The sequence below is a fragment of the Anopheles marshallii genome, chromosome 2 (genome assembly GCF_943734725.1).
Source record: "Anopheles marshallii chromosome 2, idAnoMarsDA_429_01, whole genome shotgun sequence".
Lineage (NCBI taxonomy): Eukaryota > Metazoa > Arthropoda > Insecta > Diptera > Culicidae > Anopheles > Anopheles marshallii.
Genome location: NC_071326.1, coordinates 77,451,632 through 77,520,819, shown reverse-complemented (window position 1 = coordinate 77,520,819; position 69,188 = coordinate 77,451,632). Strand labels below are relative to the sequence as shown.

The window sequence follows — 69,188 nt, the reverse complement described above, 5'->3', positions numbered from 1 at the left end:
TATCTGTATTATGAACGTAGCTAAACAAGCAAAACAAGGAACGAAAATGATAGAAACATGCGCACTTGGGCTTCTCAATGATAGAGGAATCGATGAAGACATATATTAATGCATGTCTCCTTGATGGTATTAACGAGTGCTCGCCATTAAAATGTATGGCAAGTATAAAATACAATTTTTCTTCCATCTATTTTAAAATATTCGCCATCATTTTCGAGAATGTGAGAAAATATGTAATTCTCGAAAGTAAATATAATAAAATTAAATAAAATAAAATAAATAGCATTGTGATTAACATGTACAATCAAATAAATACGATCAAACACGACACATAATGTTCTAAACGCATTCAAACTCAGGGAAGCGCGCAAGCAACAACAAAAATCAATTACAGTTTGATCACTCCCTAAGCAATTGCTACTGCGTCATTATATAGAAAAATGCACAACACCTCAAACAGAGAGGAGGCAAACAGCTATACGATGATACAAAAAATCGCCACCGCATCGAAACCTTCAACCCGACCACCGTAAACGAACACAAAATAATCGCTCTCTCTCTCTCGGTCTTGCACCAACTATCGCAAATGTGACACCCACACAGTCGCACATAGCGGTATCACGATGTATGTAACTAAGCAAAAAATACACCCCACTCCCCAGCATTCCTTCTGCTTATTCTTCTTCTTCCTCTCTTCTTCCGACCCTTTCAATCTATTCAAAATCCACGATTCGCATCACAAAAGCGGTAGTGCGCAGCCTCGCGTTTAATTCCGGATTCTCCCACTGCCCCCACACATTCACGCCACCCACCGTTCTCTTTCTCGCATACTTCTCACGCATCGTGTTTGTGTGTGCCGTGCGCTTAGCGTGCAGTAGCATCCGTGTGTGTCAAATAATGGCAGCCTGACGTTAGACGTCGCCTCTACGCTACGCTTATAGAAATCGTATTTTTGTTTGTCGCATACTCCTAACCTCATTTCATTAGCCGTTGCAGAGATCGGTCCAAAAACGTTGCTTATGCGAGACCAAGGAATCTCATCATGATGAGAAACTGTCATGGCGATGATTTTTCTTCGCTTCTTCCTACCACGCGCTTTTCGCATTCATCACATTCCACAATTTTTATCCTTCATGTTTTCTCTCTCTCTCTCCTTTTCTCATGTTTGGCGACATCTCTCTATCGTGACATTCTGACACATCGGTGGAGTTTCTCATTACCAGCGCAAACACACACTTGCACGGATCTATTTTTTTCTCACTGAACCCGCACTCACGCATACTACCCTACCGATCGCTTTGTACAATGCGCTATATCGACGTGTGTGTGTTGCCAAATGACACAAAACAAACATGGCCGCTTCATTATTTTCACTCCGTGGTGTTTCCTTTTTTAAAGCACGTTTTTCAGCTCGGAATGACGAATAGTAGCACTATTCGGGATTTAGATTTTTACACTCTTGTCACACGTTGCTTTTATTTTGTCTATACCCACTAAACTGCTTCCTTATCTTGTTCCTTTCACTATTGCAACACACATTTTGAATCTCTGTACACACACACATACACTTCATAAAACGCCAATATCCGTATGTTACTCTCGCGTAAACGAAGAGCGGATCGCGGAATACAAAATGGTCCACACGTCACAATTATTCTTTTCAACAATACCCGCGCTGAAGTTTCCACGATGTTTACAATGTTCAAAAGCACATTTCAGTGTTTAGCTTTGCAACAATGTTTGTTTTTTTAGCTTTCTGTTCTCGTAGCACATGTTTCTGTTATTCCTTGCCTGAAACTGGTATCGCAATTCTACCGATTAATTTAATTGCCAAAATCGCGCAACTGCTTCTGAGATGCATACGCACGAATCAAATTCCATCGCATTGCAATACCACATTCGCACACACACTAAGGTATACATAATCAACCGTATTAAACGACGCACGCATCACAAAATTGAACCGAAAACATTCACACCATTTGTAGTAAATGTCACTTAAGCCGACCGATGTCTATTGATTAGATGGCAAAAGCTAACGATGTATTTTTCTACATTGATGGTAACCTCACCTAAACCGTATTGTTATTGAAAGTTATTATTTGCTATTGTCAACTAAATTAGTATCAGTTAACATTTGGCTACATTGCAGATCCAGTTTCGATTGTAGATCCATTACAGATCCAGTTTCGATTGTATACTGAAGCAGTAGAAATTTTGGGGGATTAACAAAATAAAAAAAATAAAAAATCAAGGGAAAATGCGTAGACATCCTGTCGGGTGGCCATACGTTACCTGGCCAAACAATTTTACATAACAAATTCGGTCTGGTCAAGGACTTTTTAGTTATGGCTCACTGTATGACAGATTGCTACAACTTCCAGGGAGAAGGGAGAGATCACTTTGACGATTTCAATCTTTATCATTAGATTCTAATGTACTTTACGATAACGTCTATTGTCGATTTGTCAACACTGAACTAATGTTTCGTACTGTCCTATCCCCAGATGGGAAACGATATTATAGATGCCAGATTGATCATATCGGGTGAATACAATGGGCACCACCATGTAAAAATTATTCGCCCGATGTGATGCAGCTCATACAAAACCTGAAAAGCTGTTTTCGTAGTAGCCGTTACAAATTAGCTGATAACGTTGTCAATGTTTGCTGTTGTTTTGGCTGTGCACAAAAGGACAGCTACAAAATACGAAACAGAACTGAACCTCGCCGTTATGAGGTAGAGAACACGTATGAAAAATCGCTAAAAGTTGTCCATGTTATTTAGTAAATGCGTATGTTTTTGGTAGCTTTTCTGCACACCTAACCCAAACCATAGTAATTGATTTCCGCTACGCAGCATCCAACTTCGCAGCATGGAATGTAAAGTTGCAAACCTTTTCTCTATAAACGTTGCTCGTGCGATATCGGTTTAAAAACAATGCCCGCACGAGAAAGAGACTGTTGCGTTAATTTACTCGCCGTTGCGTAATAATAGAACTACACAGCTATCCGTTGTACGGCGTTCGACACAATCTCAATCCTGCTTCCACCGGGGCCGTTTTCCTTTCTACATCTCCACCCAACCCATAGGGTGGGTACACTTTCGGCGACCTCGCAGAAGAATTGAAATAATCATGATTATTCGTTCGTACGGCTTGCGGGGGCAAGTGATACAACCACTCCTCCCAACGGATGTCCTATCAACACAGCACGTTCTCATCCTCCTCTCCCTTCCTCACGCACGCGGTGCTCTCCGGTGTCATGTAACACACCACCAACTCACATAATTTTGTCGTTTTGGTGGTGCACGGTGACCGGGGATCGTCACAGAACGATCGTTTTGCTGCGTGCTGCTGTGTACACACGCCAATATGCTGCATTTTCGTGTGTACTGTTTTTTTTAGCGGACTCTCCTTCTCTCCTAAACTCTCACCGAGCGCTTATAACACTGTACTCCATTTCCTCGTGTGTGCTTTCCATTTTTGCTCTCACGCGATATCCTGTTTCCGTTGTATGCTTCAACATACATCGTATCGTAGTGCAGTGCACAATTGATGCTGCCTGCTTTTGGATGATGATGGTGTGATGTGTGTGCGCTCAAATGCTCTCCTGTCGCACCGAAGACGGCCAGCCAAGCCTGACGAAAAAGGGGCAATTTCAAATTTGGTGTCGACCCCGCAGTATAGCAAAGCAAAATACATTGCTAAAATAAGAAAAACAAAAACACACAAAATTGTTTCTTCTCACCGTCCGCAGCTTACGGGCACATGGGGATTCAAACATACCTTCCTCCTATAGGCTGTATTCTTCACGGTTTACGGGTCTCGGTTATTAAAATGGGACAGTGTGGCTTACTGTCCCTGTCTTCTTAGTACACCAACGGCTTCCTACTTTCGGGGGTGGTTTAGATGGCTGCAACGAAGCAATACTCCGCCACTTGGCCGCTCTTTGACTTTAAGGCCAGGTATATTTCACAGCAACAAAACAGTCAACACACTGGCTACTAACCGTCGTTCCTGTAGTAGTTGCTGCAAATCGATTCAAATTGGTTGATTGATTGTTCACTGTTTTCGCTAGCTTCCTTCTTCATGATGGTGTATCGATCTCATTGTAGCCGTCGTCGTGGCATACCGTATGGTTTTCGGTGAGTATTTTCCCCTTTTTAGCAGCAATTGCATATCGTAGAAGGTAAGCAAACCATTTTTTTTCGAAATCAAATATGAATCAAACCGGTTAGCAGGAGCCCGTGGACGGTGAGAGTATGTGAGAGTAGGAGTACGTTGGCTAAAATGTATACATACGCCTTATTAGTTTGTTTCATTAATCCCAAAACTAGCTTTGAAACTGATAATCGCTCCTGTATTGCACACAAAAAAACATATATTTACTGTTTGTTTTCATGATTTCACACAAAAACATCATCTTGAACCAGTGAACAAGTAAAATGTACCGTAAAGCCACATTTGGAACAAAGATGCTAAAGGTGAAAATCACAATTCTTCAAAGATTTTTTTCCTTTTGCTTTATTTTGCCTCGCATCGTAGCCTCAGACTGTAAGCAAAGTGAAGACACACATACTACTGCAGATGCATTCAGATAGTTCACCATCGAATACGACAGAGGGCGCTGCCGTGTATGGTTCAACTAGCAATCAAATGTGTGTGCGTGTCGAAATCGTGTGAAACGATACAAGAGACACGCACACATTTGAAAAGTTGCTCCCACAACTGCACTGTGTAAACTAAACTCTGCCACAGTTCTTTTATTATTCTACCATTTTTGAATGAAAAAAGTGTTGAATGAAATCGGACAGAATACGATAACTTCACTGACTTCACTCACATGAAATTTGCAGTGATTGTCACTTTTCCCGTTGCTACTATTACCAACCACTGTGGAATATAATCGATGCATTCATCTTTTCCCTTCCTCTTGTCTCTATCATCAGCCTAGCTCGCATCCAGCAACCTTTGCTTTTGCTCCAACAATTCTCCCTCCACCCCACCAATAGTAAGGCAACATAAAACAACCGCACCGCACTCACCAGCCGCCGCATATTCATAAAAATACAGCCTTATTTCGCTTCCTTCACACACACAACACACCGCACACACGGAACGGACGCATACACATTCTCGCGCACACCAACACCAACAGAAACGCAGGCGCTTCTCGCGCACTGTATTCGATGCGGGCGCTCGTCGTCGTCGTTTTACCTCTCAAAGGGCCTAAAAGTTTTTATTGTTTCACTGATACTACACTCCATACCTTAGCGCATCAAACTATTCCGCAACTCCTCTGTGATTATTTTGTGTTTCACAACGTTCTACTCTGCTTGCCGCGCTCTCCTCTACTAACCCCGTTTCAACTAACTCTTCAATGCACGCACACACACAGCGATACACGCCACATCGCGCACACACACTCTTGTATGGGGCACAAGCGCATTGTACACACATTTCGGGAGAAATCTATCGTGGCCTGTTCAACACTATGTACAAAAGAGGAGTGCTCAGAATGGGGAGGGTGGGGGCTCGAAAAAGGAAACTTGTGGGCAGTGAAGATCGCGACGCACCACCAACAAAAAGAGACCAAAATTACACCCCGCACCCTTTACCAACGTTGGCTGGGTTGGCCCTGATGGCCACGCCATGAATGAAAACCAGGAAGAACGAAGACAGAGTGGACATACTTACGCTTCTGCCAGCCCAACGACCCACGACCAGAAGTTTTACTTCTGGATTTTTCGTCACACACACACACTGCTCGTTGTACGTTGTAAAATTGCTGCTAATGTGCCCAACACGGTGTGGATGTATTTCCTTCGCGCACACACAGGCGCGCTTCCCTTTTTGCTGCTGCTGTTGGGCCGGAATGACGAATTTTCGCGCTTCTTCGATTCCGCTTCAAAACCGTGACACAGCGTCGAATATTCCGGATGGCCGGAATTACTCACTGGTTACACATCCTTCTAGCACCGGTTTTTAATTCAACTTGCTGGAGAATTTCCTCGCTGTTAAGGCTTGCTTCGTTTTCCACGCACGGAGAATGCGAGAACCTGGGCTACTTCTTTTTTTGGTTAGACGCAAGATGTGTCGATCGATTGCTGGTACGCCCATGCAACACGATCTGACAGTTGAGTGTGACATTTGGGGGTACACGTGCGTTCGCCTTTATTTTCTACCAGATAAGACCACGTACAATTCTGTTTGTTCAATGCTCAACAATGCGCTGAATTGCGTTTTGTGCATTCGAATGTATTTGAAATTTATTTATTTACACTGTATGATCAAATATTTCTCTCCAATACCTATTAAAAGGAGTTATTTTGAACTAGAGTCGTCATAATGGGCATTTCCAAATGGCGCACCGCAGGCTTTGACGAAGATGTCTGATTTTCAGGGGGTTTTCCGGAAGGCTGTGGCGACATTTTATTTCCATACACCTTGGCTAATGTCAAGATTTGGCAGATAATCGTTCAGTTCACGGTTGCTTCGTAAGGTAAAGGCAAGGTAGGATTGAAAATGTGTGGTTTTGCGGGAAGTGTTTGAATAAAGTTCTTAATTTATTTAATTATCATATTCCCGAACTCAAATTATAACATTGATGTTCAAAAAACTCAAGAATTCTTCCATATTACTTCCTTTGCGCTTTAATTCCCGTGCAATACAAGCGATTGTACTGTCAAATAGCATACCTAAAAGTTGTGAACGGCTGTTGTACTTTGCGTAGCAAATTGTTCAATGAAATATTCAAAATATTCTATGAATATAATTACTATTAGCAGCGTTGATGCTTGTAGATGCGTTTTATCAGTTTTCTTCTCACCGAACAAACATTTTTCATTCATTTTTCATTTGTGAAACAAATGTAAACGTGTGTTTACCCAAATGTTGCACAAAAATGGTAGATAAAACTTTTCGCCAGATTCGGTTCTTTTGTCTAGTCAAAATAAATTCGAAGGATAAAAACCTATGAAATACACTCAAATTTTAATGAATCTCATAAATTGATTAAAAATCCCACCGCACTTAACAAACGAACGCAGGCAACAAAACAAACGATTTGTTTGTAGTTGTCAGCCGGTCTCTGAATCTGCCACTTCACTATCATCTGTTGGCCATGCGATAGATTAGAGAGGGGGGAGAGACAAGACTCTAATCCAATTCCATCAACCGACCGAGATGGTGCAACGGTTCTAGCACGCGCACACCATATCCGGCAGTTATTGAGTGTGGTCGACTTATTAATAGTGCGCTATCCTTTCGCTCAACAAATTCTAATACCGCGTGACGGGGAATCGACAAAACCCGGGGGTGTTTGGGTTATACCAGCCACATTGTTTCCTTCACATCGGCAGGGAGATCGATTGAATTGTTGCTACATTGTCGTGTTGCTGTTGCGATTTCAAGTTGCTTTTTATATAACCGACAATGGAGAGTCTTAGGTGAGTTAAGTGTTGAGTACGGCCACAAACAAACAAACTAAAGATTTCCGTTTCCGTATGCGCGATCATACGTTGTTCGCGCTTCACGACAAGAGATTCATGATAACAACTACAACATCCCATTCAAATACCTCCAAAGGTCGTGGCCTTTTTATGGTCGGAAGCCAAGCGTGATTGCTGGACGGAGATTAGAGCTTTTGTTCCTGCTAAAGTTGTTTTTAATCTTTCGCCTCCAGGGATGGTACGCTGGTGGGACTCGGCAACCCACTGCTGGACATTTCGGCCGTGGTTGAGAAGGATCTACTGAGCAAGTACGACATGCAACCGAACAATGCGATACTGGCCGAACCGAAACACATGCCAATGTAAATATGAACAGAGTCTCGGTGTGTCCGTTAAGCTAATCCCAAATAATCTTCATAACATGTCACTTCAGCTATCAGGAGCTGATAGAGAAGTACCAGGCGGAGTACATTGCCGGTGGTAGTGTGCAGAATTCGCTACGCGTTGCCCAGTGGATCCTGCGAAGGCCTGGTACAGCCGTATTTTTTGGCTGCGTCGGTCAGGATGAGTACGCCCGCATTCTTGAAGAGCGTGCCACGGGCAATGGTGTAAACGTGCAATATCAACGGTCATCGACCAATCCGACTGGAACGTGTGCCGTACTGATAACGGGCACACAGCGTAGCCTTTGTGCCAATCTGGCCGCCGCAAATGATTTCACCCCGGAGCATTTACAAACCCCGGCCAATCAGGCGTACCTCCAGGGAGCGCAGTTCTTCTACGTGTCGGGTTTTTTCTTTACGGTTAGCTTCGAAAGTGCGCTCAGCGTAGCGAGGCAGGCGGCCGCCAGTGGGCGAATGTTTATGATGAATCTTAGCGCGCCGTTTGTGCCACAGTTTTACAAGAACAATCTTGAGGAAATATTCCCCTTAGTGGATGTGCTGTTTGGCAATGAGACGGTAAGGAGAAAGCCACGAGGCGTTAAGATTTCTTTCCAATTAATCGTGTTCATTTTGCAGGAAGCGGTAGCATTAGCGAAAGAGTTCAACTACGGTACGGAAGATTTGCGGGCAATCGGGAAACGAATTGCGGCACTACCGAAGGAAAACGACAAACGCAAACGTGTGGTAATTATTACGCAAGGAAGCGATCCGGTGCTGCTGATCGAGAGCGGTTCCGACAACATTCGTGAGTTTCCGGTACAAAAACTAGCGCCGGAAGAAATGGTCGACACGAACGGTGCGGGCGATGCATTCGTCGGGGGCTTTCTGGCACAACTGCTGCAAGGTTGCAGTGTCGATGTGTGCATCCGTTGTGGCATTTGGGCAGCGCGGGAAATTATCCAACGGTCCGGGTGCACGTTCGATGGAGAACCATCTTTCTGTGCAACGAAAAATTGAACCAGAAATTGTTCCGTAACTATACCAAAAGGTCAGGGGATAAGGTTAACGAACAACCCACTCGAATACATTAAAAAATGACACCAATTTTCATTACAATGTCTTCTATCGATTTCCATTTACCGAATGTAAACGAAGCAACAACAACAGTCTTTCGTAAGTTACGCACATACACAACACACCTACTCTACTCTACCGGATGATCGGAATAGAGGCTAGCAATGGCCGGATCTTCCGTTTCGTAGATGATGAGCACCTCGCGAAATTTGTCCACCAGCTGCAACAGTTGCGAACGGCGCAAGTTCTCAAAGTACATTATCTCCTCCAGATGATGCTCACCCTTAAAGTAGCCCGCCTTCCACAGTCGCACCATCAGCGCGAGATCTTCCGGGTTTGAGGCGGCCGGTATGCGGGCGACCGCTTTACGATCGGGTTCCGGAAATGCAGCTAGCAATCGCTTCAGCTTATCATCATCATCGTTCGACGCGATGCTTTCGTCGTTCTCCGTGCTGGAAGCCGTATGCAGACCGCCGCCTACGCTCGAATGACTAATGTTCGACCGATGACTAGCGGATGAAGGTCGCGTGTTGGAGGTAACCGAAGTTGCCGTCGTGAGCAGTGCCGAAAGGCTGTCGGAGTACCGATCCTCACTGAGCGAGTGCTTTCGATTTCCGCCCAATGGGACGGCCAACGGTTGGCTGGAGGATGCACTTGGTGCCGAGCTGCCGTACAGCATGTGGATAGGATGTACTCGGTCGATAGCGCTCGTACGTCCCGCCTCGAGCATTTCCTCCTCAATACCGTCCAAGTTGGCCACAAACTGTACGTATGTGTGCAGCTGCATGAGCAGATGGTGTTGCAACATCCACAACACCATCTGCGCCAGCCGACCTTGGCGGGTTGGGTGCTGCAACGGTGTCGTCAGATGTCCGATCGAAGTAGGCAGCGAAAAGTCACTAATTACTTCAAACAACGACATGCCTGGAAACTTGGTGGCAAACTTTTCCGATAGGTTCGAGTGAATGTTTAGTTGTGCGTCGGGCGCAATTACGTACACATTTGTTTCACACAGCGGGTAGATGATGGTAGCCTTTGCCCAGTACACAAGATGGCCTACAATCTGGTAAACGTAATCGATCAGCAGCTCCGCATCGGAGGCCATGTTTTGTAAGCTTTTCAGCGGATTGTACACTTCGATCAGCTGAAGCAGCATGTTTGCGCCGGACGGTGGCACACAATCGAACAGCTCGGAAGGATCTACGAGCAGCAGCATTCCGTGATAGGGTTTCAGTGACTCTAGACATCGATCAATCGTTTCCGGCTCTACCGCCATGCCTTTCTTGTGGAATTGATGTGCTTTCTGGGGCAGACAGAAGCTTAGCGTTATGGTTTGATTCATGGTCACGTTCAGCAAGCCCGTCGTGCATAGGTCGTGATAGATCTAGAAAGAAAGCACCACATATTTTAGAAGAGAGTTTTCTTGCCCATTGCTTGTTTTAGCATACCGTTTTAATAAACTGTGCCAGTGTGGTGTTTTTCAGTATCGTATCAAACACACCGACGGCAATTCCAGCTGCAGTTGCAGCTGCATTCGTTACCACCGTTTGTCCGCTCGTTCCAGCCGGTCCCGTACCACTACCCGTTCCGACGGAACTACCCGTCCCGGTTGCGCTGGTCGGTTGTTCCTGCTCTTGAAGTGCACTGTTTTCGTCCATCACAGCAACCATCGTTTTGATCTCGCGCGAAAAGTAACCATCGCGACGCTCTTCGTAAATCAGCGCAATGCCAATGCGTTTGCTAAGCTCGTAGTAGCATTTGACGACGGACGAGCTGGCCTGGGCGTGCAGGGCGAACACAACATTGATCTGGATGTCGGACGATTTCTGGTCCGAGCCTTGGTCGCTGCGAAGCAACGTCGGATGCGAGACGAACCGTACATCGTTTACCTTCAGCTCGAATTTTTGATTGCACAGATCCGATTTGACGGCAAACAGCGTGGCGAGATCTTTGTCCGAAATCCCGTACAACTGGTCTTTGGGAAAGAAAATGTTGAAGGAAAAGTATTATAAATTATCCTGTATATAATTGATCACACTCATAAGGCACATACCAAAACAAATGTTCGATGGTGGTCCATTCTGTAGAATGTCGTCTCCAGTGTGGATCAACGAGTAGGGCGTTTTACGCGCTGGTGTAACAGAAGTCTGAAACTGCTGCGGCAGAGTGTACGGATAGCGAAACAGTAACCGATCGCCCTTACTGTCTGATTTGACCAAAATTATGCTCAACGGATTCACCTCCATCGTGCACACATTCCGGATGAACACTATTCGGACGCGATTATTCAACAACCGCGATAAGAACTTTCGTCTTGTTTACCTGACACGACTCAGCTGATGGGAGGAAATGTCATTCTGCGATGTAAACAAATGCCGGCCTATTTCCCTGCATTCGCCTGTGAACCGTTGACAAGTGAACAGCTAATCAGTTTAATTTGAACAGACAGTTATACACAAACACACAACATCAAAGACACACGGATACTCTTACAATCGCACGAATTTTGGACAAAGGAAAAAAGGACATACGAATAAGATAAGTACTTAAGATGGGGGTCGTGGACCCTGGGGGGGGCAGTTCCCCCGGGTCATATTATGAGATCCTTGGGGAGGATCATCGAATAATGGGAAAAAGAAGAAGAAAAATGAAGGGGGATCGAATGATACTGGAAGAAACACGTGACACGGAAGAGATTTTTATGGTAGTGGAGAGTACCACAGCAGGCAAATCACTTGCCACATATAACCCATTCTTGTTTCAAAAGGCTGTTGAACTTGCAATTAGCGGTAAACCCATACACACTACTCTGCTACGAGATGGAAAGATCCTAATGAAGATGAGGAACAGGAGCGACGCGAAAAAGCTGTTGAAACTGAACCTTAATCAACCAAACGCGTCGATCAATGTAAAGGTGTACGAGCATGAATCACTTAACCTCACAAGAGGAATTGCCAAGTGCGATGCATGCATGTTCCTTAGTGAAGAAGAACTTTTAGACGGATTAAAGGACCAAAAAGTAACCAAGGTCGAAATAATGAAAAGAAAAAATGATAAGGGGCAAATCGTCAACACCAGGTCGGTCATTTTAACCTTTAACAGCACGGTCCTACCCAGAAAAGTGGATATTGGCTATTTTACCGAAAGAGTTGAATTGTACATACCGAAACCCACCCGTTGCATGAACTGTATGCGAATCGGGCATACAAAAAAAGTTTGCTTCAAAGAAAAGAAATGTGCAAAATGCAGTCAACCATTCCACGAAAAGTGTGAAAATGTTGCAAAATGCGCAGAATGCGGAGAGGCACATGTTACGCTGGACAAAGAATGTCCAATCTTCAAGGACGAATGTGAAATCAAAAAGATTCAAACCGAAAATAGAGTGACGATGCGTGAGGCAAGAAGAATACGCAGAGCCATAGCTCCTGTGATCCCAAGGAAGTACACATCACTAGATTATGCAACGACCACAGCAAATAAAAACGGGCAAATCACCCAAACCCCACCAAAAGTAACTGAAAATAATGCAGAAAAACTGAACAAACAAGAAAATCATAACCTAAAAAGCACAGAACAAACAGATACAAACACAGAATCTATTACAAATGAGACAGAAAATAACAATTTACTAAAAGAAACAAACAAAGAAACACATATCAAAAATAAAAACACACCGACCCACAAAACCATAGAGATCATTTCATCGGATGAGGAAGGAAGTACTTCCTCCACAATCACAGCCCCCTCGAAATGCTCAGGGGAAAAAATCGATATGGATGTGGAAAATGAGAATTTTACACTAGATAACGGAAAAACACTACCGTATAAAGCATTAACACAAGAAGAAAAAAAAGCAGTCACAACCAAAAGGTTACTAGAAATACTTTAACTCGCAATAGCTGAAATGGCTGCAGAAAACAACATCAGAATAATACAACTAAATATACAGGGATTATTAAATAATATAGACGAATTAAAGCACATAATAAGCAGTGACAAGGCAGATGTGGTATGCCTACAAGAAACCTGGCTACTAGATCATACTGTCTGCAAGATAAGAATGCCACAATACAACCACTTTTACCAAAACAGAGAAGATGGCTATGGTGGCAGCAGCATCTTTGTCCATAAAAAATACCAAGCAATGAGCGTACAGGTACACGCACGTAACGAACACATTCAAACCACCGGCGTTACAATAAAAGGTTTAAACCTAACAGTTATAAGCACCTATGTGAAACCCACTACAACAAAAAATAATTACTCCAGATACCTTAAACGAATACTGCAAGTGGCTGACAACAGAAAAGCCATAGTAACAGGCGACTTCAACGCTCACCACACAGCATGGGGCAACCACTACTGTGACGTGAGGGGAAGAATAACCATGGAAGAGGTAAATAACTGTGATATGGTAATGGTGCATAACAAAGAGCACACATTTATAAATCCAGATGCAACAAAAAAAAATACCGCCATTGATCTCACTATAGTGTCACCGAACATGGTCCTAGACATCGAGAGGAAGGTCACGAACCAACACGTGGGTAACAGTGGGCATAGAATGATCAACATAATTATTAAAAAACCTGCCAAAGCTTATACAAGATCGGTGATAAATAGAAATAGGATAGACAAACAAATACGTGATATCAGATGTACGGAAAATACCTGTATTGATAACATTAAAAGTACCCTTCAAAGCATTATAAAACAAAACACCAAAACCATCGCGTACACACCGAAAAGTTGGTGGAATGAAAAGCTGCAAGACGCCTGGAAGAAAAAAAACATAGCCCGGAGCAACTTCAATCGAAACCGCAGTATAGAAAACTCTATTCAATTTAAAAAGGACCTGGCAAAATTTAAGTACCTGAAAAAAAAAGAAAAAAGAGCCAATTTTGAGGTCTGGCTTGATAAGGTCAACGCGGACAACACGAGTAAAGAACTATGGGACCTAGTAAATAAATGCCATGGGAAACAAGTTTCCCATAATTGTACAAATATCATAGCCGGAAATAAGGACAATGCGAAAAAGTTCCTGAAACTGAACTTCAGCAGTCCTAAAATATCAAGGAGCCCATTCACTCCACACTTCATTTCAGATATACAAATCTTGGACTTGGAGAAATGGAAGGACATCTTAAACAATAAAAAAAACACCACACCTGGTTCAGATGGCATTTCCTACAACGCTCTGAAATTGTTGAATGATGAAGTCGTCCTTGCTCTGATTGGAGAACTTAACAAGATGTATCAAGAAGGAAGGGTACCAAAAAAGCTAAAAAAGATAAGGATAGTGGCAATTGCTAAAATAGGTAAAGATATCAATTGTGTAGAAAATTATAGACCTATAGCCCTGTTGTGCACCTTAATCAAAATAATGAATACAGCAGTACTGAGAAAGATTACTGAGCACCTGGAGAAATATAATCTCCTTCCGGAAACCAGTTTTGGTTTCCGAAGACACAAATCTACCATTACGGTAGTGAATCTCCTGGTACACAAAATTACACATAACAACTCAAAAAAAAAGTACACTGGGGTGGTTTTTATAGATGTTAAAAACGCTTATAACAGCGTACTCACCAAAGAGCTTCTGGACACCCTTAGGCACAACATGATATCCGAAGAGGATATTGCATGGATTGCAAGCTTTTTAACTAACAGGAGCTTAGAAATATCAGTAGGGAAGGAGAACATCAAACGAATTATAAGTAACGGCCTTCCACAAGGAGATGTGCTCTCACCAACACTTTTCAACATCTACACCAGCAGCTGCCACGCTCTAAACGACAATAACACAAGAATACTGCAGTATGCGGATGATTTCGCTATAATTGAGACTGGGTTAACTCCAAAAGCGGTTGAATTAGCACTACAAAGATCAGTAACATGGCTGAAAGAACGACTAGGACAGCTAAACCTAGAAATCAATAGTGCCAAATCCAAGGTAATGGCCTTCCCGAACAACAAATTTCAACTAAGGGTAAAAGTAGATAGCGATGTAATCGAACAAACAAAAGAGCACAAATTTCTGGGCATAACAATTGACAGCAAGCTAAGATTTAATACCCATCTAGATAACCAGATCGCTAAAACGGTGAACCGATTTAACCCAATCAAAACGATATGCAACAATTCAAACCACATTAATCCAGAAAAGGCCATGCAAGTTCATCGAGCCATTGTAAGAGGTACAATAGAATACGGGATAGGTTTTAGCCTCAACGCAAACAAAGGGAAACTGCGCAAAGTGGATACGATCCTGAATCAATCCTTGAGAAGGGTTACGGGATGCACCAGAACCACACCTCTCAACTCACTTCACGCTATAGCCGCGGAAAGACCGTTTACCATTAGAGGCAAGTTCCTTCTATGCAAACAAATAGCCAAAACAATAGCATATTCAGCCCCCAACAATGCCTTATTTTTTAAATTGAACCATCATCGCTCCGGTAAACTATCAGCAATAGAACAAAATTATTTAAATAATAAGGACACTCTACAATCCATAGCCACATATCATTTCAATGAGTCTATCAACAGTAGTCGCAACATAATGATCCGTACCACGATACCTGGACTAAACAATAACAAACAACAATATAACCCCAAAATAGCACGACAATTAAGTCTAGACCTGATTAACTCCACTACCAACCCCCCTACTTCCACAAAAATCTTCACAGACGGAAGTAAGATAGACGATAACTGCGGGATAGGAATATACATTGTTAGTAACAATCAAGTACTGTTAAAAAAGTCCTACAAACTCAAAAATCCTGTGTCCATATGCTCAACAGAACTATATGCCATAAAGTTGGCACTTGAGTTTGCAGTGCAAGAACGGATACATGCTCCAACTGTGTATACCGACAGCCGAGTGGCGTGCCTAATCATCAAAGGCGCGGCGGAGGATTTGTATACTGACGTCATAGTATCAGAAATTCTGAATAATGGAACACAAGTAAACGTATCTATTCAGTGGATCCCCAGCCATGTTGGCATTGAAGGGAACGAAATAGCAGACAGCCTTGCCAAAGAGGGTACCAACTGCGACAACCTCATAAACAATAAGATACTCCTCAAAGACGCCCTAACGAGATTCCAAAACAAGGCAAAAGATGATACGGACACGTGGTATGCAGAAATGTGCCAGCACAAAGGCAAAAATTTTGCGGAGTATCAATCCCGAATGGGGAAACAAATGTGGCATCACAGGCTAAAACTACCAGCTAATGGTATAAAAATACTGAACAGATTGATATCGGGCCATGACTATAGTAATTATTGGCTACATAAAATGAGATTAGTAGAAAACGGCCTCTGTAATACATGTAATGAGCCTGACACGGCTAAGCATAAAGTTTTCCACTGCACTAAGTTTGCATTAGAACGAAGAAAGGCAATCTACATCAACGAAGTAACCTTCAAGAGAACCTGGAAGAGAAAAGACTCACTGGGACTGATGAAAGTATTAAAGTTCATCAAAGAAAACAGAATGAAATTCTGAATCACCACGGTATAAGAACTGATATAACAACCCTGATTCCTGAATCCAACACCCTAAACATGAAGACAATCACATACAAGAAAAGTCAGAGAGAAAAACACAAACAACACCCAAATACACAATACCAATCACAGAAGCAACAATATCAACCATAGAAAGTGAGGACATATGGCCTTAGTAGCCGGTCCGTAATAACTAGAGGTAGTGGTAACAACCCATAACCACGGAGTAGCTAAGGAAGACCCAGTAAGCTGGGTTCCTATGTAGTACCGTGGCATTTCCTCGATACAAAAAGAAGAAGAAGCCTATTTCCCTGAATGCGTGATATTATCTCAACCAAAACCCTCCGTATAAAACATTGGAAATATTCGATCATTAGATTTTATTGATCCTTTGCGCGGTAAAGCATCGAGAGGGCCGTATAATGCATAATTACAATATCCTTCCCCGCGCACATAACCTGCTTTGCGGTGTTAAATCAATACGTGTGACCCACATGGGTTGCTTTGTTTACGCGGCGTAACAAACGTAACTGCAGGTTCGATATATAGGTTAAGATGATGTTAGATGCAAGTTAATTTTACTCGGGAAATGATTGCATGGTTACGTGTTTAGCTTTAACGTGGTTAAGATTTAGGAAACTTTCAATTGTTTGCAGCTATTACTTTACCATGGCTTGATACTGCTGCTGCAGCTTCTGCAGATTCGCACGATACTTATCCTGCTTCTGTTCGAGCTGGATAATATGTTCCGCACTACGTGTAAGCTCTTTCGAGATATACTCGATACGCTTTCCAACATTTTGCTTGCTTTCTTCGAGATCTTGCTTCACCAGTACCGGACCGTACAGTTTGTACACCTACGGCAAAACAAAAACACGTGCTGTTAGGTTTGATTAGGTGACAAATTCCAATTAAAAATATACCGTATTGGTTGGTTTAAGCATTTGCAGCTCTTCCAAAATGCTCTTGTTTTCGATGTACTGTCCATCGAGCTGCTGGTGCGTTTGCATAAGCTTCGCGTATTCTATAAAAGGAAGCGAAATGATTCTGTTAGTTGTGTCTGCACATGGGCAACCACACTTTATTCTTTAACTTGCACTCACAACCCAAACGAACCTTTTATGGAATCTTGAAAATTCTTCAACTCAGCTGCCAGTTTACGTTGAACGACAGCGGCTTCCTTGTCCATTTTGTACGAAATTGGAGCAGTTTCAACCAGCAGGAAAAGCACGGCAAGTCTTGTGCGAACTGAAGGATTTCCTTTTTGTTTTCGTTCGACACCCAGCGGTTGACAGCTAGCATAATTCACCAAGGTGCATACATAATGATTTCGCTCGTACTTTCGCTCGCATTTTCGCCCTATAGTGAGAAGAAAACTAAAGACCAATTGAAAATGACTCACTTTATTTTCCAGGAATTCAATTTTTAATAATGATAATCTAAACTATTTCGCAAACGTTTCACGCACAACTCACTAGATGTGTCAAGTTTAAATCTTTTTAAATCGGGGTTCTCATATTACAAATTAAATATCCTAAAGGATTTTTTGGGTCCGACTGAATTGCGCTAGTATTGTAATGGAAAATCTTTAAAAAGGTAGAAATAAACTCCACTTCCAAAAGTTTCTGAACATCTCAAAGAATGACACAAAAAAAGCATTCATGTCCTAGCTACTACACAAGCACACAGCATCGTTGCATCAGATGCCTGCTCACTCGCCGATTGTGTGCCGGTGTGCGCGCGCTCACATTGAAGTCGTTAGATAAGAGACGTGAACGCATTTAGAAACGGCAAGACACGCGCCAGTGTCATTTACTGTCATGAAGGTATCGGACGCGCTCTCGCGGTAGCTATGCGGTTGGGACTAGAATTGCAACATAACGCTGCTCTGCTCGTGCGATAAAGGAAGCGGAAGCGATTTAAACCCAGCAGTTGCACACCTTTCGCTAGTGGCTGATTAGTGCTACTGGTTTCAATTGCTCGCGTGTGTGTGTGTGCGTTTTGTGTATGTGTGTGCATGCATGATTGTCGGTTACTTTGTTGCACGTAGTTTGCCAAGATGCGAAATAGTACCGCGTTTGGGTACTATTCTACAAGCGCAAGCACGAGTTCGACGAAACGCATCAAGCCGGAGTAGCAGCAGCATGTGTGTGTGTGTGTGTGCGTGTGCGTGTAGAAGAATTGTGTGTTACGGCATGGAAAATGCATAAATTCTACCGGTTATATATCTCCCCCGCCCTCCCCCGTGCACGTTTGTGTCACCTTCGTTTTGCAAGTGATTGTGTAACCAAAACGTGCGGTGGTGTTGCCGTTTTCGGCAGAGCATCCACATTTTACAGTGGGCAAAACATTCAGGACGTTCGAATATCGGGGACCCGGGCGCAGCACATCAGAAGCCACATCGATTTTCCAACTTTGTGCAATACCTGCCCGGAAGGGTCGAAAAGGTCAATGCATTTGTTTGTGCGAGGCGAGGGCCATTCTTCCGTTTTAGGTCGTGTTTTGTGCTGCATTCCGGAACTATTCCCAGCTCGCTGGAGACGAATTGATTGAAATCATGATACCGATCAGGGGAAAGAAAACATATTCCTCTCATCACATCAGCTGGAAGAAGTTGGCTCATAGGTTCGAAAAAAAACTTCCAACGTCGGAGAGGATTTGCTGAGATGGTGAAATAACATTTGACCGATATGTTTACAGGGACCGTCCAGGGAAGAACAGCGGGGAAGAGTTCCGGAAGGTGTGAAATTATAAAACCATTCGTAATTCTTGCTGTAGCGGCCTCTATAAGCCACATTTAGATGCAAACACGCAGCATTACTTTGTTGCAGTATAACCCTGGTCGCCATGATAGTGCGACCCCGGAGGATGGGCGATTGTTTATTTTGCCGCTAAGTCTTTACTGTCTGTGGTTGCACAGTACCAGAAAAGATGCCAATCAAAGTGAGCTGTTTTGCTTTTTCGCTGCATCACTTGGTCCTTTGGGAAAAGATTGTGCAGGATTGCAGAATCTGCAACAGGAAGCTTACTGGAAGAGCGTTTTTTTGTTCACAATTCTTTCATAAACTAGGATGGATTGTTCTAGCAATTTTCGCCCTTTATACACCCATCCACAACTCATAACCTCGAGCCGTTTCCAGCGGGGAGAAAAAAAAAAACGCTCCCCAAGAACGGTTCGCGTATTGGCGTTGTGTGTGAAACGTGTGCCAAATTAGTGTGTGTATTAGAAGAACAAAAGATAGGTACAGTGTGGGAGAAAGAGAGTGAGAAAGCGGTAGAGGACTAGAAGTGCATTTTCCCGACCGTTATTACATAACAGCTGATCTCGTGCATAACACTTTACTGGTGCTCTCCTCTATCTTTCTCTCTATCTCTCTTTTTTGCCGGCTTTTCATAACGTTCTCGCTTTCTCTGTATCATCAACATGTGCACACACATTCATGCGCCATACGTTCATCTCTCTCGCTCTCTCTCTTTGCCTCTGTCTTTCTTGCTCGCATCACACGTTCTTGAGCGAGCACGTTGACTTTTCCGTTTGCTATAGCGCGGGTGGTTGGAAAAGCAGGATTCGGGGGGTTGAATGTTGAACGATTTTCCCACATCATGGTAGTAGTGGTGATGTGCGGTGACTTTTCATATGGTCAGTGTTTTTCTTCACCTCTAACTAACACAGAAAAGCCGAAGAAAATGCGCTTCTGGATTGTCATGCGGTGCGTTACACCGTTAATCATGTTGAGTCCAACTCGGGACGTATAGTTTCCGTTTTATTGAACTTTTCAGTGATGGAAATGACATTGCCAGAACCGCCAACCGCATCTTCAAGAACAGAATCTTCACGCAACAGAGCGAATAAAGTGTGTATCTTACATTTTCGCATGGTTTCTTCTGTGTCTACACCGAGGAGAAAATAGGAAATGCATCGATTGCGCGAACATTGGATGACCTTACTACCTTGCACCCGAAACTCGTTTCAATCTCTGGCTGTGAGAAGGGGCGAAAACAACCCCGCCAGGAGGGGCGGATGCGACGGGAATGATTGCTTAATTTATCCCAAGCGTGTAATGGGCGTTAGAAACACCACAAAGAGCGTACCCAAAGCTGCACCTTAACATTTCGCAACACACACACACACACACGGCAAATGCGTTCCGTCATGCCCTGCCACACAATGCAACACATTTTGGGTGGCAAACGCTCAAATCCCGGGTGGGTTTGTTGAAACAAGGGTGGTCCTAGGTGCACATTTTTGGCAATCCAATCCATTCGGGCGGATCCTTTTGTACAATGGTCGTTGTAACGGACGTGAGCGACTCGCAATCGTTGCGCACTGATCGAGCCGTCCGAACTAGATCGTTATATCTGGTGGTAGAATTTTATCCGACATCAAGAATGTTGGTTTCGCTCCGAAACAGCTAACGTAAACAATGTTCAGTTCTTTAGTTGCGAACGGCTCCGAACTAGTGTTGGGTGTATCTGAGTCAGATTCATGAATCAGAATGAATCGTTGGACTGAATGAATGAATCTGTATCTCTACTTCAAAGAATCATGAACCATCCAAGATTTACCGTCTTCACCTTGTACTTGCTTGTCCGTTTTGCCGCTGTTCTAAGAATTCATGAAACTGTCGAGAGTCGATTCCTGATTTGAATGACTCCTCACTAAAGATTCATATGAATGACTCTTTTCAAAAGATTCATTAAGCACAACACTAATCCGACCGTCCGAAATCCCGAAATCATCTCTTCGCGCAACCTGCAAAACTAGTGTTGGATGAATCCGATTCAGATTCATGATTCTGAATGAATCTGAGTCTCTATTTCAAAGAGTCATGAATCCTCCAAGATCCCAGATTTATGACCTTCATGTAGCTAACCCACCCTCAAGTCACTTGATCCGCCATTTGCTCTTTGGATTCATCAATCATTTGGGAGTCGATTCCTGATTGGAACGATTCCTCATACGAATGACTCTGCTCAAAAGATGCATTAAGTGAAGCACTTCGCAAAGCACGTGAGTTTGTCGAGTTTGTCGATCATCATTATCATCCACAACGGACGGCAGCTCACACGCGGTTGATTATGCAACGAGATAACGCGAGACAGCGAACGAGGTGACAGAATGACGGCAGAGCTACATAGACCAGTTATCGACCAGCTTCAAGACTCTTTGTAACAGCTCGGCGGAAGTTTGCAGTGGCCCGATGCGGGACGGGGTAGGGCACAAGACCGAAGCGTTAGCGACATTTTAAGCTGTGTATTTCTGGCCACTGTGTGGTAGGGCGTGCTCGCACACACACTCTCCTTCCCGTGCCCGAAGCACACGGAGAACGGCGATCACCGGATCGACCCGAGAGACGTGCTGACGTTTTTCGGGATCCCGGCGTGTGCTGTGGATGAATCGTCGGTGTTGGCGTGAAGTAAAAAAAAAAATGGAAAAATCCCTTACGAAACTACAAATAGAATCAACGCTGGTAGAAGTGTGTGTGGGGGTTTGCCGAATGGTGGGTTCCGTTAACGGACACACGGTGTAGGTGCAAGGGCGCAACGAAAGTGACGAAAACCTTCAATGCCGATACGGGTGGATGCGAATCGGCCAAGGATTTAGCAGCGACTAACCGGGGTGTTGGATGCTGTTTGCGTTAGGTGTTGTGCGCGCACAGTCTCGCGTGAGATGCCGACCGATTATCTAAGCAGCGTGATCGCGATCACGTACTGCAACAGAACAGATCCTCGACCGGAGGGAAGGATGCGTGTGTAACCAAAATTCTTACGGTGTTGAATAACTAATCCCCGTCGTTGTACTAATCTACAGTGTTGAATAACATAATCTACCGAAAATGGTGTGTTGAGTAGCAATTCCTGACGCCAATGCTGATTATCCGACGCACATATGCTCCGTTCCCGTATCTTCATTCGCAGAGTTACAACTAGGTTCGCGTGTGCGCGTGTATGTGTTTGTGTAAGTTAACCAAATAGAAGTAGCTTTAGCAGTTGGAATCCCATCGAAAACCGCAACTGAAACCCACCAAAAAACAAACCGCGCGGGTCAAGGAAATAGTGCCTCACGAACCAAGAATCCCTGGGTACCAAGAAACCCCGATCATCGCCAGTTTGAATGATTCGATCCGATCGCAATCCTAGCATCGGCACGCATCGTTCGAGATAGCACGAAACTATCAGAGAGCCCAGGGCGGGAAGACCACAACCAAGGCGACGGTGGTGGTGGTGGTGGTGCTAGTGCGCGAACAAACGAAACGAAAGAACCACCCCGATAACACCTTCATCGGGGCAACCCCGGCCGCTCGATGGCGAAGGGAGCAAAAAGGAAGACCAAATGGGTGTCCTTGTCGCTGGCCAACGCAAACACCAAGACCTCCAATGCGACCGGCTCGGATAGCGAACAGACGACCCACAGCCAGCAGCAACACTATGGAGATGGTGAGTACCGGGTGGGGCGATATGCATTAGGGAGATATGGAAGGATTCCAAAACAAAAAAAAAACCCCTGAGGGCCGACCGCATGTGTTCGAAGATGGTCGTTTGAAACCGTCGTCTGGGCCTGTCACGGTGCGTAGGAATGTTGTGCCGGCTTCCAGAAATAACGTCTTGCTTCGGTCTGCTTTTTTTGTTTTGGCTGTTGGTTTGACTTGGTCGGCCGCATGCACATCACATGGTGTCGACAATTGTGTGACAGCAGACAGGAGACACCTAGAGAGAAGTCAGTGGCTCTTAACTGATTGACGTAACTGGGAAGCGTTGAGAATATTGCGCTACGCATTACGGGAGGTACTGGCTAAAAGGAATAATTGGTAATAGATATAGAAGGTCTGGACCTAAAACTGAGCTGATAGTTTTGGAAAATTTGAGTTGGCCGAAAAGATCTGCAAGTCAACCTAAAAGAATAAATTGTTAATGAGTTTATCACATATCGTCAATAGTTTGTTAATAGTGTGAAACGACTTCAAATCCAAAGGGTTGCTTCAAATCCTAAACGCGAAAGAGTCTTCAGGTCTTCAGGTCTTATACCAGATTCTTCGTATGTTTAAGTTTGAGACTAACCCCACTACGCATTGCGGGAAGTACAGTGGAGCACCGATTTTCCGTGCTCATCGGAACTCGATGGTTGCCGAATAATCGGATAACACGGATAACAGGCACATCTCCTTGATTGATAACAAATAGTGTATGTAGTAGTAGATTTTTTTGGTGTTTGATTAATGTTTCCTGTGTATTTAATTGTTTCAAAAGAAGCTGCCGATGTTTTTTTTTTAATTTAAGCTTTTTTTGTCTCTCAAAATTGGGTCTTTCATTTCTGCTGTCAACGATGTTGCATAGAATATGTCAAATTTCCTTTGGAACTGTCATTTCCGATATGCACGTATAATCAAACACCGAGACAGGGCAGGACATCAGACAGGTAAATGGCGCCCGGATAATCGGCGTTCGACTGTACTGGCCAAAACGAGTCATTGGTAATGGATATTAGTAAGGTCCCATAGGATTCAAAGCAACCCTGAATCTAATATGCCGTGAAGCATGTAAAATATTGAGGAAGTATAGAACAACATAAGTTGACAGAAGAGAACAGCAAGAAGAACGCAAAAGAAGAAATTATTTATCATCAAAAGTTGGCTAATAGTGTGAAACGACACAGGGTTGCTTCAAACCCTATGCGAGAAAGCGTCTTCAGGCAATGATAGATCTAACGTTTTGAAACAATTGTTATGAAAAGGTACATCACGAGGCAACTTCTTTTCAGAGAATAAAAGAAAATAATGTAAGCAAGGCGTGTTACCGGTGATTTACGAACCGCTGATAAAAGAAGAACCAATAAACTCAACGACCCACCGGGAGATAAACAAACAAACAGCAAAAGTTAACCTCCGTTCGTCTGGAGTCTTCAGACTTTTCGCTCTGCTCACTAGTGCCGGGTACAAGCCGGCGTAAGCACCGGGGGTTTGTTTGTGCAGCTAATTATCTGCAGCATTTTAAAATGCTGCTTGGTGGCTGTCAGCTTCACCAATGGTCTGAACGGTTAGTGCGTTCACATGATCCGCAATAGCCGGGCTCGTTTTTATGTGCACCGAGCTTATTATGATACACTTTCTAATCAGAGCAGAAGCAGCAGTAGCTGACCGTGGTAGTTTCAACAAAACGATCGACAGCTTGTGGTTCGGAATCACACCTGTAAGTCGGAGCTGCAGAAGAAGAAGGCGTTCGGGAGCGCCAACAATGGTTAGCTGGTGTGGTAGAGCCTATCGATGATAAGATATGGTTACCGGCAATGGGTATGGAAGGTTTCTTCAGAGAGACAGATGGGGGTTTACCTCGGATTTCACTTCCCATGCGGTGCGGTGGCTCTCGTACTGTGTGTCGTACACTTATCCATCACGGTCGGCTACTTCCACCGACCTGCGTCATCTTCTTTTTGCCCCCAAAGGAACTCCTTCCCGTTCCATGAATTAGGCAAGACGACCGGTGGATTGTGCATATCAGCATGCGTTATGCTTATCAGAAGCGAAACCCAAAAAAAAAAACATAACTCACCTGAATAACTGACTTCCTGCGCGGGAGATAGCTGCAGTACTACCCTCACTCTAGCGCCGGTAGGCAAATCAAGGCGTTGATTAAATAAATACCGGGCCCACTTTTTGTCCATTTTTGGGACAGCTGCACCCGGTAAGGGATTGCCTCACGTTACCAAACAGTTACATCAGCAGAACGCTTCTTTCGCATGTTTGTTCTTTTCTTCTCGGAGAGGCTGTTTTTCCGTGTCTCCTGCAATTAAAATGGGACAAACTATGCGTTAAGGATTCATAGACAACCAGCCCGAAATGTGGGAGCGGGAGCGCAGGTTTCGGTGTCCCATTTTGGCTACTAATTACATCGCATTCCGTTCCGTTCCATCGCGCTTACATAAGTGGCCGTTTGTGATGTGGGTCAGGTGTCCCGTGATTGTGCAGTTGTCTAGCGAAGGGTTTTTTTTTTTTTCGTTGTTGTCGCTCCTCGTTTAGGCATATTTCTCTGCCACGGTTTTCACTACTATTTCCGTACCGTAGGAAAACCATACACACATACACATGGCCACTTTAAACAAATCTGGTGGCGCTTTTCTGCCGGTATTTTTGCAATCGATTGGAAGGGTTTTTTGAACGGTAGCCAATCGGGACCGCTGAACTCCACACGAGAAATTGAACATAGGCATGTTATGTACTGTATATATGGTTTCGTTCCATCCATTTGAACAGGAGTGTAATTTTAGGCATTTTTGAATGAGAAATTTTAGAGTTTTCGAAACCCTGAACGGATATTCGTTGTCTAATCTTCGCTGCATGATGTGTTTTTTTAATTTCTTTTTTTAAGATAAGTCTCAAGAATCAGGAAATCTAGACCGGATTTTAATATCTGGCAGATATTAATCGATATTAATGGCGGACAAATAAAACACTTGACAAATAAATAAATACACTTGATACCTCACAAATAAGACACTTGAAACCTCACAAAAAACCTCCAAACTTGGGTGTTTTTGGTGAATATTAGACGACCTGAACGACCTTTTCGTTGTCTCATCTTCATTGGATGATGTGTATTTGATTTCCTTTTTTAAGGTTAATATAAGGAAATATAAGGAAATATAATATAATATAAGGAATCAGGGAACGTCAATATCTATTAGATTGGTATCGATATTAATGGCGGACAATTAAAAGCATACTTGAAACCTCACAAAGACCCTCCAAATTTGGCTGTATCGACGCAACTCGACTATCACGGAACTATCGACGAATTTTAGACGACTGGTATTCCTTGTCTAATCTTCATTGGGTGGTGTATTTTTGATCTCTTTTATGCCGCACATAATATGAATCAAGAAATCTGGAATTGTCCATCAATCTCTGGACGAGCAGCGCCGATATTAATGTCGAACGAACAAAAACACACCTAAAATCTCACAGAAAACCTCCAAATTCTTGCGATTTCTCTTGCTTTGTGCACACGCGCATTAGCATTATGTAAAAAAAAATTGGCGAACGCGAAACGACAAACAGCGCAGCACCGCGTACTTTAAAAATATGTGTACACCGCGGTGTTGCTAAAGTAACGCAACCCTCGCAAAAGTAACCAAAAAGTGATCACCGCACCATGCTGACGGTTTCTCTCCCAACGGGGGTTTTTTTTATGTCAAACTGTTCAGTGTACTGCGCTATCGCTCTGCCGATCAGTCACATGATGCGTCGTCAATAGTAACGCCACCAACTATGGGCGCTGCTTCAGAGTAGCCTGGTTTCTTCCACATCAGTCAAACAGCATCATGTATACCGATGCCAAGAAGCGAACTGCACTTTCGAAGGCAGTGGCGCACACGGTGTGAAGAGTGTTGGTAGCCGCGCACCGTACCGCGTGTGTACCTCTCGGGCTGAAGTTGTCAAGCGGGTGTGTGTGTGTGTGTGTGAATAGAACGGCAGAAGAATTGGGTACGCGCCGAGCCGTATACACTATTTTTGGTGACGCAAGGACTGCGGGGACAAAATAACGTAGCGCGTGACACATCCGTACCGGGTACACGCCATCCGATACTTTCGAACACCGTTCGGCCCGATCGAAGCGAACGAGCGGGTAACATTGCCACCTTTGATGGGGCATTTTGTTTCTGTCTGTGTGTGTGTGTTTTTTTTTTGTTTTGTTCCGAACGACGGCATAACGCCGTTAAAAATAGCGTACATTTTACGTTTGCCAAATTGTACCATTTTGTCTGTTCATGGCGATAATAGTAAAGAGAGATTTTTTGTGGATTTTATCCTTTATTCTAGTGACACTAATTCTAAGTTTTTTTTTCCAGGACACCGAAGTAAAATGTACAACGGAGCTAGTTTAGCTTCAAAAGCTGGCAGAGATGTGACAGCTGGAACCGAAGTTACAGAAGAGCATAGCGGTAACGAACGCACCCAGGATCACAGTGGTAATCGAACCGATACCAGTACCGGAAGCGATTGTGCCACGGGTCAGGAGCGGCGATCTGTGAACAGCTACCACAGACGTCGGCCACCTCCATACAATGCCCGAACCGGATGGAGCGGTGGATCCACCGGTGGCTCTAGTAATGGTCGCAACAACTATCATCGCAATGGTTACTATGGAAATGGCGGCGGATACTACGGCGGAGGAAAACGGTCTTACTTTGATAGCTACACAAGGCGACAACAAACTGCAACCAGCACGAACCGAACGACCTCCGGTGATGGGGCAGAGACGGGAGGAACTACGATTAATGACGGTAAGATTTTCGTATTGTCCCCCGTGCTGTGGAACTAATTCAACACCCCCCTAATATGTGTCTAATGTCTTCCCGTTTAGACGAGTATACGCGAATAACAACACCGCGACAGGATGTACTGTTTAAGAAGGGTTACCTGTCCCGGCCGAAGCCTTCCGTCGCGACAGCCAGTACGTCCAACACGGGGTCCAGCTCAATTGCCGGCACCACTAGTGAGGGTAGCGATGGTGGAAATGCAGGTGGCAGTAATAGCATCTCCACGACGGAATCCATCACATCCGAGTATGGTGGATCGTTTGCGGCCGATGGTAGCCCACTGTACGACTATTCCATCCCATGTATTCCGTGCGGGTACTTCACCGAGAACGGTGTGCTGGTGATGAATGGTAATATCCGTAGTTCTTATTACAACAGTAACCGCACTCCATGCGACTGACGCCATTGCTTTATGTGTTCGACAGGTTTCGCTGTGGATAACAATGGCTTTTCGTACTTCAACGGTGGCCAGACGTACATCTATCCACCGAACTACAACGGCTGCCAACAGTCACCGTTAGCGACCACAAACACAGGGGACCAAACGGCGGATTCGATGCTGTACGCAACCGACGACACAAATGACGAAGCTAACACGAATGAATCGACCGAACTGGATAGAACCACACCGAACCATTCGACGCCCGTCATAGATTCCGAATCGATGCCAGGGTACGAAGATATTTCTGTTGTTTCCTGTTCTGGAGCGTATAACGAAAACGAAGCCACCGGTGGTGATGGTCAATACTTCACGAACGATGGCCTTTCCACGATGGAGCAGGTACCCCTGTGCGAAGTGGTTCCGGAGCAGCCCATACCGACTAAGCTAGCTGGGGAAGAATCGGTAGACACTAGCGCGGTTTGCGATGCGTCAAATGAATCGGCTTCCACCAGCGTGCAGGAAGTGCAAGATTTCTCGGAGAACGGATATTTCCAATACACCAATGGGTTTGATTTGGCACAGTTTTATAACTCACTGTGCTATCCAAACTTGCTGATGGACCAGTACCGACTGTATGATGATGCTGGTGAGTGAGACTATCGCCGCAAGGGTGAAAAAGAAAACAGTCAATAATGTGTCTTCCAACGATTTAGGTTTACCATTGTACAGCGGTTCCGAGTACGCTATGGCAAATGAAGAAGTCTATGGACATCAGCACAGCTTTAAGAAACGTAAAAAGCGTTTCCGTACGTTTGAGGAGGTATGTATGCTGCTGTATCAACATCTTATCCCAGACTAATAATGCTTCTTTTTGAAACTTCATCTACAGATGCCATCAGTAAATGGGAACTCTTTTGACGTTGGAAATACACCATCCGAAATGGCGGTAAGTAAACCACAAGACATCTTCAAGAAATATATTGTAACGTTGGGTTTTGATGCTTCTTTCAGGTGGAACCCAACACTATCGGTAGTGATGCTATCGATTGCGTGCCAGCAAACCATGTTCCTTCTAGTGCTGTATGTCATCAGTCGTATCAGCTGAATGCTGAAGTGCAAGAATTTCTACCTTCCGTACCCACGGTCGTTCCACATTCAAGTGCCGTTAAGCCTGACGATGTGTGTGCATCACTTGACAAAACGAATAGCTGCACCAAGGGTAACACTTGCGCCGTGGCGAAGCCTCGACATTCAGTAACACCAAAACTTCCAAAGCCATCGTCCCAAAAACTCGCTTCCGGGCCCGTTGCTCATGCTACCGACGATACAGCAAACGTTTCGCCACCGTCGGCCAACGGAAAACCACCGCTAAACAAAGCGAATCGCAAAAAGGACCTGATCGAATCAACGCTTGCCTTTGCAGCCCAGAATATTGATCTCACGCGTCCAAAAACGACCACTTCCCAAGAGTCGTCACATGACAGCGAACTATTCTGGACCACCGTCGATCGCAACGGGCGAAAGAAGCGTGTAGCATCGGTTCCGGAACAGCACACGGTCACTGCCAACTCAGCGGAGAAGGAATCTTCTACCGAAGAACGAACGAAAGGGAAATTAACTGTTGGAGATGGGATGCAATCGGAGGCATCGATCCAACTGCAGGATAATGCGTCTGCAGTAGCAAGTCAGACATTGCTCGACGCGAACGCGGTTGCCACGGATGAAAGTGGCAAAAAGGAGCAACCAACGAAAAGTAAGAAAAAGACACATAAGCACAAAAGACAACAACTCCGGAGGTCAATGGGGAATTTCAATAAGCAACCGCTGGAAGGTTTTCAGTTGATCGAACCTGAATTTACTTCTTCAGCGACGGGACATCGTAAGGGCAAAAGCAGTGATAAAGCGGGACGAGTTGATACTATCGTTCAGAAAGCTCAAAACGAAGATACGCAGGTGGTTAAACAGTCCAATAAGAAACAGCTATCCGCTACGGTGACCCTGGGGCCAATTGGGACAACGGATGGGCACTGCCGTGTCGTGGAGGAGCAGCCAGAAACCGTGGAAATGAACATTAATTGTGATAACTCAAGCAATGGTACCACTTCGGAAGTCTCGCTTACGGAAGAGGTGGATCAGTACGAGGTTGGGGAGACGGTTGCTCAAAAAATAGTACCGTTGTTAGCCTTTGCCTCAGCGATGGATGTGAAAACTATTGTTAATAAGACTGAGACTGAAAAACATCACCAACAATTGATGTCGGTGGCCGTCGAGCAAGAACAGAAAGCTGAAATTGCGGAACAAGCAGTCGTTCAGAATGGGGTGATTCAAAATGATATCAAACAGGTAGTACCAATTGAAGAGGTATTGAAAGAAGCTAATCAGGAGACAGTGCAGAGCACACTGGATCCAACCGAGCTTGATGCTTCGATGGTTAATCTTTGCTTAAAAGCGGATAATGTTTCCGGTCAAGACGAAACAAATGAAACTCTGTCGCCTGTAATCGAAAAGCAACAGCTCACGAATGTGAAACTGTCCGTCGACACGAGCGTGTTTGCCAGCGCCGCTAAGCAGCTTACAATCAGCTCCGTTAGTCCCACATTGCCAGCGCTCGAAGAAGACGAGTCGGAAGATCACGTGGATGGTGTTGCAGACGATAGCACCGCATCAGAAGGTGACGATACGCGCACGAAGCGTGACAGTATGTCCGGTGCGGGTTATACCGAAAGCATTGACTCGGGTCTGCAAAGCCCTGCACCGTGTGGTGGAGTTGCCTCACCGGAAACCTCGTCCATGGTGAGCTCGATCGAAAGCCAACCGGCCATAGATTTGCCGGATGTAGCGTCCAGCCAGTCGGCCTTGTCCCAGGTGGTAGGTACATGGCTTATGAGAAAGCTGGAAGTACACGAACCCGAGGAGGTGTTTATACTGCCAAACAATCCGCTGCTGATCCAGCGTTTGGAGCGGTTCCATCAACTGCAACGACGAGAACATCGTGATCGGCTGCGAGGACCGTTCTCGTCTGAATCTGAGGGAGAAGACCAGGAGTACGATCTCGAGGATGATGACGACACGGATAGTGACTACATGAGCGACGGCCATGGAAGAATTGATCGCACACAATCGGATGACGCTAACAGCACAAATCCAGGCTCACCCCTCAACTCTGTACAGCAGGACGTTGGTGTAGTGCAAAAGAATCCGCTAGGTGGCGCACAACAAGGGTCACTAACGAATGCAGCAAAGCCGCAGCGTGACGAAAGCAAACGATATGCAACACAGCACAGTGATGGCGGCAATAGTTCGAAACGCTGCATAATCATGTAGGGATTCGCGTAATGCTAACGAGCTTCATCTTCATTTATAAATATTCTACATCGTGATCTGTGCAGCCAACTACTCGAAACTCACATGCACACACGCACACAAACAGACACGCCGCTCATTGCCTTTTCCTTCATGCTGAGATATTTCGTAAGGAGTTGATAAGATTTGCATAATCACACAATTAGGTTGTTAAAGAGACGGTATCAGAAACACATGCGGGAAAAGACATGGACACACGTTCTTAAATGAACTGCGCGACCACCTCATCACCGTCGCCCGTTGTCTTTTCGCAAAGAAGGGATATAAAATTTCTAATCGCGATACAGCGCAACGTTAATTATTATTCATAAATTAGTATACTATGGCACTCGTACTATAATCGTACCGTTTGTTAACGATAGAGCTGCTGAATTGTTAATACACACAGGCAAAAATGCGAACAAAGGTTTGACAAAACCCAGTACCGAGCAGGGCTTCTTTCTGCTACAAACTCTATTCGCTAATAAGGCGGACGCATGCCGTAAAAGGGCATGGTTTTTACTCGTTGCAGCGTGCGAAGCAATGATTGCTTTCTTTCGATGTTTTCTTGCATTCACTAGGAGGTGTTTTGTTTGTTTGTTTTGTTTTCTAGAAGAATGAACCCCCCTCCCCCCACCTTCTCGCTTACACTCGATTAACGCATTGTTTAATGCAACATTGTTGAACGTAATTCTTACTAGAGATATACTTATTAATAATGGAAGGATTAATAGTTGCATAACTGCGCTGGTAAGCAATTTAAAACGCTGCGGTGGTAGCCGCAGGTTGCAATAACTTTAAAAATGAACAAACCAAAAAATGCCACAAAACAATGAATAAAATGAGACAAAAACTAAAACCTGTTAGTGTTGTTGCGCTACATACGGAAGAGAGTTCCCGTTTTTTTACGTTTTGATGACAGCTACTTAACATGCAACGATCGGTGGAAAAAGGACAAGATTTTCTGGCTGAAGTTAGTGAGTGTTTGCAGAGGTACGTGTGAACCTCCCATTTCGAATAGTTGTCCGAGCCCCTTGTCGATGTAGTTGGATTGGATGGACTCAGGAGTTAGTTGCTAATCGCCCCGAAGATTTATATCTCAAACCAACTAACTTATTGAATAACTCAATAACGAATCGCTAGGATGGGTTGCTAGTCGCCACGAAGAAGGAGCCAAGGGTCGTTCTCCTTCACTCATGACTACACTCCTGTATTCTTCAGCAAGTCGAAAGCCACTTGATCTAAGCAACGAGAAAGCTGCAGTCAACTACGCATCGTGCCGAGTCGCATGTGAGCACCTTGCACTAGAAACATCGTACCCTTCAGGCCTTCATCACGCTCAGAATGTTTGGTCCGAAAAACAGCTCAGGTAGCTTGTGGTTAATTCTTCTTCTTCATGCGCTAATCGCTCTTCTCTCTGCCATGTCCCGGAACTTGACGATACAATGACTCGTGCTAATAGAGGACTTTCATGTATCAGAATGCGATATATGAGATATTAGGTATCTTGATGGAGTCTAATGCATTTTTGAAGTGAAGTGAATGTGAAAATTGCTCGTAGTCCAGTAATAATGTTCCTTAAAAAAACTTAGCAACGTAGTCCTCATTTCTGACCTTCTTTGACTTCTTTGAGTATCATAACTGTTGGGACCATTGTGCGGTTGCCTGCCCCTGGCTCACGGCTGGTGACAGCCGTCGATATCGGGGTGACAGGTCAAAAGAGCAAGGGATAATTTGCGCGCTCTTCCAAAAGGTCCCGTCGACGAGATAGGTCGTGCGAGTGTCGCGTAGCGCCGTAATAATCCTAATATACGGTTTAAGTTATTTTATGTAAAAAACGTGTTCGTGTACAATTGCAACGCCGCACATTCGAACACAAAAATAACGTAGGTGTGCAACAGTATAAAGCGCTATATTACAAACATAACAAAGACCATAAACTTCAAACTTTTGGTCGATTGAGTTGTGGCCCCTAGCAGTTCGAAACTTAATCCGATGATGCTTCTTCCCCGGAACGAATTATGCCTGCTGTCTTCCCAGTCTTGTGTAGATCTCCACGTTCTGCCAGTTTTGTAGTCTACTCTTATCATCAAACGATTCCTTCCTCTGGTTGCTGTGTGAAATCGCAAAAAACAAACTGTTTGGACAGGCAGCGAGAGCCTCCGGCTAAACTAGATACTTCACGCACGGTCAAGTTTATACACTTATTTTTGCCCCGTTTCACTTCTCTTTGTAACTTACTTGCTCATCCAAGTTTATGCTGACGACGCATTCCAACTTGACCTAGTACACCGAACGTGATCGCGATCGCGAACGACGGTTCGACAATTCGATGGTCATGGGGGTGCTGCTGGGTAACGTTGTTATTTATTTATCTTCTTTTTTTTTCAGTGACATGGGGCTGCACTTCTAATAACTCGCTACATTATAAGCCAGCAGTCGTTGAGGAACATCACAGCGGTTGTGTTGTCTTCAGGCAGCGGCGCTTCTCCTAGCGCAGTTACGAATTCCCTTGTCACATCAGCTGGACACAGTTTTTTTGGTTTATGGTAAGTTTTTGGCGTGTCTATACCATACCTCGGAAATGGTCTGAGTCGACTCCTCAGTAGCCTCTGTGCCTATACCTCGATTATATCCGAGGAGTGTGGATCGTTGAGAATCAGTGAAAACATCTGCAGTGGTGATCTCAAGGTATAGCTGTAACAAGGTACGTACTGTAAGGCCATATTCCAGGTTCATAAGCTTGACGGAGGTGAAGTTTATAAGCCGAAGGTCAATAAATTTAATATTCCTCAAAAAGTTTGACAACCCTCAACAGATGCGCACAATGGTTGAACTCGTGGGCGTTGATGAACTTGATAGTTGACTATACAGTAACAAACTTGCGTGGTCTTTTATTTGACACAATTTTAGGGTAAAACCCAAAATAACAGCCAACATTTCGTGTAGAGTTGGGTCACAGAGAACTAAACCTGTACAGTTTGATCAGTTGTTTTAAGTGAACGAACGAACTTTGTACGTTATAACGCAGATTGAACTGCCCGTAATTAAGGCTGAACGGAATGTAACGTAGGTGGAGTGACCTGGAACGGCAGGTTGTGCGAACTACCCGCGGGATGTAGGAACATTAGGTGAGCGACCTGGAACGGCTGATTGAGCGAACTTCCCGTAGAATGTCGAAACATTTAGGTCGAGGGAACGAGATGAACGAGATAAAATTTGAGATAAAAGAACGAAGCATCTGTACCGTTCGTTCAGTTCTTCACAATGAACGAACCGGTTCGGTCTAGTACCATACAAAATGATTTACCCAACCCTAATTTTGGTGTCCATAAGTCTGAGTTCTTTCAACTTACACATACTTCCAGCACGGTATGCAGTCAATGGCCGCTGAACTATTGCACCCGTGCTTTACCGAAGCAAAACGTGATATCTCGACAAAACAACATGGCGCATCTCAAATTTACTAACCTCATTAATCACGCAGAACCTATCCTTGACCTATAATGCATGCCCGTTTCGTCACCGGCTGCAAAAGGTTATCGTTGCGAGGAAAGAGAGTTTCCCACGGGGCGGGTGGGGTGGTGGATCGTTCCGATGCAGGGAGAAGGTCACGAAAAACTTAATTCCGTCCACCACGTAGCGCGCAAAGTAAACATCACCAGCTGAGATATAAAGGACGATCGGCACAACAAACGAGTTGGTGTCATGCAATCTTTTCGCTGTGTGGATTATTTCGTGTATGGTAAAAATAGCTCCTGACCATTAGGCGGGCGGCCATCCACCTGCACGTGTACCAATCCCCATCGGGGCGTTTGGCAAAAGCCGTGTGTATAACCCCACACGATCAAGCGCACGCAGGATGTAGATGTATAGGTGTTGCTTTGGGACCGCACCGCAGCAACCATTGAGCAGCAAACAAATGACCACACCGTTCTTCGCTTAGTGGGAGACGTTGTTTCATGTGATTCATAATTATACTTTTTCTTTACTTTAATGTTGCGCATGTGCTAAGCAGAGTGATCCTACCATTGGGGGCCAGTTGTTGCGACAATAGCGTACCGTGAACACGCACTTCAGGGGATCGTTTGCCATATTTCGTTTGTTTGTGATCGATTTGGGTTTCATTTTTCTTTAACATCTCCCGTACATCCTCCCGGCGTCCCGTCCCGGCAAATGGAAGGTGGCTTCAAAAGCATAATGCACCTGAGCTATCGCAACTTTCGTTCGATACCGGAGGAGCTGTGCGGTTCGGAACGGCACAACATTGAGGAGATTTATCTGAAGGAAAATTTGATCCACCGACTGCCGGATTGGTTTCTCGTGAGGATGGGCCATTTGCGGTTTTTGTGTCTCGCCGGCAACATGATTAGTTCGCTGCCGGACGCGATCGATCGTATGGTGTGTTTGGAAACGCTCGATCTGTCCGAGAACGCGCTGCACGGTTTGCCGTCCACCGTTGGACGCTTGCGGCGACTGACCAAGCTGTTGCTGAATGGAAACAGCATCGAGCGGCTGCCGTTGGGTTTGTGTTTGTTATGTTTTCTGCCACTGTACGACAATGGTGACGTTGTGTTTTTGTTGCAGAACTTGGGCAGCTCCAGCAGCTAGAGGTGCTGGAAGTGCGCAAAAACCGTCTCACGACCATACCCATCCAACTGGCACAGTGCATCGCGCTGGAAGATCTACAGGTGGACGATAATCCCGGCCTGTGGTCCATTCCAACCCGACTATTTGCCCTGCCCGCGCTAAATTACGTGTCGGCGGAACGGTGCAACTTGTTCCAGCTGCCGTACACCATCAACGCCACCACGCTGTGCTTCGTGCTGCTGTTTAGCCACCAGCAAAGCCTCACCCATTGCCCGCTGGCATTGGAACGTTTCGCCCAACCGGATTACGAATCAATGGAGCAGAAGGTGAAGCGTATCAGAAACCCACCCTGCTATCGGCAGATCCGCTGCCACGCTGTGCCGTATCTACTGAATCTTCCATCCGCGCTGGTGCATCTGTGCGACCGACATAGTTCTGCCGGGATTTTACCCGACTTCCTGTTCGACACGGCATTGCGAGCGTGCTGTGGTCGGCTTCGGTGGGATAGTCTGGACGAATTGGACATGCCAAGGTACTGTAAGGACCGATTGATCAATGGACCGGTGGCCAGCTGCAGCAGTGTCCCGTGTGGCAAGGAGATATTCACCACCGCTGTTTTAGCGCTTGTTAAGAGGTGAGTTGGATGATTTTGTTTCCTTGCATTTCAAGGGCACCATGCGTCTCCATCAGGACACACAGGCGATTAGTGTTGGGTGAATCTTAATCTATATTAAAAAGATTAATGAATACTGGATCAACAGAGATCACTAGATTTGAACCAGGTCTCTGAGACATTAGCGTGATCTTCTACAGTCTCAGGAAATTTCTCTACTCAAAACCCTTGTCGCGACGAACGAAGCTCGGACTTTACAGAACTCATATGGTTCCAGTACTCACATACGCCTTTGGGACATGGAAGTTGTCCAAAACTGACGAAACCCTCAGAGCTCGAAAAGAAAAAGCGCAGAAGGACCTTTGATGTGGAAGGACAATGGAGGAGCCGCTACATTGACGAGCTCCACGAGCTGTACGAAGAACTCACTGTCGTACTCACCAGGACTCACCAGGACGCCGCTCGCCATGAATTTCTTTTAGGTCGTTCACATGGACAGAGATGGGGTGATGGCATTAATGCGTTGACTAGAATGGCCGGGATAATGGATTGACGACGACGCCGACAAAACTCTACGTACAATATCAATAATTCAAATTTCTATTGTTCGTTTTTGAACAAGCCTTCTGAATTTAAATATGAGACGAGTTCATGAAATTGATCAGATTTTCTTATCCGTTTGACCGATCATGACCGGTTTTGACCGATACTGTAGGTTCTCTTATCGTAAAGGCCTTTTGTTTTGATAAGTGGCAGCTGCACCTCACTGTCTTATCTTATCAACATCGTTGGGGGGGGGCGTTGGCTTGATGTTTGTTGTCAAAATAGTACTTTTTTTTATTTCGATTTACTTTCAGCAGCAAGGAATACGCGCACAACTTCATCGTTAGTGTGTTGTTTTGCTCGAAGCTTTGTGCGGATCGTTGGTTCCAGTACAACTGTGATGCGTACGACGAGCTATCGTGGGAAATTCCAAACTAACGATCGTCGCGTACAGCCGTCCAGTCTAGACCATCACATTAGAGCCGGGACTACGGTGAGAAATGGAAGTGTGGAAAACGAGAAAGTGATTTAGTAAGATATATCAATGTGAATACATTCCCCGTACACTTACCTCACTGTGGATGGCAATCACACCGTCCTCGGCATTCGCGCGGATAGAAATCGATGCATAACCGTTCGGCTCTACAATAACCTGCAGCCCGGTACAGGTTTCACCGACGCGCGAACCAGAAATAACATCACAGTAGATACCAGCCGGCAGACCCGTCTGCAGGATCACATTCATGTCGTACGGTTCCAGGTTGAACGCCACAAAGCCAACGTTTCCTCGGGCAAAGGCGATCTGGTTGTTACCATTGTCCCACCAGTGCTGCATCGGCGTACCCCACGCAAGGTTGCGGAAGTGGATCATGCTGTAAATCTGGCGCCATCGGTGCTCACACACCCAACCGCCACCGCAAGTCGTGTCCGGGTTAATGATGGGCGACAGCAGATTACCCTGCGCATCGGCCGGCGGGCCCTGATCGAAGCTGGTGAATGCGAACGAACTCATAACGCGCAGCTGCCCGTACGGGTAGGCCGCTGCAAATGCGGTCGCCATTTTGTACGGCTTGGGTTCCTTGTGAGTGAGGATACCGTCATGGCCCCGCTGGTTGTCGTGATTGTCCACGAATACGAAGGCATCGCGCGACGAAAGCAGGCCCCACGCATCGCCAAAGTTGTATAACCAACGGAGAGCATCGCCACCACTGAATGCCCGGCCAAGGTAGTGTGAATACATAAACTCAGTGACCGTGCCGAGGTGCGTGTACTCGTACTTGCGGACCGCCTCATGGCTTCCCATATCGATAACTTCTTGCGCAAGGAACGCTCTCGATCCGGGTGCAAAACCGTACGCGGTGTTAAGATTGTGGAGCCGGCCGAAGATCACCTCAAGATCTGCAGGCCACATGTGTTTGGCGGCATCCACGCGGAACCCGGCAACTCCGAGCTCGATCAGATGGTTCAGGAAGTCGACGGCACGATCGCGTACCCACGGTTCGGCCTGGTTGAGATCGTGTAGTCCAACAAGCTCACAGTTCCGGATCTCGACTGGATTGCCCCAATCGTTGATGTCACACGGCGCATTGAAGTCGGGCCACCCGAACGGTACTGCCGGGAACTGACGGTCGGAGGGAATGGCCGTTGAACCTCCCGTACCAATAGCCGGCTCAACGGGTTGCGTCGCACCCATGTGGTTGATGATGATGTCCACGTAGAGACGTACGCCGGCCGCATTACAGCGGCGGGACATCTCGGCAAACTGTGCCTCCGTGCCGGAGCGAGTGTCCAGCTTGTACGAAATGGGCTGGTAGCGTTCCCACCATGGTCGGGAACCATCGTCCAATCGAATAATGATATTCTCGTTGACCGGTGACAGCTGCACACCACCGTAACCCTTCGGCCCCAGGAAACGCTCACACTCGTCCGCAATGTCGTTCCACTTCCACTCGAACAGATGCACAATGGTGCTGTGGCCAGGGACGAAGTGTGGATCGTGCTGACCTTCCACAGGGCAACTGGCAAGCGCGATCGCCAGCAGCAGGATCACTCCCGAGCGCACTACGTTCCTCATTTTACTGGACAAGGTTAACGACACCCGGTTACGGGAGAATAGACCAACACCGAGAAGTTGCATCCATTTTATAGCTTCTGGATGGGCAAATCAGTTAATGGGAAAGCATTGTATCGAAGAAGTTGATTGTTTTTTCGTTTAACATTACATGATACCGTGGGGCGTTGATAACGAAGCTTGTTCGATTGTGAATGGGAGCTTGTTCGATAAGAAGGCTTGCAGATTAGTTATCTAGCTTTTGTAGTACGGTATGTTCGGTACGAATGGAGTTAAAAGAAGAAAAAGCTACTGCAAAAAGGGATCAAATTATTCAATACCACCGCTTGAGAATTACATTCGAAGCGTTTGTACAGCGAACTGAAATCTATGTTAAACATTATGGGATGAGAATCTTGAATCTTAAGCAGAGTTCAGGGAAGAGTTTGCATTACAAATGCTCGTGGCGAAACATAGCATTACAGGGATCAATTATACCAACAGTAAAACCAATAAATTACAAAAAAAATAAATGAAGCGTCTTGAAGAAATAAAACCGTATCGTTATAGTTCTCAAATTTATTTCAAAAATGTCCTTAACAGTCAACTTGCGACACGAAAAAAGGGCACAGATAAAAGCTCAATTTAAAAATTTGAATTAACAAAAAACAGAATTTTTCATCGACCACCGTGTTTGCGACTTCTTCTAGAACTTTAATTCGAGCACAGTTCGAGCAGTTTCATTCTAGCAGTACGCCAAACACAAACAAACACAGCGGCCGAGGGCTGGCAACACTGCCCTCGGTTTGACATTTGCGTACCCAAGCAAGCGGTGGAGTCGCAAAAGTTTGTGTTGCATTTTCGTGAAAAATTACACGTCATTTTATCGATTTTTCATCTCCGCGGTGCAGTGGAAACCTCATACCGTAAAGTTAATTTGCGAAAATGGTTTCGCAAAAGTCGTTGCGAGCTAACGCGGACAGCGAGAAAGAAAACAAAACGAACACGGCGTCGGCTGTAGTTAGCGGCGGCGGCAGTGCACACGGTGACGGCAGCACTGCTCCCGGTTCCAAACAAACGAAAGAAAAAGCTTCTTCCGACACGCAAATCGTCGGTTCTGATGGAGTTAGCTCAAGTGCGGCCGGTTCACCGGATGCGAGCGGTGGAGAGGTAGGAGAGGCCGGAGTAAACGAGAATGCTGACGCAATACCACAGCTTTGTAATGCGATTTGCTTTATTTTTTGCAGGGCGGTAAAGATGAACTAGTAATTGGCGAAGAGTACATGGTACAGCGACAGGACGGCACATGGCATTTAGCGCAATTGATTCAATCGCGCCAAAATCCTTCAGATCCGAAACAGTTGGAGTATTACATACATTACGAAGGTCTCAACCGGCGGCTGGATCAATGGGTGACGCGGGATCGAATATCGAACGACAGTATGCCGGGTGGGAGTCCAACGGGTGCCGGTGACCGTGCCACCAGTGTACCTATTCCACCAAACGCGGCTGGAGATGGTGCATCTGCTAGGAAAAGCCCACTAGGATCGAATACGGCCAACGCGAAGGATCGCTTTACGGGGCTGAAACCGGGATCGAAGGAAGCCGGCGCGTTGCTAGTGAGCGGAAATGATAATATCGGGTCTAGCATTGACGGGACCGACACGGATCGGAAGATAACGCGCAACCAAAAGCGACGCCACGATGAGATAAACCACGTGCAGAAAACGTACGCCGATATGGACCCAACTACGGCTGCCCTGGAGAAGGAACACGAGGCGATCACGAAAGTGAAGTACATCGACAAGCTGCGCATTGGGAAGTACGAAATCGATACGTGGTATTTTTCGCCGTATCCGGAAGAGTACGGCAAGGTTGGCACGATGTACGTTTGCGAGTACTGTCTGCGGTATATGCGACTGGCCAAAACACTCAAGGAACACAAAGCCGTCTGTACCAAACGGCAGCCGCCAGGCAATGAGATCTACCGCAAGGGGACATTGTCCATCTTTGAAATAGACGGTAGGGACCATCGGTTCTATTGCCAGACGCTTTGCCTCATGGCGAAACTATTTCTCGATCACAAAACGCTTTACTACGATGTGGAACCGTTCTATTTCTACGTGCTGTGCGAAATAGATCGCGAAGGGCAGCATATTGTTGGGTATTTTTCCAAGGAAAAGGAATCACCCGAAGGTAACAATGTCGCATGCATTCTCATACTTCCACCCTACCAGCGCAAGGGCTACGGTAAGCTGCTGATTGCGTTTAGCTATGAACTTTCGCGCCGGGAAGGAATTATTGGCAGCCCGGAGAAACCGCTGTCCGATCTTGGGAAGCTGAGCTATCGAAGCTATTGGGCGTACACGCTGCTCAAGCTTATAAAGGACTACCGGACGACGACGATTAAGGAGCTGAGCGAACTGTCCGGCATTACGCCAGAAGACATCATCTACACGCTCCAGTCGATGAATATGGTGAAATACTGGAAGGGTCAGCACGTGATCTGCGTAACGGTTAAGCTGATCCAGGAGCACCTTCAGATGCCACAGTTTAAGAAACCGAAGTTGATGGTAGACCCCACATTCCTCAAGTGGACACCACAGAAGCGCAACAATCCAGCGAAGCAGATAAAGAAAAATTAGATTTTTAACGTCCTGTCTACTATGACCATTTATGCGTAAATTAAACTTTGAATTCCCGGTTCAAAGAAGCATAACCGAACGGATAAGAGCTGTGTTGGTGTATGACCCTTTTGCCTATGACAACCCTGCATGATGACAGATGTCAAAAGAAGCGAACGAAAAATAAAAACATCACACACCCAAGCCGGTGCTCTTGGACGTGGAATAACACAACTTGCGGCATTTTATACCGAACACAGTGCTTGAATGCTATTTAAAACTTTTTCGTTAGCCTTTTCAGTACGAAACATCGTTAAAAGTAGTGGTCAACGGTATCTCAAAGCACGTACGATGGCAACGCTTCAGGAAATAGTCACACAGTTGCGTGAGTTTGCACCGGAAAATCTTGCGGAAAAGTGGGACAATGTTGGTTTGCTAGTAGAACCACGAGATAATACAAGGTAAATGCGAGTAAATGGTACATTTCAGCCAATTCGTAGCATACATGAAACATTCCATTTTAGCCCTATTACCAACATCCTTTTGACCAATGATCTGACGGAGGCGGTAGTGTTGGAGGCTCGGGAAAAGAATGCCCAAATGATTATTTCCTACCATCCGCCAATATTCGCACCGCTCAAACGGCTGACCCAAGCATCGTGGAAGGAACGCATCATTATCGATTGTATCCGGCACGATATTGCCATCTACTCGCCGCACACAAGCTGGGATAACGTGAACAATGGCGTGAACGATTGGTTGGCAGCGTCGCTCCCACACGAGCCATATCTTTGCCGCCCGATCCTCGAAAACCCGCTGAATATGGCTTATGGCTCTGGAAGGGTGTGTAAAGTTAGCGGTGGACCCATTTCCGAAGCCGATGCCGTCCAACTCATTACCAAACACACGCAAATGAACTGTGCCATGGTTGGCGGAGCACGCGCGAATGAAAATCGGATGATACGTACGTATGCCGTTTGTGCCGGTTCGGGTGCGAGTGTGTTGAAAGGTGTTGTGGCCGATATGTACATTACCGGTGAAATGTCACACCATGAGATACTGGAAGCGACAAGCAACGGTACTTGTGTGGTGCTGCTCGGACATAGCAACTCGGAGCGTGGCTTTCTGACCGTTTTCAAAGGCATTTTGAACGATCGTCTCAATAACCGTGTGGCGATTCACGTGTCAGAAAGTGACCGTGATCCATTGCAATTGGTATTGCGGGAAAATGCAGACTAAACAAATGCCTTACCTCGAGGCAGCTGCATTGAAATGATGTTTTTTGTTATTTCATTAAGAAAAGCCTGGCCTCATTGGTTGTGGAATGATCATTTTGGACGATGAAAAATAAGAGTAATAAAAATGGCCTTATTATAGTGAGAGGTCTAAAACAATCGATAATTTCGGGGTATTCTGAGAAAAGGTACCATGTTGAAGCGTACACTATAACTTAATAAACTCTGCTTGTAATGTAGGATGTAATTCAACGCAAAACAAGACCAAATAATTTACTAGTTATATGTTGTATGCCACTTACAAGCTTGTACCTTGTTTCTGATCGTGGATTACTGGTTGGTAGAAATGATATGATGCACTACGTCGCCAAAAGTGGCAAAAATGCCACTCACTGCCGGCCGGTTTGCTTCCGTGTACATTTCCGGCTGATATTTTCCCGTCTCTACTAGATAGCCCTTCATTCCTATGCGCATCGCCCCGAGACAATCGTCCGTTGGATCCTACAACAACAAGATGCGAAGAAAAAATATTAGCTACCGAAAAAAACGACCGAATCTTGTCAAATTCTTACATCACCAATCATGACGCACTCCTCGACAGCAACGTCCTCTGGTAGGGCTGAGCGGAAAAAGTATTCATTTGGTTTACCAATGCAGACTGCCGACACTCCAGTACTGTATTCAAGCCCTTTCACAAAACATCCAGGACCGAGTGCGATACCATCCTTCGCCTTATAATACCGTCCTTCATGTATGGCCACTAGCTGAACATCCCTATTTTGGCGCAGTACACGAAAAGCTTCGTTCAGGTGATCATAGCAGAAACGTTCCGGTGCTAGGCCTACCACTACTGAATCCATTGGACGTGTGGCGTCGTTCGGAGGCATATCGGTGCGGGCATCATCCGTCAAGAGGTAGTACGGATTAAGGTTGTTTTTCCGAACGTAATCAGCGGCGGCTGCCAGAGATCCGTAAATTTCTTCCCGTGCCAGCTCAAATCCTATTTTGCGCAGCCGGTCGAACAGGGAGCCGACACTTTCCTTCGTTGTGTTGGTTACGAATTTCACTTTCACACCGTGCTGACGAAGTCTGAAAACAGGAAGCGACTATTATTTTGACGATAATTGAATGCTGTAAGATATCTGCTCTCTATTGCAAACTTTTTTAAGGCATCCACCGCTCCCTCGGTCGGCTGATCATCGATATGCAGTGTTCCACTAAGATCAATTAATGCTAATTTTACGTGCTGTAGAGCCATATTGCGCTTTATGGCCGTTAATGCGCGTGAAACAGTGAACAAACGAACAAAAGAGGATGTTTCAAGAGAAAACCTAATTCTGGGTAGAGTTTGGATTTGAATTGAATTGTTTGTTGTGACAGTTCTGCCTGACATTATGAACTGCTGGTTGTTGGTTGGCAACACTGAATGTTGGATGTTTGTAAAATCAAACAAATTATCAATTTAATTAACTTCCGCTATCATAAAAAGCTCATTCAATAAACCAACATAGTTGTTTTATAAAAAATAAAGGCCTGACCAAAACAAAAACCATTCAAATCGAACAATTCTAATGTTTTGAAAATGATGCACATATTAACCTTGGGCGTCGGACGTGTAGAAGACACTTGAGCATAATTCGAGAAACAGTCGTATTGTCATTCGCCTCCAAAAAAGTCACAGGAAAACCTCGGTCGTACGGGGAAAAGGCGATGTCGCCGTGAAAAAGTCGTGTAAAACGGGTGAAAAACCGTGAGCAAACAAGTAACTTCCATGCGTGCCCTTTCCGCGTGTGTAACAGGCGTGTTTCGTGGTGTAATTCTTTCCCGTCTGGTGAGCATCATTTAATAGCAAACATTCGCCGTGGTTTGAATGTTTTTATATGGGAAGAGGGGAAGCACAACACACAAATCGATTTGGTGTTTGGACTGATGAACGGCTTTACTGAAACACACGGTGCCAAAAAACCGATCCATACTTACTATACTAGCGAATGAAAATGTATCGTTTTTCTGGAAAGTAAAGGTGTGCAGAGCGTATAATTATTTTTTCCGAAGGAAAGGATATTTCTCACATAAGCAGATGTGCATTGGAAGGTGGTTGATGCGGACTCATCATCATCATCATGCTAATGTTGTGTGTTGAATCGGTTCTATTGTGCGCAAAAGCGCAGCATAAGTGTTGTGTGTAGCCCTGTTCTTTATGTGGTGCAGTGTACGGTACAATGTTGGTGATATAGTTTTGCTTTGATTTCGGTAGAGAAATACGGACCAGGAGACATTTATTATTTAACCACTTTTGGTGTAAATTAAAAAAAAAAATGCTCAACTTTATCTAATTTCTACCATGTTCGTCATTCTGAGTGTTTCAAACATAAAAAAGCTGAAGAGACAACACTTTAATCCTCAGTAAACTATGCAAACGTCGTGATGAATGATCGTTCTTCAGTGCTTCCTTCGATTGCTTTCCGTTTGGTTTCTGTGTACATTTTTCCTACTGGTGGAAAAGAAGCCGACGAAAATTGAACGACCATTTTTTTCTTCTTTATTGGTTCCTACATTCATTCAAGCGTAAACAGGCGTGCGGCTGCTGCTGGGGATAAGGTTTTCCGAGATTTTCGGCTGTGACGCCACCGTGTGTGTTTTCTCAAAAAGAAATCCCTCACAACCCAGTGTCACCCCCGCACAGATACGAACTTAGGCAACATGTCTCTGCTCCCTTTCATGTTTTTATTTAACCTAACCATGAGCGCACACACCCATACACACAGTAAAAACGCGTTCTTTGGGAAGGGCGTGTATGTATGGTGGGAAAAGACGTACAAGGAGGCTGGGAAATGAGAAGAAGCGTGATCCTTTCCCGAAACAAACGCGCGCGCCTGTGTATGTATGGGTGTTTTCGCTTATTAGGAAGGTATGCGGCGTTATAGATGTGTGTGACTCCGTGTATCCTTTCTTTCTGCCGCATGTGAGGCACGCGTGTTTCGTCACACATTGCACATGCTGGCCTGGGTGGGAGGAAGGAAAAGAAAAGAACATCGTGGGTGGGGTGGGGGGAAAATTTAATATAGAATCTAATTTTCCTTTCTTGCCCAGTGGGAAACGAACACTGCCTAAACCCGCATTATGGCTCGGTGCTGGATGCTACAATTTTCACCTTCTAGTTTGGACAAGATTTCTTGTTGATTTAGAGTGAGAGAGAAGTTTGTCCTTCCAAAGAACAAACATACATGTGTGTTTTACTAATCGGCAAATTAGGATTGAGAACTAAAAAAAAAAGGGAAGGAACAACTGTTCAACAATGTCAGACATCTTTTATGGATGAGAGCTGAATCGATTTGCAAGTGTTTCCGTAGGAGATGAAAAATAGGAAAAATAGAATTTAAATTCCCATACAAAGAAGAGACACAAACGTCCGAACGAAAAAAGAACAATATTTAGGCTACGGGAAACGAATATTAACCCCTTCACACATTTTATTGAAGCGCGTGACACGAAAAGGAAATTACTTTCCCATCACATCGTGCTAATGGATTGCAATTTGGCGAATCAAGTTTTAGACGTAAGTACAGAGATGCCTCGAGATACGAGCCGCCAAGCATGTGATAATTTGTCTTTGAGACATGAGCAAAATTTGGGATACGACCTAGTGACGTTGAGTGTGTGGGGCCCATCCCGTTTCTGCCTTTCTGGTGAGATTCATTCCTACTTCCCAGGACGCGCCGCTTCAGTCCGTTTGCTCCATTTGATTGGAGGAGACGAAAAACCGGAAAAACTTTCTCTGTTCGGAGAAGGAAATGTCTTCAAACTAATGTGGATTGTACTTCAGAATGAGTTTCCAATAGATTTAAGCAATTCGACCGTTCTTTATGAAAAACAGGAACCTCTCCCTTTTGACAGTTCTAGAAGGACCTCATACATATCCCTAATAAGAAAATCAGGAGACCCGAAATAGCAATGGACATCGTGATATGCACAAGAATTATTTGTAAGGTCTGGCTGGGTGTTACAACGAGGATCTTCTGGATATCTTCATGGAGGAAGATAACGTCTGACGTTTTAGCTGAAAGGACCTTAGAAGAATCGAAATATGAAGTAGTAGTGGTAGAAGGAATTATTACTCTGGGAAAATGGATGTGTCTGGAGGTGGAAGTATGAGCTTCGTGAACGAATTCTTCGAGGCCTTTTAACCGTAAGGGTTTCAAAAACATATTCCCACCAGCATTGCTGCATTAGACTTGAATAGGTACCAGAGATAAAGGAGATAATCACCACTCGAGATATAAAGTATATATTGGGAAGGTTGAAGGAAGTTTGAGAGTTTGAGAATAAAAATCCCCTGAAATAGTAGCGCCTGGTGCTTGCATCGAAGTTGCTCAATATCCTCAATACTTCCGCAGCATTCGGAAGAAATGGTAGCAAGAAGCAAACCACGTTGGACAGTGTTTTTAAACGATATGCAGGTAGAAATGAGCAAATTGTGGCGTATCTCGAGGTGTCACTGTATGAGGAAAACGTGGCGTAACGAACCCAGAACCCGAGAAAGGGAACCCAACACTCCCCCCGTCAGCAAACACCACATGTCCGATACAAAGTGTTAACCCAAAACTGGCGTGTTCCGGTTTTTGTTGTTGCTGTGCAAAATGGAAAAAAGGTCGAAAAAACGAAACTAACAGCCTACTTAGCTGCTAGAATAGATCAACAACATAACGGTGGTGGGAGAGGATGGAAATTACCAGCGCGAGGAAAAATCAATCATGAAAAGTTTATTTTTTTTCCTAGGGGTGTCGTGAAAGTTCCAACTTTTATATATTGTTTATATAATTCAATTCTTTTTGTAATGTTTCATTTTCCGTTTCTTTCTCTCTCTCTCTCTCTCCTTTTAGCCCCTAACCAGTTCGGTGGAAATGTGATTATAATTTCGTTTCCCCTCCCCACTGCAGCATACAAAAAACAACACACACACGGCCCCGGCATACTGTGATCAGTCGTCGAAAGGAAAACAGTTTGATTTGTGTGCATTGTCGCGAATATTAAACGTGCACCCACTCAACGCGCGCGCACATCCAGTATGCTGATTCCCAGTGTTTTGTTGCCTATGTTGGCCTCGTGAAGAATTTCCACCGGCTTCCATCACTAATAATCATCCCGGTTCCTGGTGTTGTGCGTGTGTGTGTGTTTTTTTCTTTCTGGTAGCGATTTACCGCATCGTGTGTGTTATTATTGTTGCGGTGAAAATTGAAAAATCCTGTCCCCCCCCCCTTATACAACACCACTCCCGGGGTTGACCGGTTTTTTTTGCACTCTGTCTGTTTGTGTGTGTCTTGGGCGTGCGTGAGTGAGAAAAGCGTGTGGAAAATATAGTTTACGTGCATTCATCGGGTGGTGTTTTTTTTTGTTATTGTCCCACCATGGAAAAAGGTGTTGTTTAAATGTTTCCAGCCACAGAAACGGTGCTGATTGGTATGTGCATTTGAGTGCTTGTGTGTGTGTTCCGGAAGTGTAAAAAAAAGTAGGAGAAGCAATTGCACGGATAATAATCACCGGTGGGAAATTGCACGACACCGATGCCCCGGTGCGGGTGGCAACGACAGGTACAGAGGAACCGACCGGTCACCCACGGGCGGGAGAGGCGGCATTGTGAGAAGGATTAATCCACCGATCGTGGCGATACAATCCCCGACGTGCGGCAGACGGACGGCCACAGTAAATAAAATTGCACAATAATTGTATCGATCCCCCGGAAGTCGACGTGCCGCGACAGAGCACTAGCGATGGTTGCAATGCCGGCCGGATGCATTATCCGGTCGCCGGCGGGTCCTGTTGGTTGCTGCTGGCGTGTTGTGGCGGCGTTGCTGATAATTAGCTGTTTAAATAATCCTCCAGCGGTTGAAGGTAAGCGGGCAAAATAATGTCCTTTCCCTTTTAGTGAGGTTTGTGAATACTTCTACTGCAGTTCTCTACGCTTTGTTATGACCGGTATGTGTGTAAACGTGAGCATCTTTGGCAAACTTTGCACATAAATAATGTTTTCCACCGTCAGTTATCTATTTTAGCACCGACCGAACAAAATTTGACAAAGGACAATAATGGAGAAGAAAGATGCATTCATGAAACACACACACACCCCAAAGTGCATACCTGTGAAGGAATGCGAATCCGTAATCGATCGTTTTTTGGAGTTTCCGTGCTGGACATTCCGGCAATTTCAATGCAAACACCGGTCACGCGATCACACGAGAGAGCAAGCGAACGCGAGAGCGAGTAGAGCAGAAAAAACACACACAGGAAAAACCCCAACTTTTCCTCCTATTCGGTGTGTATGTGTGTGGTTGCGTTTGACAAAGCCGGTCTAATCGACCGCTTTTCTTGTTGGCGTCGGTGTGTGCGCTATGTTTTGCGAACGGCGTTGGTGTTGTGTCATCGGGGATGGAAAATTTCAATGAATTTCCCAAACCCGTTACGGGTTTTCCACCCACTGTCGTCTGTTTCTGGCCTGCTCTTGCTTACCTTCGGTGCGAGTTTTCCCCCGCACACGGTCTCGCTCTCTTATCTGTGACCCACGTGTTTGATAGAGACCAACAGGGAGCCTTTGATGCAGCAAAATGTGTCCTTCTATGGCATGGAACATTTGCAAAGGGAGAGCATGCAAACGGAATTCATAGAGCGAATGGAAAGGCAAGCCATTTGTATGGGTTTTGTTATCCTTTCATCCTGAATGCGTCTCTCTTTGTTATGTTTAGAATAAATCTGGTGTGTTATGGCTATCTCCTATTGGATGTCTCTATTTTGGATTGAAATTGATATTTCAAAATCTAGTTCTTTCTTGTTTAAAATTAAAACTTAAATATGTCAATTGAATTCATCGGGTTAAAAGGATACAATAGAAGCCTTCTAATGCTAGAAAACTAATCTACCGAAGTATCGTAATAGTAATGAGTGTACACATAAGTTACACACAGTTTCGAATGTTTCTCAAAAGCTGACGAGGAATTATTGTTTGGTGATTAGGAACAGATTCATGAATCTGAACGAAATGTCAAATCGAATGATTGGCTGCCAAACTCTACTATGAATATTTATAAAGTTCTGAAGAAATTTTCTTGTTCACCCAATACTTCATCACCGCTTGTCCATTCATGTCCATTCCGATCAAAAATAAAAATTGCCATACCCACAATTTTTGAAGTTCTATTACCATCTTGCCAAAGTTCTGCAAGTTTGTATTCCGGGGTTGCTGTTGTATTATCTGCCCATTCTTTCCACACATGTTGTGGCAGACGAAGGCTCTCGGGAAAACCCCGTTTCGCTTTCAATCATCCCAAGAAAGTCATACCAGCCAGGGTATCTTTCGCTTATTACTAATGTCCGCATGGCGCGGATTCTAGAGCGTCTTCTGTTGAGAGTTTGCCTCGTTTCGTCCTCGTCTCTCACTTATCTCCCCGAGCAAAACATCCAATATCCGGTGAACGAAAGGCGTCTTCAAGGAGGGTAAGCCATCGTAAGGAAAGGCGTTATCGAAGGCAAATATACTCCGTATGGTTGGTGTGTTCAGTGGTCGGTTACACAGCCGGACCGTGTGAACGAAAGGGGCCACATCCACGCGGTATACAGGCACGCTCGCCTTCGAAGGTCAACCCAGAAATCTGCATGGGCTCCGTCGTACCGTGGGCTCGAAAAGAGCCATTCGGACGAAAGGAAATTAAGGAAACGAAAACTGAAAAAACATAGAAGGAAGAGAGAGAGAAAGTGAATAAAATGGACGTTCATGTAAAAAACCATCCGCCAAGCTTGGCAGTCAGCGTCGTGTGCCCTTATCCGAACCAGCACATACAGAAACGGTTCTTTACGAGCAGTGGTCACATTTTGTCTGCCGAAAATAAGCATTTGGGAACCTTTTTTCTCCCAAGGACAATCGTCTCAAACGGGGTGTGAGGTTCGTCTCCTCGCTTGGCTTGTCCTCGGAGTGGTCTCTTTTGCTGGGGACCACATTCCGGCAGGATCATCTGCGATCGGAATCCCACTTGTGCGAGGAAGAGTGAGAGAAAACACGAACCGATTGTCGGTGGAAAATGAATTTCTGTTCCGCCTTTCTCGTTCCCTTCGCTGCACTTCTCGCTTGCCTTCTGTAAGTTTTGGTTGGGGTGATGTTTTTATGCAAAAACGATACCTCGATAAAAATGTTTTGCCACCCCCGTCTGCCCACTCTGTTGCAGGGGAGGGCGGGTGGCGAAAGGAAATTTATTGGCCCCGGTAGCATTCGGAGTGGTTCGTTTGATAAAATCTTGATCGGAATTGAAATGGGCTTTCCCCCTCCCATCCACACACGCATTTAGTGAGCGGTTTATTGGGTGGGAGGGAAATTGTGATGAAGAAATTCAGTTGTAGGCACGCCCAGGGAAGGACAAACATGCGATAGACCCTTTCTTTACGGCTTATCTGGCGGTGTAATAGATCAGAAATAGGCATTAATTTGTTGGCAAATAGATGCAGAAGGCAGTATTGGATATTACTACATATACAGGATTTTACAATAGGTAGGACATAGCGAGCGTTACTAAATCGCGAAAGCTTGTAAGATGTTTATTTTTAATAGCGGAGACATTAATATTGAAAAACAAATCATTTTACTGATAAGCAAAAACTGGATATGGAATCGCGTGCACAATTTAGTGAATGTCAAATCGGTCGGTCTGTTTACGCACCTGCCGGATTCAAGAGTTGAGTTGCAATATACGAAATTTTAAACAAAGGATAGGCAAAATATAGATTAAAATTTTTGTTTTATTATGATAAATATTTGTGATTAATTTTCAACTTCGCTTGGTAGTTCAACTCTTGAATCCGATTGTACGTAAACAGGTTGACCGAGTAAGGTTTGAGATGTATTTAGTTGTTACGCAAGGTTAAGTTGAGCGTACTTTAATGGGGGCGAGGGATTTTCCTTTCGATGTATTATGATGATGAGAAAACACTTTGACAACTTCAGTGGCGTTAAAAATACTTCCCAAGCCAAAGGACATCCTGTGCAAAAGAAAAACAAATTCTAAACTTGCTGTCATGCTGAAACTTACGCAAACCCAAATTGGTCGCCGGCAAATATTCTTCGCCGTGTCGTTTTGCATTATCTCATTGCTTTTCCTGCCCTTTTGGTCGTGCTGGGCTTGTCGTCGGATTAGCACCGCGGACATGATTTTGCCGCATTAGGGATGCAGATTATGAGATGGGAAAGATCAAAGTTTAGCCAACAGCACATGCACACACACAGACACACATACTCACACAAAAATGGCAAATGAAGCAAGAGAGCATAAGCCTCTTCCCTTCCTCGGCAAGCATCTTATAATGCGCTTTTGCTCTGTGCTAATCCTTTCGACCGATTGAGTGTCCTTTACCGAACTCCCGTTCCAGTGCGATATGAGTGTCGCCCCGTAACCTAATTTCTAACTTCTGCCGGCATCATGATGGCAAGACAGTGATAAATGGACGCGATTGGACGCGTACGAAACCCCGGGCATAGCATATTAATTGTTCGTTGTGTGACACAGCTGAAAAGGACATTCAAAAGAATATGGGAGGGAAGAATGGGCGTATTAAAGAGTATTCCTTCATAAGGAAGGATGGAATATGATTGACCTGCAAGATCTGTGTGCCTCTTTTCTATAGCATCACGATATACTAGGTCATGTAGATTGATATAACAACTCACTAGACTTAGTTTTGCGTCGTAGGCCAATAGCCCAACCTTGTAGCATTGGACCATGGACGAGGCTAACATGCTGAACAGTGCGGGCTTTGAAAGTAAGTCCACCATTTATTTCGGGATTTGTTGATGAATTTCCAGCTTGTTTCTTTTTACTTAACTCTATATAGTAGTTTAGATTATTTATAAAATAAGACCACTCGAATTAATTTGAGCTGCAAAAGTCAGGAAATGTTTATTTTCCCAAAAGAAGAACCTGGGAGTGTCTACTTCAACTTAAAATTACATGAAGCTCATGAGACCAAAAAGGCGACGCGACCCGAACGACTCAAATAGCAATTATCTTGAAACTATGTTTTCAAAATTTGCATATTAATGTCGCTTCTCAAAAGATTTATTAACCACAACGTTAGTGTCCACCAATCAGCATCAGGTTGTCGTCAGAGGTACCAAGTAGTGATAGGGAAGTTCTATTTTTTTGCGGAACGAGGTTCATTGCTTAAAAGAACCTAGTAGGTTCGGAACGAAATTCTCATCACTAGTACCAAGCTCGGCTTGGTGTAGGGAATAAAAAAGTTGCCCAAGAGAGGCCAAAACAAATTATTCTTCAAAAAAAATGGCAAAAAAGTAAGATAAGTACTCCATTTTTTGTTACACTTTTATAAAAAACTAAAACAAAAACTAGAGATATATTAACAAAGGTCGGAATACCCGATAGCATTACTTCGCTAGCCACCACTGTAGGGCTTTTTGTATGTCCTTTTCGGTTGTTATCCATATTGTGAATTAATTGATTGCTACAAACTTTAATTAATTTGATTTAGTCGTGATAAGTTTAGTATATGTCGATAAGAATGATGCGAATTTAACAGTTCATTATCTGTATCAATGACATAAAGATCACCAATGAAGATTCCTTATTGAACTTTCCTTAAATTTTTAATTTTACTAACCTTCCAAGTCTTCCACGACCAATTTGTCTTTGTTGATTAAAACAAGGCTGCATTTTTCCTTCAGCTGTGCAGTTTTTTACGAAATATTCTCTAATGAAATTTGCCCAACCCAACCCCAAACCTATCGTTTACTCACCGCAATCGATCATTGCCGAAATCAACAACCTCCGTTACGTGCCGGAAACATCGCCTGGAGTCACCGGGGGTCGATGTTGTTTACCGGGAATTATTAACCTTTTCGCTCTCGTCGACCTTTAACATGGCGAACCCTTCCCGCACATCCTCTGAAGCGACGGGACAAAATAAAATAAAACCGGCCGGTTTTGTTCGAAGAACCGAAAGAATCATCCTACCTACAGAAAAAAGGGTAAAAGCTCGTGCTCGTCTCCGGCTCTGTGTGTGGTGAAATGAGATTGGCGAAGAAAGTTTTTCACACGGTCGCAAGCAACAACGGAAATCGATTTTCCGTGTATGGTGTGTGACTGTAAAGCAATAGGGAAAACGAGTCAGCCCGTTGGTAGGACAATAGAGACACCGAATGCACGTGCTAGAGAGGACCGAGAGCAAGAGAGCGAGAGAGAGAGTACGAGATAATGTATGCGGGAGCGGAAAAAAAGTGGTGGGAAAATAATTTTCCAGTACGGAAAATCTGAAACAACGCCCAAACGCGATTGTCCGAAAAAAAAGGGGGGAGCGGGTTGAATGGAAAATTCGATTCATTTCCCGCGGCTCACCGTTGTGCGTGTGAAGCGAACGGAAGGAATGCATGAGTGAGACAGGCATGCACGAGGACAACAACATTTGAATATCAACTCTTTCCACTTTTTCCGAACCAACGGCAACTCTCTTGCTAAACTCTCACTTTGTCCATTTGTTGATGTGGGTTTTGTTGTGATAGATCCTGACACAGAGACAGAGAGACACGGAGCGCGTTGCCTTTGGGTAAATGTGCCAGCATTTGCAAATAGTTGCCGCAAACGAAGCGAAAAGAGAAAGCAATGCGTCTCGTGTGCGACAATCCTCAATAATAACATTAAATCGTATCGGTTTGATTTTGTTTCGTCCTTCAACGAAAGGAAAATCGATTACAAAATCTGTCCGTAAATTGTACCAATGTCATTATGTTGGGCTCAGTTTAGACATTACTTAGTTACGTTGGATAATGTTCAGGTGACTGTAATGTGGAGTTGACAGAGCTCGTCACTACTGGAGTGTTAATCTTCCGAGGATTCGTCACTCCACTCAGCGTGACTTAGAGTTCCCTGGCATAAATTGGTACTATGAGTGCAGTTCCATCTTAGAATTAGTTGATATCCCCACTTCTTGTGCTTCTGGGTACGCATATGGCTGAGAACATGGACACGGATTCCACGAACTTCAGTCCATGCTGTATTTCATTTACTTCAGCATGTCCACTTGATTGAACAAACGAGCTCACACTACTCTTCGCGACCGGATTAGCATCTTCTTGGTAGAGCATGGATCCGGCATCTTCATCACGTGTCCCAATCATTGCGTTCAGAATACTTCCGGACGTATCAGTGTGAATCTTCCAGATTCTGGGAATTCTGGACAGTCGGAGCGTAAGTCTCTATAGCACGAAGTTTCCTAGAATATATTTCATCCGGATCCGGTTTCTTTGACATTTAGTCGAAGATAGCAAAGCTCCTGCCATACTAGGAACTCGGCCTTGAGATCTTCAACGTCAACTGTTTATGTGATTCTATGTGGATATCTTGGTTTTCTTGATGTAGTTGGTCTAAGTCGCATTAATGTAGTGCCCAGTGCATAAGGCCTCGACTTTCACACCGGTTCTGAGGCTTGTGAATGGTTAAACTGACTATCTCCTCAGTTGTTATCTATGTATGGCGTTCGAAAGAATTGGGTTACTTTTTGGAGATGTCAGATAGATATAGCTTAATGTCCTTGAGTTTCCAACCATTATGCGTATCTCCGTTTTTTCCGCGATTTGATGCTTCAGGGACGTTCGTTACAATGATATTCATAAATATTGGGAGTAATTTGCAAGATCATCTGTCTTATCTGAGGGCTTAAGAATACTCGTTGATTATAGCACTAAGGGATCCCTGGACAGAACAATAGGTCAGTTATCCCTAGCATGAGGAGTTCTGACTACTTTCCTTCCTCCCATATCACCGATGTTCTTTAAGCTGAAGGTTTGGTTTGATAATATGTTGGACGTATTTGAATAGTAGTTGAGTTTGTAGAGACGTTTATTACCCTTGGAGAGGTTTAGTACAACAATATGTTAGTTTTATGCTTGAATGAATCTTTCGAGAAGTGACACACATATGAATCATTAGTGAGGTACCATTCAAATCAAAAATCGACTCTCAAATGATTAATGTATCCTCTGAGCAGTAGCGGATCTTCCCTTGGACCCTTGGAGGCCATGAAAGTAGGGGTTCATTATTGGTAACTGAAGACCGGAAAGGGAAAAGCACAGAGGTTCATAAATCCGGAAAAAAAGATTCAGATTCATTCATTCTGTTCAAAGATGCATTCACATTCATGAATCCGAATCAGAACTAATCAACAATAATACAATAAATGTTTGAAAATTGTTCATAATATTTATTCAACCTATTTATTCTAAATATCTCTCAATAATTGATTCGAATTAATGACTGATTTTTGGTGGAATTTAAACTTAAAGCATTTTATAATTTGTTTTTACGGTGCCTCACCATTATTATTTATACTTCAAATCACACTTTGGATATATTTTCTCTCCAAGCCATTCAAGCCTTCAAACGTCTTCTAAAGAAGACCACGTAAATGTCCTGCGACTGGAGACATCCAAACGATCACCGCAGCGAATGGGGATTTTTCTGTCGTCAGTAGCATAAATGAAGTCATGGAATTTTGTTTTCCCATCTTTCTACTTCACGTTTCATATCTGAGCACACTGTGCCTCGCAACCACGGCCGAAACGGTGACGGAATAACTCGACTCCCAGAGCGAAAGAATGGCAAAGCTTTTCTGCGCTGCCCAAACTTCCCCAGGTCCGGAAGGGATTCCGGACGCGCTCAAAAGCGGTGGTCGGGTGGACGTTTTCCTCACAATTAGCAAAAGTCGTCACCAGAAGGGTGTGAGGCCACATCTTGAGCCGCGCCCCACTACTCCCAACCCATCTTCCTTGGGTGCGGAGTGGGCCAGCTTTCAGCCAGTTCAGCACAAAATAGCCGTCCCGGCTGGTTTTTGCCGTTCCGTTTGCTAAAGCCCCCCGCCATTCATATTAGCCCGTGAGGAGTTTTCCTTATTTCCCAATTGAAATTGTTTCATTCGGGGGTTTTATGTTTCTCTCCGGGACGAATATTTGAAGAAAGTCAAAATTTGTGCATTGCGCGAATATTAAAAGCCAGTTTTGCCGTGTTTGACACAAAGGGGGCCACTCTCTCCTCCCGCTCCCAAGGGTTAAGGGCACAAAAAAGGGCTGCTCTAAAATTAGTAATCACGTTTCTTATAGCGATCGTTACTTAACGGAGGGTGGATCTGTGCTTCTTTTCGCTTTTGGTGCGTTGTCCTGGTATTAAAACGGACGAAAATTACGAAATGTAGGAAGGATTTTTTACGGGTGTGTGTTTTTTTATTTATTCCCTCGCCTTTCTTTAGTAATACTTTTTTTGTTGCTACTTTTTCGCATTTTGAAATAATGAAGGGATTCCACTATTTAACTACTGCTTAAGGATTCATACCGGGGTTTGCTTTTTTCACTTCTTTGCTTTGTTCTATTTGCTGCAACTTGCTGCATGTTAATGAGTTTTAGCGTTTCGTCTTTGGTGCTCCAAACCGCTTCTGCTCGTTTATTTACTGTTCTGTTTGGTTTACATTGGGTTGGAAATTTTATTCTACTTAGTTTGGTCTATTTTTTGTGGCATTATTAAAGGTTATTAAAGGCAGGCACACGCAGACAATCGTTTACACATATTACAGGGTTTTACATTACAGTTAAACATTACAGGATTTTACACTAAACAAGATATGGTGAATCCAGCTTACCGAATTGCACAAACAAATAAGATAGACACGAAGTTGGATATTATAAAAGAACATAGTTTACTGAATCGTTAAAACTCGATATGGAATCACGTGCATAATTTAGTGAATAACCGATCAGCCGGTTTACGTAACTTCCGGATTCAAGAGTTGTACAGGGACAGTTGGAAATTAATCACAAGTATTTATCATCATTATATATAATTTATAATCGTTATTTTGCACATCCTTTGTATATTATATCTCAACTCTTGAATCCGCCAGGTATGTAAACAGTCCGGCCGGTTTTGACATTCACTAAATTGTGCCCGCGTCTCCATATTCAGCGTTTGCGATTCAGTAAAATGTGTTGTGTTTCACTATCAATATCCCCGTTTATCTTATAAGCTTGCGCGATTCAGTAAGTTGGATTTGCCACATTCTGTTTATTGTAAAACTCTGTAGCTTGCGAGTAATTTATGCAGATGTTGGGCTCGAGATGATTTTTTTTACAATTTTTATTAAACTACTATATTACTAATATGTTACAGTAATTAATATATGAACAGTTAAAAAAATACAACTTTCCTAAATTAGACATTTTCATTAAAATGGTAACATTAGCAATAGCGTGGCCCGCGGGCCGTAGTTTGGGGACCTCTGATTTAGACGATTGCTTTGAAGAATATTATTTTTCCACACGTCTGTCGAAGCTCACTCCTTCCTTCGCGAGAACGAATCGGTTAAAGTTGAGCGGCACCAGGGATTAAATTGTTTGGTGAAAGTTCGCATAAATTCAGGCCAACAAATCGTAGCCGGCGCTCTCCCCATCTAAAACCGAACCAGCATTATGTTTGGTGCAGCAAGAGAAAACCACCACAAATGCAACAGTCGCACCACCGGAACCGCCGGTGCATAATATGCAATATAAAGTGCAATATGTATGATGATGATATGATAAACCGGTTGCTTTGCCTTGCACATCCCCCCTCCGCTTTAGACGAGTTCTTCCCTGGGCTGCTGTGCTACTGAAGACATTCCCCGACTCCACGGGCTTCCACTTCTTCAGCAACAGGCAGAAGCATCTCCAAAAGTGGCGTCGTAAATTTCCATCCACACAAACACACACACGTTCGGTCGTTATTTCACGAGTGAACGCTTTGCCTCGGCTTGTGTGTGATGTGGCTGCCTGGAAAGGGGTCGAAACACAACCCCCACGCCTTGTCATCATCAGGTCGCATTTGGCCCTTTTCCATCATGATCGATCGAGAGGGTTGGCCCTAGCAGCGCTCGAACCCGTATCGGTGGGGCGTTAGAAATGCATCCCAGCGAGTGCAACAAACGGGAAAGTGTAAAAATTGGAATGGGGTTTTTTTTTTGGGAAGAACTAGGAAACAGGATGGAGAAAGTGTTAGATAAGTAGACAATATCTTTTTTTTTTTGGTGTGTGTGCGTTGTTTGGGGTCTTGAAATGCATCGATGAAGAAAGATGTTTTTGGCTGCTTTCGACGAGTTTTATGGATATTTGTACATGTTTTGTCAACCATAATAAGTTGCGGGATATGGATATTGTTCATACGGGTGAGTGAGTTGGCCAAGACTTTAAAATTGGCCAGAAAGACTTGCAATCTAATTTTTTTTTCGTTAGAACGGCCTGGCCGTATCGACTTATTTTACCACGTAGCCGGATAGTCAGTCCTTGCTACGGGGGATTGGCCCGGATGGGATTTTGGTCCAGTCCGTTCGTGTGAAGACCGGCGCCGCTACCATCATGCCACCGGGCCGCCCCACTTGCAATCTAATTGTGAGAATTAGAATTCTGAGAATAATTTTAAGCTCTGATCTAATTTCTGGAACAGATCCAATTTGATCTGCTTGAGGTCTTGGGTTACTCGCGTCAATTCCAATTGAAGGAGTTGGTTGGAGTTTGTCTATGATGCAAGCAAGCTCAAGGTTGCTACTTGCTGGAGCCAGCTCAGTAACTTATTATAATTTCAACACAAGACGAACGTTTTGAAGCCTCAGGAGATTACTGAGCTCGGCAAACAAAAACCTGGAACTCACACAAAAATGCCTGCGAAATACAATGTGCCACTTGGGCTACCGCGCTGAGCATGTATTCAGAACGAAACTTTAAACCCATCAACCAACCGCTGTGCGTTCAATAATGTTTCCCTGTTTAAAGTAAAAGTTTCACGGTTGAACAGTGCCCCCATGAAAAGGAACTCAAACATACAGGAGCAGAAAGACGATTAAAAATCCTGTGGTTTAAAGTTACTCGTCCCGGTTTAGTTAGTGGCCTACTTGTTGTGTGCCCGGCCAAGGATAGGCAATTCAATCGATACGGAAAAAAACCGACCCCCGGAAGGGCAAGAATGTATCGCTTTTCCTGTGTTTTTTTTTTCTGATGCAAGTCCATGTTAAAAGGTCAGTAGAGACATACATGCACGGAGGGCCAAGAGTAATGATCCAGTCTCGTGTCCAAATCGTTACCATCGTTGGATGCAGCCGAATACACATAAAGAAAGAAGCACTGTTCTAGGGAGGGTAATTTTTCCAACAACTATTCACCCAGAAATGGAATGTTTGGAGCGAAACTTTCAATGCTTTTAAGAGATGAAAGGAATGCGAGTACTTTACTCCGATCGCCTCCGTTGGTTGGAGTCCACAGTGTTCGATGTTTGGTGCACACTTTAACTTGTTGCAAAATAGTTCCAAACTTCCCGCGGCCACATGCTTGTAGTGGAATGTTCTACAGGAATACTTTAAGATGTCTGCGGACACATCTTACACATTTTCGACCTGAAACGCTGCAGAGACAGCAGAGACCAGTCCACGCGCATTGATCCCAATATTAGATGATCAGCAATAGTAGTTGGATACCACCACAGCGATGGTTCCTGCCGCAGTGTGCGGATGTGTTGCGGTCATGTGAGTTGGTTAGCAAATTGGAACTGGAACTAGCTGTTGCCTGAACTGACTGAAAATTTCTGTTTGATTTCCGCAACCACAAAACCTCACCTGATCCAGGTTCTTCCAGTCATTCACAAGTCTGTGTTTACTCACCCGAGTTTAGGCGCATGGGTGCATCCTCTAATCTACTTCGGATGGTTTGAATGAAATATGCGTGTGTGTGTGAGTGTATTTTTGTTTATTTTGTCTGATAATGCCCGATTGGAAGCGACAGTTAACGGAACTGGAAGATTGAAATGAAATCACTCGAACCGGGTGAAGATTATTGAATAACTTTGTGTGTTGTGTGATTGAAGGGTTTTTCAGTTGAAATGGTAAAGTTTTCTCCATTTATGAATTTTTTACCAGTTGAAATGGATTTCTTTTTCGGTAGATATCGAATCTTTTCACCTTTTCTTGCAGTTAGTTTTATCAATTCCGTACAGTGTTTTCTTAACTTTACTCTGTTGAGAAAACTTTTAATGACATTAGTTGCAATTCGCTCATATTCCACATCTATCTCTAGAGATTCCATTTTAACTTGAAAAAAATTCACAAATCGGTTAAACTTAAACCCTCTTCAACTCGAACACCCTGTTGATTTGCCAAATAGTGAAACTATTTTCAAGTGTTATTAGAATTTATGTAATTTTTATGGTTTAAACCGCTTGAACTATTGGGTAATTGGGCGTGAATTTCTATAAATTCCATTATTCCCATAGTAAATTTATTTCACCCATCTGTTTCTCTCCCGGGCATTCCCGGTGGACACCCGAGCATTTATAACGTTGACCGCTTTAAAAAATTGAAGTCATTTTGTTCCAAGTTTTTTTTTTTACTGTAACACTCTACCGTGTTTTTTCGCCGTACAAATAAAAATTATATTCCGCCCAGCGGCATACAAAAAAAGCAAGCTTCCGACAGTCATGGATGGGCCCAAACCTCCCCCCCCCCCAAAAAAAAAGGGTGAAAAACGTTCTCTGGAGGGCCTTTTCTCGTTTCCGGGTGGAATAAAAATAATCACATAACGAGTGGGGAACAGGTCGGGTGTCGTTTTTTTGTTTCTCTGTTCATTCTTTTGAAGATCGTTTTCCCTTGTCGTTCTATTAGGTTTTATTTTTTTTGGGCGAGGTGTACTACTGTACACCCCGTTGTTGAACGTGTTAGCCGCTCATCTGCAGGCCCGCTGTTGCTTTCCCGCATGCCGGGGCAAACCACTTGACACTCCATCCATAAAACCTCTCACACACACACACACGGTCGCTTTGTATGCGCCTCTCTTCTAGCCTGTTTCGGTTCGCCGTTTGGTTCTATTGGTTCGTGGTGCCAAGCCTTTGATATGATTCGGTCGTCGGTAAGCATGGTTGGGATGGTGGCGGCGACGGCGGTGGTTATTGGCGCAATTGGTCCTCCCAAGTGGATGGAAGCAGATGGCCCACTACGAAACCGTGACAGATTCCCCGTACGTCGTTCCTGGTGTGTGGTCAAGAAGAGAATTAAACCTCCCGAATGTGGATGTATGGTGGATAGAGTATTGCCACTTAGCGTTGTTGCGCGCCGCTGTTGTTTCTTTTGAATACCATTAGGAGGCGACCCTGGACCACCACCCTCGGGGTTCGAGGTTGTAGCACAAATATTTGATTATGGAAGTTCTATTCTTAGCAGCCTGGCGCATAAATGAAGCGTCGTCCCGTAACCTACATTTCCGCCACCTCACACCATGCCCCGGGGCGTGTGTGCCGGTGTGTTCGAAATGCTTCTGTGGATGGCAACAATGCAAGTAGATAGGAGAGCATATCACTGCTGTCATTGCATTTATTCCGACCCATTACGCAAGCGAAACCTGTGCTCTGGTTCACATGTTCAATAATGATTCATTTTTCCCTTTTTTCTCCCTTTCTCGTTCTGTTTCCGTTCCTCAACACAGCACAACAGAGACCGAAAATTAACGAACATCCGAAGGATGCGGTAGCGGCGAAGGATGAACCGCTCACCCTTAACTGCAAAGCGACAGGACGACCGCCACCGGAATTTATCTGGTACCAGAACGGGGTGCCGCTCGCACCATCGGATCGCCGTGTCGTGCTGCCCGAAGGATCGCTCTTCTTCCTGAGGTAAACGTTGCCAAAACGAACGCCGAATGTACCGAAGGGTGTGTGTAATGTTTACTGACAAAACATTCTCTTGTTTGTTGCTGTTATTCGTTTAGAGTCACGCAAAATAAACGGGAACAGGATGCTGGAGTTTATCACTGTGAGGCCCGTAACTCGGCAGGTGTTGCAATCAGCGAGAATGCGACGCTACAGATTGCAGGTAAGTGACTTGTGGTCGTGTTGTTGGTCTGCTGCAGGACTCCATTATCTGGGTTTTTTTTTGGTGGATGCGTGAAGGTCAGCATTCCATCTCAGTTTGAGATTACCATGACTCTTCGGTCGTTGTGGAGAGCCTAGAAATACTTTAAGAGCTGCGGCTCCGGATCTTCGGGAGTTCAACATATCATACATAACTACAATCTGGTTGAGCATATTCCTCTCAAAAACGCCTAAGGTGTTTCTACGTCAGCTTTGGGCAAAGTCCATGTCTCAGAGCATGACAATTTCAACATAAAAGTTGCTGTCGATACTTATTCTCTTATTCTGCATTACCCTTGTGTAAGTCGGGCTTTTGATCTTCTGGTATACATTTGCTAAATGATCAAACAAGAATGGCCAACGTATATCAATTTCTAGATTAAATTGTAGAAGATTATCCCTGCGGTTCCCGAGGGTGGCTATTTCCAGTTTTAGTATGGAGACTAGACAAGCTAGCTCATTTAACAGATAAAGGCCCTTTTGTGAAAGTTAAAAGCTCTAAAACTTTGCCATTCGCCTGGCTGGTGGGCCAACTGGTACATTCTAACTTACCTTTATACTTGCACACGAAACAACTAATCTAATCATTACTATTTCAATATTGCAGTGCTCCGTGATGATTTTCGACTGGTGCCAAAGGACACGGTGGCGCTCGTTGGTGGTCCCGTCGTACTCAACTGTACACCTCCACGGGGCATCCCCGAACCGTCCGTGCTGTGGATCAAAGACGGCAAGATACTGGACATTAATGGCAAACATCACTCACTCGTCGATTCGGGCAGCTTGCTTATCTCCGAAATTCAACCAAGCGATTCGGGTAAATACGAATGCTCGGCACAAAGTATGGCCGGCACAAAAACGACCCCACCGGCTTACCTGAAGGTGCTTGCACCGCCCACCATTGTGAAGAGTCCGCACGATACGGAGGTGCTCGAGGGCGAAGGATTCGATCTTCCGTGCGGGCTGACCGGTGATCCAAAACCGATTGTAACGTGGCGTAAGGAAAGTGGCCGTTTGCCGGAAGGGCGCTCACGCAAACTGCTTGACAACACGCTGCGCATTGAGGATGCCCGGCAGGAGGACGAAGGCAAATATTACTGCGAAGGTCACAACGAGGGTGGCAACGTAACGATATCGGTGTATCTTTACGTGTACGAGGCACCGACGTTTATGGAAGCACCGGTGGATGTGATGATCCGTGAGGGTGAACCGCTTTTGCTGCCCTGTCGGGCGAAGGGTCGCCCAGCCGTGCGAATCTTCTGGGATCGGATCGATCGGAAGCATGTGGACAACAATGAGGTGCACCAACAAATGCGCGATGAAGGTGAACAGTCTGCGGATGGTTTGGGAGGCAGAAAGAAACGAGCAGTCAGTTGGGGCTTCCCGGAAGGTTACGCATTTGCACCGGAGATGGCATCGTTCGTGGCGAATGGGAGTGGCGATGGGGGAACGGGACGCGGCAATTGGTCGATAAAGATTGAACCCGTGTCCGAGCGGCAACTGTTGCAGCAGTATCCAACGCGTGTGTCTGCCTTCCGCGCCGATTCGAGCGAACGGAACCGGTTGCTTTTGCGCAGCAGAAGAGACACTCCACCGGAAGGGGATCATCAGCACGGAGAAGGCACTGTGTCACCGGATGGTTCCACGGGTACGATGGCTGCGACGACCGCCCATCCGCACAGTAGTAGCGACATTGTGTTTGAGGAGAACGGAAGCCTTTCGTTCCGACAGATACTGAAGGGTGACGAGGGTTGGTACGCTTGTGCGGCAATAAACGAAGCGGGCAGTATCGTGAAAAAGATCCACATCAAGGTGATGGCAGAGGGTGAGGCACCGGGCAGGGATCCGATACTGGAGTACGAACAGCACCGGTGGGTTAACGATCAACAGTTTATCGTGCTAAACAACGTGTTTACCGTGTCCGCGAACTCGATCGGTATTACGTGGGACGTCACGGACAGTACGTCCCGGATGCAGCTCCGTATGTACTATCGCGTTGCCTCGAAACCGGTCGATTACTATCTGTACAATTCGACGTTTAGCAGTGTACTGACAACGAGCAACTTGAAGGAGTTAACGCTCACGGGACTTCGACCGTACAGCGAGTATGAAATCTTTGCGAGCATTCCCGAAGGTTTGGCGGGGTCCGTGTCGAATATACGGCGTGGCCGCACGCTAGACGGTCCACCATCGGCACCACCGATCGACGTGCGTGTTGGAGTGATAAATACCACGGCCGCTTTTGTACGGTGGTCACCACCTCCTGTACATCTTCTGAATGGAGAGTTGACAGGCTATAAGGTCCGTACTAGCTGTTGGAGAAAGAAAAATCCCTAGTTCCAGTATACTAAAACGAATTATTTCTTTACAGATACAAATCAAGTCAAATGCCACAAACAAAGTGTTAGGACAGATGTCGCTTAATTCTTCCACACAATCGGTCGTCATTAACAGTCTCACGCCTGGTGCGATGTATATTGCTCGTGTTGCTAGTCTAACAGCTGGTGGAATAGGTAGGTTGGGGTTTGAAGAGAATTCCTTAAAAATTCGGTCACACAAAATGCTTTTTTTTACAGGTCCGTACAGTTCTCCCACACCGTTGCACATGGATCCACAAAATATAGTGAGGTAAGAGTTGTTTGTTGGTGGAATTTATGGAGCTATTCGCTAACTATCAATTTGCTCTTCCCTAGATCCGATCCAACGCCAAGTTACTGGACCGCATCTTGGATGTCCGGTACGGCTATAGTCGTGCTTTGTGTCGGACTGATCAGTGCTGCCATTTTCGCGATCTTCTGGACGGTACGAAAGAAGCAAAGTGTTAAAGCATCCTACCCGGGACCCTCGGTTACGACAATTATACCGGACAAGCAGCATACGCTCTGGTTGCACGGGAATACGCTCGTAAAAGCACCGTCGCACTCGCTGGATCCACCCAGCACGTCCGAGTATGCTGAACTGACGAACAACACGATACAGTCCCAAACGATGGGCAAGATGATGATGGGTGGAAGCATTCCACCGGAACCGTATGCGACCGTAACGCTTCAGCGTGGTGGCATGATGACCCTCGGCGGACTTGGTGGTCCAAACGGTGGTGGCGGTGGCATGGGGCCAACTCTGTCCGAAGAATCGTGTCTTAAGTGCTCGAACGGTAATAGCCCGACGTCGAGCAACGAGTACAATGCACCGATGAGGGAACCGATCAACATATCGGACGTATTACCACCACCACCGGATCACCCGTATGGCACGTATCGGCCTCCGAACAATATGACGATCCGTACAAATCCAGCCGCCCTGTCTCCACAGATGATGCGAAAGAATGGGAATGCCGTTGGTGGTCAGGGGAATGGTCAACCCCGGTGGGACACACTTCCACCGCCGATTCCGAGCTTCCCCCAGAACTGGATCCGACCCCATCCTCATCAGCAACAGCAGCAGCATCACCATCCGGATATGTACAACAATGTGAACACGACGGAGAATGACTACGAAAGTGGGTCCGTTCTGTACGAACAGTGCTATCGCACGGGACCTCCGTCGAGTGGAGGTGCGAGTGTTGGTGGTGGCAGCGCTATGACCGATCCCATGTTGATCGGGGGCAATATCGAGTTCTTCAGTCAGGCGGGTGAACCCACGGAAGAGTTTTACCGCAACGTGAACCAGGAGTTCTCGGACGATATGGGTTTCGAGCCGGCGAGTCCACCGGCACCCTGTCCGGAAACGGTACCGTTCAACGGTGGCAAGTATCTCGCATCGTCCTCTAGCGAGAGCCCAATGATGACGGCTCGGAGACACAACAATGGTGGACGCGGCGGTTACGCGGGACATCATCTGCAAATGCAGCAGCACCATCAACAGCAGCTTCAGCACCATCAGCAGCAGCAACAGCAGCAGCTCCACGGACAAAACAGCGTGGAGCATAGCTCGGACGATAGTGATTGCGATTGTGGGAATGGTAGCAATGAGGGTCGGTGGGTACCCCGAACGAAACCACGATCACGGAGTCGCTCGAAATCTACCGATCGCAAGTACAACCGTAATCTCATACGATAAGATAGGAACGGGGATGGGAATGTCTCCTTGCTGGTGAGGAATCAGAAGGACAATGGCTGTTAGCCGTTCAGCTGAGGCTAATCTTTCTTCGCGAATACGATAAAGAGGAAAGAAGGCATTTTTGCCGAGTAGGTTAAGAAGGGGGGAGGCGATCGATTGGCGTGCGAGGGGAACAACACGCGTATCAACTCATCCTATCAAACGTAAAAACAATAACATACACACACACACAAATACCAAAACATTCAAAAGTACGTATTAACGCTACCTATGGCTTTCTCTTCAGTAATTTAAAGAGCATTTCAGTCTCTTGTAGCCCTCATAGGGGAGGCATATTCTTCTCAGAATAACGCTTTTTTCTTATCTTCCCCACTCATTAGTCATCGGGCGATACTAGCCGATATATCATGCCATCATCAAAGCAGACGTATAACATAGGCACATAATAAGGGGTAGTGTATTTATTTAGTAAGTGCAGTAGAAGAAGCGTTAGTAAAGTAACAGTTACAATACCAAACACTAAATCGCCGCATCCGATCGGCGACCTATCAAACACGAGCCGCACATTCAGCATCCGCGAAGAATGGTGCTGTTCTTGAAGAGACCTTTTTGAAGATGGTCCTCTTTTGGGGAATGTTCAGGGGTCTTGCGTGTGTGTTATCATCAGCTAGCTTCCAATTAATTAAGTAAATCACTGTAGTTAAGTGGTCCGATCATACGCATGAATTGAGGCATATGGGTAAATGGAAAGTTCTTTAAATCAGAAATACAAGAGGATTTTTGAGAAGGTTGCCCATTGCTTGAAAATTATACTCAAGTTCTCAAGTTCTGAACACGGTATATTTGGAACTGTAGCTCATCACTGAGTAAACGATTCGGAAGGCAAAAGGACAGTTCGGACTGTACAGGACCGTGGTTTAATAACAATTCCTTCCTGTTTTGCTTTACATTTTAAGTTATTGAAGTGTACCGGTGCACTTAACGGCTCTTAAAAAAAGAAAATTCGTTCTTATGTTTACAATATTAATAGTAATCATTTACTGGGCAAACATAGAATTGACGGTACTTTCGAGCTGTCGTTTAGTTGCATTAAAGCGCAACAAAAATATTAATTTTATGTTCAATTATCGTTATTCGTTCGTATCTCTCACTACCAACTTTGAGGATTCTCTTAGCATAGATTTGAAAAAATGTTCGATAGAAGTTGCAGGAGAATTTAAATTCAAATGTTTGGATAGCTCGTTGGAAAGTAATTAAAGTTTTTCAATTCTACATATCAATTTCCACTTTATTTGATCGAGTATAAAACACAACCTATTGCTCTTAAGCAATGTACAGGCGGTTGTCGGAGCAATGGATGTTTCTTAAAACATAATTCCCGATGTACATTTACAAACTTCTCTTGCTTTAATATTCATTTTTGTAAAGTTACCATAAACCAAAGCTACGATTTTGTGCCATTGATACCTGAACGAAGATGGCACGTTTGAACACAACTCACGCAGCTCGTTTGAGAGGAAGCCAAAATGATGAGCTTCTGCCTTCCCAAAGATGGGCAATAAATTTATTGTCCCGGCTAGTATACCACACACTGAAGGAATAGAAAAAAACACAACATAAAAAGAGGATAAAGATTGTTGATTTTCGGTTGAAGGCTTCGAGCAATATACGACACAAGAAGCATTTAATACATACACACACAAACACATTGCACGATGAAAGGCACGCAGAAGGATTGTTCCTGAATAGTATCGTTTTTTCGTTGGAATTGTTACAACAGATCGAGAGAGAGAGAGTTTTATCAGTCTCGCTCCCTGTACAGATGTTCTTCGAAAATTTGTGTAACTGCTTCAGTTCGTTCGTTTGTTGTCGTGTTCCCTTATTTCATTGATGTTCGTCCGTTCTGGTTTGGTTTACAAGTTTGCCAATTTGGTGAGCATGTTAGGTGTTTACAGAGATGCAAATTACAACAACAACAACAAAAAAGAACAAAACAAGAAAGTACTGTACAGCAAATCACATATATCTATATATATATATACATTAATATAAT

At 44.7% G+C, this 69,188-nt stretch overlaps 10 protein-coding genes across 10 annotated transcripts; 6 read left to right on the top strand and 4 right to left on the bottom strand.

The window, feature by feature from the left end:
- The first annotated feature begins 7,436 nt into the window (after positions 1-7,436).
- Positions 7,437-8,853, top strand: LOC128719416 (uncharacterized). The gene is made up of 4 exons (XM_053813041.1): positions 7,437-7,450; positions 7,687-7,815; positions 7,887-8,412; positions 8,473-8,853. Exons 1-4 carry the CDS (start codon positions 7,437-7,439, stop codon positions 8,851-8,853), a joined length of 1,050 nt encoding a protein of 349 aa, XP_053669016.1.
- Positions 8,854-9,040: 187 nt separating this feature from the next.
- LOC128706874 (GATOR complex protein NPRL3) lies at positions 9,041-11,168 on the bottom strand. The gene is made up of 3 exons (XM_053801817.1): positions 10,964-11,168; positions 10,359-10,885; positions 9,041-10,294 (listed from the first exon to the last, which is right to left on the bottom strand). The coding sequence occupies exons 1-3, from the start codon at positions 11,154-11,156 to the stop codon at positions 9,041-9,043; spliced, it is 1,974 nt and encodes a 657-aa protein (XP_053657792.1). The 5' UTR covers positions 11,157-11,168.
- Positions 11,169-17,087: 5,919 nt separating this feature from the next.
- LOC128707653 (probable prefoldin subunit 6) lies at positions 17,088-17,617 on the bottom strand. Its single transcript, XM_053802611.1, has 3 exons — positions 17,545-17,617; positions 17,352-17,452; positions 17,088-17,285 (listed from the first exon to the last, which is right to left on the bottom strand). The coding sequence occupies exons 1-3, from the start codon at positions 17,615-17,617 to the stop codon at positions 17,088-17,090; spliced, it is 372 nt and encodes a 123-aa protein (XP_053658586.1).
- A 5,116-nt stretch (positions 17,618-22,733) lies between these two features.
- LOC128718618 (uncharacterized) lies at positions 22,734-31,448 on the top strand. The gene is made up of 7 exons (XM_053812239.1): positions 22,734-22,866; positions 27,272-27,706; positions 27,787-28,092; positions 28,168-28,770; positions 28,838-28,944; positions 29,014-29,070; positions 29,136-31,448. Exons 1-7 carry the CDS (start codon positions 22,734-22,736, stop codon positions 31,446-31,448), a joined length of 3,954 nt encoding a protein of 1,317 aa, XP_053668214.1.
- Positions 31,449-35,642: 4,194 nt separating this feature from the next.
- On the top strand, positions 35,643-37,650 carry LOC128709187 (leucine-rich repeat-containing protein 57-like). Its single transcript, XM_053804170.1, has 3 exons — positions 35,643-35,991; positions 36,054-36,690; positions 37,530-37,650. The coding sequence occupies exons 1-3, from the start codon at positions 35,643-35,645 to the stop codon at positions 37,648-37,650; spliced, it is 1,107 nt and encodes a 368-aa protein (XP_053660145.1).
- Positions 37,651-37,753: 103 nt separating this feature from the next.
- On the bottom strand, positions 37,754-39,434 carry LOC128718617 (alpha-amylase A-like). Its single transcript, XM_053812238.1, has one exon. It carries the CDS (start codon positions 39,347-39,349, stop codon positions 37,754-37,756), a length of 1,596 nt encoding a protein of 531 aa, XP_053668213.1. The 5' UTR covers positions 39,350-39,434.
- A 773-nt stretch (positions 39,435-40,207) lies between these two features.
- On the top strand, positions 40,208-41,907 carry LOC128719125 (histone acetyltransferase KAT8-like). The gene is made up of 2 exons (XM_053812748.1): positions 40,208-40,432; positions 40,510-41,907. The coding sequence occupies exons 1-2, from the start codon at positions 40,208-40,210 to the stop codon at positions 41,905-41,907; spliced, it is 1,623 nt and encodes a 540-aa protein (XP_053668723.1).
- A 246-nt stretch (positions 41,908-42,153) lies between these two features.
- Positions 42,154-43,125, top strand: LOC128707654 (NIF3-like protein 1). Its single transcript, XM_053802612.1, has 2 exons — positions 42,154-42,347; positions 42,411-43,125. The coding sequence occupies exons 1-2, from the start codon at positions 42,154-42,156 to the stop codon at positions 43,123-43,125; spliced, it is 909 nt and encodes a 302-aa protein (XP_053658587.1).
- A 326-nt stretch (positions 43,126-43,451) lies between these two features.
- LOC128718616 (haloacid dehalogenase-like hydrolase domain-containing protein 2) lies at positions 43,452-44,514 on the bottom strand. The gene is made up of 3 exons (XM_053812237.1): positions 44,282-44,514; positions 43,694-44,210; positions 43,452-43,622 (listed from the first exon to the last, which is right to left on the bottom strand). The coding sequence occupies exons 1-3, from the start codon at positions 44,512-44,514 to the stop codon at positions 43,452-43,454; spliced, it is 921 nt and encodes a 306-aa protein (XP_053668212.1).
- Positions 44,515-48,892: 4,378 nt separating this feature from the next.
- On the top strand, positions 48,893-67,135 carry LOC128708059 (protein sax-3-like). Its single transcript, XM_053803017.1, has 7 exons — positions 48,893-49,013; positions 62,653-62,839; positions 62,935-63,038; positions 63,684-65,377; positions 65,448-65,589; positions 65,653-65,704; positions 65,770-67,135. Exons 1-7 carry the CDS (start codon positions 48,893-48,895, stop codon positions 67,133-67,135), a joined length of 3,666 nt encoding a protein of 1,221 aa, XP_053658992.1.
- Positions 67,136-69,188: the final 2,053 nt, after the last annotated feature.

Excerpts from the sequence above, each read along its gene's own strand:
- LOC128706874 (XM_053801817.1), bottom strand. The coding sequence starts at position 11,156 with ATGGAGGTGAATCCGTTGAGCATAATTTTGGTCAAATCAGACAGTAAG. Across the intron at positions 10,886-10,963 it reads ACCATCGAACATTTGTTTTG|ACCAGTTGTACGGGATTTCG; the intron begins GTATGTGCCTTA and ends TCTTTCCCAAAG. Across the intron at positions 10,295-10,358 it reads TGGCACAGTTTATTAAAACG|ATCTATCACGACCTATGCAC; the intron begins GTATGCTAAAAC and ends CTTTCTTTCTAG.
- LOC128718618 (XM_053812239.1), top strand. The coding sequence starts at position 22,734 with ATGGCGAAGGGAGCAAAAAGGAAGACCAAATGGGTGTCCTTGTCGCTG. Across the intron at positions 28,093-28,167 it reads CGGTGTGCTGGTGATGAATG|GTTTCGCTGTGGATAACAAT; the intron begins GTAATATCCGTA and ends TGTGTTCGACAG. Across the intron at positions 28,945-29,013 it reads GTTTCCGTACGTTTGAGGAG|ATGCCATCAGTAAATGGGAA; the intron begins GTATGTATGCTG and ends CTTCATCTACAG.
- LOC128708059 (XM_053803017.1), top strand. The coding sequence starts at position 48,893 with ATGGTTGCAATGCCGGCCGGATGCATTATCCGGTCGCCGGCGGGTCCT. Across the intron at positions 49,014-62,652 it reads TAATCCTCCAGCGGTTGAAG|CACAACAGAGACCGAAAATT; the intron begins GTAAGCGGGCAA and ends TCCTCAACACAG. Across the intron at positions 65,590-65,652 it reads TCTAACAGCTGGTGGAATAG|GTCCGTACAGTTCTCCCACA; the intron begins GTAGGTTGGGGT and ends TTTTTTTTACAG.
- LOC128707654 (XM_053802612.1), top strand. The coding sequence starts at position 42,154 with ATGCTATTTAAAACTTTTTCGTTAGCCTTTTCAGTACGAAACATCGTT. Across the intron at positions 42,348-42,410 it reads GAACCACGAGATAATACAAG|CCCTATTACCAACATCCTTT; the intron begins GTAAATGCGAGT and ends ATTCCATTTTAG.
- LOC128719416 (XM_053813041.1), top strand. Across the intron at positions 7,816-7,886 it reads GAACCGAAACACATGCCAAT|CTATCAGGAGCTGATAGAGA; the intron begins GTAAATATGAAC and ends ATGTCACTTCAG. Across the intron at positions 8,413-8,472 it reads TGCTGTTTGGCAATGAGACG|GAAGCGGTAGCATTAGCGAA; the intron begins GTAAGGAGAAAG and ends TTCATTTTGCAG.
- LOC128709187 (XM_053804170.1), top strand. The coding sequence starts at position 35,643 with ATGGAAGGTGGCTTCAAAAGCATAATGCACCTGAGCTATCGCAACTTT. Across the intron at positions 35,992-36,053 it reads CATCGAGCGGCTGCCGTTGG|AACTTGGGCAGCTCCAGCAG; the intron begins GTTTGTGTTTGT and ends TTTTTGTTGCAG. Across the intron at positions 36,691-37,529 it reads GTTTTAGCGCTTGTTAAGAG|CAAGGAATACGCGCACAACT; the intron begins GTGAGTTGGATG and ends TACTTTCAGCAG.
- LOC128707653 (XM_053802611.1), bottom strand. The coding sequence starts at position 17,617 with ATGGACAAGGAAGCCGCTGTCGTTCAACGTAAACTGGCAGCTGAGTTG. Across the intron at positions 17,453-17,544 it reads TTTTCAAGATTCCATAAAAG|AATACGCGAAGCTTATGCAA; the intron begins GTTCGTTTGGGT and ends TTCCTTTTATAG. Across the intron at positions 17,286-17,351 it reads TGCTTAAACCAACCAATACG|GTGTACAAACTGTACGGTCC; the intron begins GTATATTTTTAA and ends GTTTTGCCGTAG.
- LOC128718616 (XM_053812237.1), bottom strand. The coding sequence starts at position 44,514 with ATGTCAGGCAGAACTGTCACAACAAACAATTCAATTCAAATCCAAACT. Across the intron at positions 44,211-44,281 it reads GCGGTGGATGCCTTAAAAAA|ACTTCGTCAGCACGGTGTGA; the intron begins GTTTGCAATAGA and ends TCCTGTTTTCAG. Across the intron at positions 43,623-43,693 it reads AGTGCGTCATGATTGGTGAT|GATCCAACGGACGATTGTCT; the intron begins GTAAGAATTTGA and ends TTGTTGTTGTAG.
- LOC128719125 (XM_053812748.1), top strand. The coding sequence starts at position 40,208 with ATGGTTTCGCAAAAGTCGTTGCGAGCTAACGCGGACAGCGAGAAAGAA. Across the intron at positions 40,433-40,509 it reads CGGATGCGAGCGGTGGAGAG|GGCGGTAAAGATGAACTAGT; the intron begins GTAGGAGAGGCC and ends TATTTTTTGCAG.
- LOC128718617 (XM_053812238.1), bottom strand. The coding sequence starts at position 39,349 with ATGCAACTTCTCGGTGTTGGTCTATTCTCCCGTAACCGGGTGTCGTTA.